Source organism: Pelobates fuscus, chromosome 4 (assembly GCF_036172605.1).
Source record: "Pelobates fuscus isolate aPelFus1 chromosome 4, aPelFus1.pri, whole genome shotgun sequence".
In the NCBI taxonomy this organism is placed as follows: domain Eukaryota; kingdom Metazoa; phylum Chordata; class Amphibia; order Anura; family Pelobatidae; genus Pelobates; species Pelobates fuscus.
Genome location: NC_086320.1, coordinates 124,145,192 through 124,217,280, shown reverse-complemented (window position 1 = coordinate 124,217,280; position 72,089 = coordinate 124,145,192). Strand labels below are relative to the sequence as shown.

Below are 72,089 nucleotides of genomic sequence, written 5' to 3'. Positions count from 1 at the left end.
AAAAATAGAAATAAAAGGACAATAAGGTTAAATATAGGGGCAAAAATATATCATATATACCCTTTTTCTTATAAAAGACATCATTAACAGTAAGATAAATAAGATTATTAACAGGATAAATATTGGAGTAAAAATATATAATTTTGTGGAGAGTAAACGTTAACATTCTATTTCTTATAAAAGACATATATAAAATTTGTTTATTTAATAAATGATCTTTATAATTATAAAACAGTGTTATAGGGGATGATTATAAAAAGTTAAAAAGGTCAAAATCCGCATTTAGGCCATCTGGTGTTAATTTTTTCAAGTTAAAAACCCATTCCATTTAGTTTTTTTCCCAATATCTTTTTTATTTCTCCTCCTCTCCATGGGGTTGTACATGTTTGAATGGCTGTACATTTTAGATCGCAAGGATTTTTTTGGTGGTGTGTCAGAAAATGTTTGGAAACCGTTTGATTTTCATAACCATTCTTGATATTTCTGCAGTGTTCGGATATCCTAATTTTTAAACAGTTGGATGTCATGCCTACGTATTGGAGGCCACAAGGGCACTCCAATAGGTAGACTACATTTTTTGTGTTGCACGTGATAAAGTGCTTTATATTATAGGTTTTATTGGTGATATTGGATTTAAAATGACTGATTTTATTTGGAACCAAATCTTTTGTAGTTCTACATATGATACATTTTCTACATTTAAATAAAACCTTTAGCATTGGATAAAGTAGAGGATTTAATTGTCTTATTTTTTGTATAGTTTTTAGTGAGAAGGCTTTTAAAATTAGGGGCACCTCTAAAGATAATATTTGGTTTTGTGGGGATGATATCCTTCAAGACGTTATCTTGAAGTAGAATGTGCCAATGTTTTTGAATAATTTTTTTGATGTCTCTATTTTTATTAATATAGTCAGATATAATTGGGATTGATGGAACGTTCTTATTTTTACATTTTTCTTTATATTTAAGGAGACTATTTATATCCTTGAGCTCTACTTTCATAATTAGAGTTTAATTTATTTTCTGGGTAATTTTTTTCTAAAAACATATTTTTTTTAAAATGGTGGTTTGTGTATTAAAATCTTCTGGTATAGAGCAATTTCTTTTTAGTCTTAAAAACTGGCTTTTTGGAGCACATTCAAGCCACGGGTTATAATGACAGCTTTTTTTGTCAATCACAGTATTTGTACACACCTTCTTAAAAAAGGTTTTGGTGTTTATCTTGCCTTCTTTGATAAAAATATTAAGATCTAAAAAATTGATTTCCTTTCTGCTAAATTCAGTAGTTAGAATAATGCCCCTATCGTTATGATTTAAATGTTCTAAAAACAAGATAAGAGAACTTTCTGGCCCATTCCAGATAAAAAAATAAATCATCAATATAGCGAAATTAGCAGACCAGGTTTGCCCGCCAGCTATGATCGCCCCATACAGCGTCTGCCTCCCAGTCAGCTGTAAATAAGTTAGCATAGTTGGGGGCAAACCTAGTCCCCATTGTCGTACCTCTTTTCTGAAGATAAAAAGAATCAAAAAACTATTGTAAAAATTATTAGTTAAAATAATCATAATACCCTCTATAATAAAATTAATTTGGGATTCTGAAATCTTATTCTCTTATCTTAATATTGTGGTGACTGCTTAACTTCCCTTATGATGTGGTATAATAGTATAGAGCGACTGTACATCACAAGTCACCAGAATATAATTTGGATGCCAGATAAAATCATTTAAGAATAGGAGAAGGGACATGGAATCCTTTAGGTAAGATTTCATTTCTTTTACAGATGGTTGAAGTAAAATATCAATATACTATATCAATATACAAATTTGATAAAATAGAGTTTATACCTGAGACGATTGGGCGACCAGGAGGGCAGGATTCATTTTTGTGTATTTTAGGTAAAAAATAAATTACTGGGATTATTGGATATAATTTATTTAAATAGTTGTACTCTTGTTTATTAAGGATATTGAGATTACTTCCTTTTAGTAAGTAATTATTTAAAACCATTTGGATTTGGGAACTAGGATCGGAAGACAATTTTTCATATATGTTAGTGTCATTTAATTGTCTCAGAGCTTCATCCAAATACATTTGTTTAGAAAATATCACCAAACCACCTCCCTTATCTGCTGGTTTTATGACAATTTCCTCTTCTGCTTGTAGTTCTTTTAGGGCAATTCTTTCTTGATGGTTAAGATTACGTTTTTCTGATTTATTTTTCTTAATATTGTTAAAATCTTTTAAAACAAACTTTTCAAATACTCCTAGTGGACCGGATTTAAAATTAGAAGTATAAAATGTTGATTGTGGTTTAAGATTTGTGTTAATAATTTTCCGGTTTGTGATTAAAACAGAGTTTCACAGTTTCAAATATTTATTGGTTCACCCTTGCAAGAGGGCTACCCAAATAAATACTATCAAAATGTTGGAAACCATGATACAGTACTATGGTCTTCCATTACAGATTCAGAGTGACAATGGAAGTCACTTTAAAGGAAAACTGGTACAAGATTTTTGTATATTTCACATACCTTATTATCCTCAAGCAGCTAGTCTGATTGAAAGGATGAATGGGTTGTTTAAACAACAATTGAGAAAACTTGGTGAATGGACAATGGTCAAATGGAGAGATAACTTGCCTACAGCTGTGAACATCTTAAACAATAGGTCACAGGGCTACCCCAGAGGATGCAGGAGCCAGACTTGCGAGCCAGAAAAGAAGAAAGACTTAAAACAGGGCAAGTTCAGATTTTCCCCACAGGTATAGGAATACAAATACCCCTGGAACACTTTGGACTAATTGCACCCAGATCTAGCCTAGCCCTTAAAGGGATACATGTAATGGGAGGGGTCATAGACGCTGATTACCAAGGAGAAATAAAGGTCCTCTTGTTAAATCAGGGACCACAAGACTTGCTAGTGCAAGACGGGGACAGAATAGCCCAATTGGTTATCATCCCCATTTACCAGGGACAGGTACACAAAGGAACAGCCCCACCTTACAAACAGTAAGAGGAGATAAGGGATTTGGCTCTACTAACCTAAATCCAGGAGCCAAAGTCTGGGTGAGGACAGAGAAAGGTCCCCCAGAACCCGCAGACATTATTGCAACAGGCAATGACAATACCGTGATACTCTCCAAGTCAGGTCATGATAAATGGGAATATGTGCCTTCGGGTAAATGTTATTTGAGAGAGTGAAATGAGTTGTATCTTTACAGGCAAAGGTCATTGGTCCGGCTGTTATTGTGATGGCTGTGCTTACTCTACACCTTTTGGTCGGTTCAGATACCAACAACGAGATTGGAGGTTGGGACCAGAATGATTCTGCAGAGATGAGATGGAAAGAGATCGAAATAAGAGTAACTTGCCTGACTGTTAACTGTCCAAACATGAGAGTGAACCTCTATGGAGAAGGCTATTTTAGCCACAATGAAACTGAGTCAATGACCTATATTAAGTTACCAAATTAATCATTTGATTTGTTAACGTTAGAATCTACAACGCCCTTTGGCTGCCGCATACTATATACACCTGTAAGCTCTAATATTTCTTTAGAAGAACTTACCCAATATTGGGTAAGTTATGCAAATCAGCAGAGCACAAAGCGAACCTACACTATTATACACTGGTTAGCTAATGCTACAAAATATTCCTGGATATGAGGGCTTGGGTTGAAAATAATAAAAGGTATTGCATGGTGTGTTTTTATTATACTTTGTATTTATCTGTGCTACAAAATTACAGTTTTCTGCATTCAAAGCTTTGCTAGCTTAAAAAATAAATCATAGTGTAGCGCTAGAAGAGTTTAATTAGGCTTGAAATGGAGCATAATGGAATCAGTGGGTAAATAGGTTTTCCCCCTGCTGATAACCTGAATGGTATGTGTAAATGTGTGAGGTTTTGCTCACTGAGTGATCAAGGGATGTAATGTGATAATATTTCATATTAATTAAGTATGATTGATTGATCACTATTGAGCAACTCAAACATTTATAGGTAGTTAAGATGGCACCGGTAAGCCTATAAGCACACATAGCACATATTACTAGATGCAGGCTTGAAGGCCACAATTACTAGATGCAGGCTTGAAGGCTTTATGCCACGGCTATTAAGAGCTGACACAGCACTACAGCTGTTTACTAAGCTGATACAGCACTTCAGCAGTTTGAGAAACTTATGTTGCCATCAAAAAAAAAAAAAACGTATGTTGCCATCTCTAGAACAGTACAAAGAAAGCTTGAAGATAAGAGATAATTAACCGCACAAGACTTGGCTAAAGTTCTGGTGGTCCTGAACAGTCTGGCCAACTGCCAGGTCCATCCAGCTGCTTGTATCAAGGTCTTTTGCTGGGCTGCACTGATAAGTTCCCCCCAGTCACGTGTGGCAAGTAGACAACCAAGCTTCTCTAATGGTGATGTATACTTAAGCTGATATATGTAGATACTAAGCTGTTTAAAGTAAATGCATGCAACTTCGTAAATTTATTTATTTATTTATTATTGCCATTTATATAGCGCCAACAGATTCCGTAGCGCTTTACAATATTAGAAATGAGAGTAAAACTTACTTTGCTTAGATCCCTTTGTGGATAATAAAGTGAAGTGTAAATTCTTATATTCAACTTGGTCTCTGTGTGATTTCTCTTTCCTATAACTCAATGTACTCTATCCAAACTGGGTTGTGTGCCCGCCAATATCGCTATAAACCTTATTAGGTATAGATTATTACTTTTTGGATATTGGTGCTTCATGAATTTAATGATTAGGCACAACAGCGGGTTGCGAAGCATGCGTCTGATACCCTGCTTGAAGACGGATATCTTGGACCTCGGAAGGTGGAGCACCGTCTGGACCAAATATTCCATGAAATCCAGAAGCTGGACCGACTGAGAATGAGTCAGATCCAATATGTCCACGTTGATGGTGAAATCAATGCAGATTTCCCTCAGATCCAGTTGAGAGCATCAATCACCCTCGCAGAACAGATCTCTGAGGAGATCAACAGATGACATATGCATTGAGGGCATGCAGAGTTAGAACAGGGCGGGAGTCCACTCCACTGAACCCTTGTCCAGCAGGAGCAAACTTCGGAGTGAACCAGAACGGACGCCTCTTTGGCCACGCGTATCGGTCATGGAGCGGTGATCTGTGTCCGAGGTTCAACAAACTTGATCCTGAATCCGGACATGAGACATCTGTGACTAGTTAAGAAACATATGAATAGAAACGTGTTGGCTCAATTCGTACGTGAAGGCAACTCCGGAAAGCAGACCCAGCACCTTGGATGCCAAATCCATCAACCTGCTGTCCAGCTTGGACAGGGGTCGCTTTGCGGCGTTCGGGGGTAGAGCCAAATAGTCGATTCCTTATAAGCAACTTCGGGCCCATTCACAATGGAGAGTTAGCCTCCACCAGTGTTCCATGTTGTAGCGCTTCATTCACCCTGAGGAACATCTGTGTCAACAACATTCAGCGGTTAGTCCTGGGTAGAGCGCAGACCCTGTTTCAGGTCTTTGCGGGGTCCTTTCCGGACTCTGTCATGAAAACTGATCATCTTGTTTAATTTGTCTGTCAGCTCCCTCTTCATCTGTGGGAGTGCCATGGCCCTTCCAAGGTCTCGTGTGTGTGGAGCCATATCCAGATGGAGCAGAGAGAATCCCAGAGTCGGAGCTACGAGCACCTGAGGTGCCGGGTGCAGAGTCCAGGGTTGTTGGTGGAGTGTCACCCTGTAAGGTAATGAGGACTTCCGGCAGTGAGACCAGTAAGCGTGCAAGAGGGTTCACCCAACAAGCACAAGCATACCATGCAGTATAGGCCAGCAGGGGAGGGGGTCACCCTCAGCATGAACATAGCAGGATACTGTAGGTACAGCAGTGACGCATGCAGTAGCGGTTTAGCCGTATTATGAATATAACAAGACACTGCAGATCCAGCAATGCAGACAGCAGGAGAGGGTCACCCTCATATAACCATAAGCAGACATTGCAGGTCCAGCAGTGCAGTAGGTAAGAGGGGGTCACCCTCAGTAAGAGTATCATAGGAGTCGGTAGGTACAGTAGTGCAGTCAGCGTTAGGGGGTCACCCTCGTTATGGACATAACAGGACACTGCAGGTCCAGCAGAGTAGTCCGCAGGAGGGGGTCACCCTCAACATCAGCAGAGCAGGCCATTGTAAGAACAGCGCAATCAGTGGGAGGGGTACCCTCCTTATGGACATAACAGGACGCTGCCGTTCATCCTCAGTATGATAATAGGACATTGAAAGTACAGTAGTGCAGTCAGCAGGAGGGGGTAACCCTCAGCATTAATACTACAGGACACTGTAGGGCCAGCAGGGAATTCAGCGGTAGTCGTGTTGCCAGAGGGAGGGGGTCACCAAAACCCCCCCAATAGTGCCACATGTGGAAAGACTACACTTGGTGTTACAGCAGCTATTGTGAAAAATATCTCTGGTGTACCACACTGCATATATTGATTTGTATTCAGATTCTTTAGAGCCCGTATATATTTCTTCCCCACATGTCCATTAGTATGGCCCAGTAGAGGGTAGTATAAGCAGGGCAGAGCCCTAGAAATGTAGATGGGGGGGGTCACCCCCCTGTAATGATAGGGCTGTATGGGGAGCCAGTTAGGCCCCTGAGGAGTAGAAGGAGGTGAAAGGACAGATGGGTGTAAGTCTGGGACAGATCGTGTTCATCCAGGTCCCACTTGCATATTGCATCATCTTTATTACAGATCGAAACCTGACTAAACAACATATACAAACCACCCAGGTGTCCCAGGGCATGCTGAACTTCCTTACACAGCAACAGCTTAAAATCAGCCTTATTACATTACATGAAGTCCCCTGCAAGAAGGGGCAGAAAAAACTATATAGGGGAGACACTGGGAGAGGGAAGGCTGGCCACATGGCCAGCAAACAGCAGGGCAGCACGGTGAGTGAGACCGGGCTGCCCGGAACTCACGGAGCCCAAGCGTCTCCCAAAAAAATGGCAGCCGCGGCTTCAACAAAATGGCTGCCGCAGCCACAAAAAACTAGCGCGGTCTACCGCGCACCGCGAGTGAAAATCAGCTCTGTAAGCGGCCAGGGCCACGGAGAGCAGCTGGGGAGTGAGGGGGAAGAGTGTGGGCGACAGAGCCCAGAAGGGAAAAACCCAGGATGGTGAAACAGGGTAAACAGGGTAAACCCCATAACAGGGAGCAGGGCACCCATTCCACAGACAGCTCAGCAAAGTAACACAGCAGCATAAAGTGACACAGCAATAAGCAGTATAAAGTAATACAGCAATAAATAGCCTAAAGAAACACAGCAGGATAAAGTGACACAGCAAAAGGCAGTATAAAGTAATACAGCAATAAGCAATATAAAGTAATACAGCAATAAATAGCCTAAAGTGACACAGCAAATAAACTGCATGAAGTAATACAGCAATAAATAGCCTAAAGTGACAGCATTAAACAGCATGGAGTAACACAGCAAATAAGTACCATGTAGGAGAAAAACAACCCAGAGCAGAGACAACTCTGAGTTGGTGAGTGCTCACCTGGAGGCAGCAGCAAAAAAAGAGGAAGTGGGAGGGTCTGCCTGACGGTTTTATACTGCTGTTGTTTTGTTCTGATTGGTTGTTTTGAAAAGTTATGTTAACTATTTCTTTGCTGCTGGAGGTTTCAGTAAAGAAGGTAAAGCCTTTTATCACTCAAGCCTCCTGTCTTGCCATAAAATTAGAATACCTGCGATAGTTTCCATTAAAAGATTAAAAAAAATACGAAAATATACGAAAATATACTCTTCATGAGCAATTAGGGGTCCTTGTGCCTTGGCACCAAGATGTTCTCAACCATGTGTGTGATAAAATCTGATCAGGTAAAACATTTTATTACCCGGTTGCTCTTTCTATAAGAAATGACTTCAATAAATGTAAGGCTACCCCTGACAGTATTGTGATATAGTGTTGCTAATAGAAAAAAAAACATCACTTTGTAAACGTTAGAGACATTTCTGTAACATTTTTTTCAGTTCAAATGCGGAATATTGGAAATACAAAAATTGCACGAGTGCATTTTCAGAGACCATAGCACAGGTGGATTACAATAACTCTTAAGCGTTACATTTCGTATAGATTTTTGAGCTTTTGTACCATTGTAATGCAAAACCTTATACTGAAACAGCCTACATCAGCAATAAACAATGATTAGATTAATCATTCTGCTGTGTGGGTTGCCCAGGATTTAAATATGAAACAAATAGAAGAACAAAACACCTACTTGGCAAAGCCACAACGTTTAAACTAGTTTTCTTGCTGCAGTTCTCCATCTGCCTCCTTCAGTTAGAATTTTGCAGTAGAACTGATTTCTTGTTAGTGCAGATAAACATATGCAATTCGTTTCGGTCTGAAAATAAATTCGGACGAATTTCGGGCAATTCGGACATTCGGGTACTTCCGAATGTCCGAATTGCTGAAGTGCTGAATTGCCGAAGTGCCGAGGTCCCGAAGTTCTGAAATTACCGAATTTCCGGAGTGTCGAAGTGCCGAAGTTCCGAAGTGCTGAAGTGCCGAAGATCCGAAGTTGTCGAAGTCCCGAAGCACAGTATTGCCTAAGTACTAATATACTTACCCAGTGAAAGAAGAAAAATGTTACATTGTATACAATTTTAAATAAAAAGTATACAAACATAGCCAGGATTCACCTGTAAGCATTTGCAACACTTACAACAATCAAGTAACATACATTCATATAAAATGTAAGTTACTTGGCCAGTCAATGTAATGACAGGAATGAATAAGTAGATAACTCCCTAACTCCCACGGCATTAGGGAGCTATCTACTAAAAGGCTGAAAGACCTAGATTGGTCTTTCAGCCAAATTTACTAATACTAAGTAAAGATTACTTAATATTAGTAAATTATGCCTGTGGCTGCTCACTGTTAAAAAATTGCACGCTGTGTAATTTGACTCATAACTCTCTGATTGGTGGATTAAGTAACCAATCAGAGAGTTATGAGTCAAATTACACAGCGTGGGAAAATTCCAAAGAACTTTCTCACGCTGTGTAAAATGACACAGAGCACTCTGATTGGTGGATTTCAAACCAATCAATCAGAGTGCTGTGACAGGTAAATGTAGAGACTTACCTGTCAGTCTCTTCAATTACCTGTCAGAGCACTCTGATTGGATGGCTTAAACACACCAATCAGAGTGCTCTGAGCCTAATTGCAGGGCGGGGCATAGCCGCTCAGGGGTGGGGGCCAGGGGAGAGGACATTAGGTCCTCCCCCCTTATTTTACTGTAGGGACCCCACCCACTGCTCAGGGGTGGGGGCCAGGGGGGAGGACATTAGGTCCCCCCATTACTATTTAGGGCCCCCCACCCACCGCTCAGGGGTGGGGGCCAGGGGAAGGACATTAGGTCCCCCCTTATACCAATTTAGGGCCCCCACCCACCGCTCAGGGGTGGGGGCCGGGGGGAGGACAATAGGTCCCCCCCAATCGTTTTACTTTAGGGCCCCCACCCCCGGGGGGGGGGCTATTTTTATTTTTAACAGTGAGCAGCCACAGGCTGCTCACTGATTACAAGACATGCCACTACTCGCGGTATAGCGAGTAGGGGCAAAATTTACTATTACTAAGTCATTTTTACTTAGTATTAGTAAATTTGTCTGAAAGACCAATTTAGATCTTTCAGCCTTTTGGTAGATATCTCCCTAATACCGTTATCTACTAAGCGGCTGCAATAGAAGTGCCGAAGTCCTGAAATGGCAAAGTTCCGAAGTGTCGAAGTTGCCAAAGTTCCGAAGTTGAGGAATAGTGATGTCCCGAACGGTTCGCTGGCGAATAGTTCCCGGCGAACATAGCGTGTTCGCGTTCACCACGGATGGCGAACATATGCTATGTTCGGTCCGCCCCTATTCATCATCATTGAGTAAACTTTGACCCTGTACCTCACAGTCAGCAGACACATTCCAGCCAATCAGCAGCAGACCCTCCCTCCCAGACCCTCCCACCTCCTAGTCAGCATACAATTTAGATTAATTCTGAAGCTGCATTCATTTTTTTTATTATTATTATTATTTTTTTGTGTTTGTGTTTATTATACATTATCCTCCATAGCCAGTAACCTGTGTTTATTATACATTATACCCCATAGCCAGTAACCTGTGTTTATTATACATTATCCTCCCATAGCCAGTAACCTGTGCTTATTATACATTATCCCCCCATAGCCAGTAACCTGTGTTTATTATACATTATCCTCCCATAGCCAGTAACCTGTGTTTATTATACATTATCCTCCCCATAGCCAGTAACCTGTTGAAGTCTATGGCGGTTCGCCCGGTTGCGAACATTTGCGGAAGTTCGCGTTCGCCATGTGCGAACGGAAAATTTTATGTTTGCGACATCACTATTGACGAATTTCCGAAGTGTCGAACTGCCGAAGTTCCGAAGTGTTGAAGTGCCGAATTGCGAAAATTCTGAATTTCGGAATGCCGAACCGAACCGAAAATTTTCCCCATGCACATGCCTTCAGACAGACATTGTAAAGAAGACTCATTTTATGTCACCACCACAAGTGCAAATCATATATTCACCATTTAAAAAAAAAAAAAATATTTGAGGTTTGCACATTTACAACATTTTCATGCAATAAATTGTATAGTAATAAAAGAACATTTGTTACAAGAAAGTGGTGTTATGTAGGATATTCGAACATTTTTCCTTGAAGTGACTCCAGCATTATGGATGTTGGTTCTGTTCTGAGATGGTACTAATAGGCATTCAGGTATCGTTCATAGACACATATATTTGGGGCATACCTTTGCTTTAAACATATAGTTGTGTGAATGCTCGTTTGCATTTTCACATTTCCCTATGTTCCTACATTTGTACTTATATTCCCATATCTTTGTTCTTTCCTGTAGGTAATCATTGGTTCTCTTTACACTCGTCCTAAGTCATTTTGTCCTGCTGTGGTCAGTTGGGCAGTTGGAAGCCTAATTTTATTTTGTTGGTATTGTGTGGGGGTGGGGGGGGGGGGGGAGAATGGGAAGATAGATGTTTGCTGTTGGATGGGGGCGGGGAGGGGGAGTCTATTATGTGGTCTTGAGGAGGTATTGGGTCCACGGATACCAGATCTCTGTGGATTGTTGGTACTGGTTTGAGAGAGAATAGCAAGTTTCCTCTAGGCTTCTGGTATTTTCTACTTTTTGTAGCCATTCGCGTATGGTAGGGGGATTTGGTTGTTTCCATAAGGCTGGTATGAGCTGGTATGAGCTGGTTTGCAGCCGTTATAAGGTGCAGTAGTAGGGCTGCTGCGTGCTTTGGTATGCCTTGTGGAGTTAGAAGGAATAGGTATGTGTCTGGGTCTAGGGGGATGGGTATCTTAAGTATGGTGTGGATCAGGCCTGAGATGCGTGTCCAGAATTTATGTATCTCTGTGCATGACCACCAAATGTGTTTTGTGGTGCCTATGGCTGTATGGCATCGCTAGCATTGGTTGGAAGTTGTGGGGAATAGAGAGTGTAGTTTCGATGGGGTGTAGTGCCACCTCACTATTCTTTTATAGTTACTTTCCTGTGCTGTCATATTTTTTGAGGATTTGTGGATTTGCCTAAAATGTTTTTGCCATTTGTCTGGCGATATTTCTATGTTCAGCTCTCTTTCCCAAGTAGTGGCGAAAGCTGGCTGTTGTTGAGGTCTTGTGGATAGGATCAGGGAGTACATTAGTGAGATGAGTTTTGCCTTTATGGACTGGAGGGAGCAGTGTTTTTCGAAACTAGTTTGGTCCCGGCTAGTGCTATGGGCTAGGGATCCAATTGAATGAAGTGCGTTAGCTGTCTGTATTGATATAGTTGTATTGCCGTGGGAGATTTCATGAATGCATGTATAGGTTTAATTGATTGTGTCCCTATGGTTTCTATGGTGTCTCCCAAGGTAAGGTATGTTGTTGTAGCGGAACCCTGTTGTGGCTGCCCCTTCCGATATTGTTGATTGTCCTCACCTACCCTACCTTGGCCCTAAAGACAAATACTGTTCCTGGCCCTTGGATTACCTCAGGGCAGTGTTGCTACTTTAAATGGGCACTTCGGATACCGTCAAAGTGCCGAAGTAATCGTCGAAGCTGTCGAAGTCGTCGAAGTGCACGGCATCGAACAAAGGACCACGTGGCGGCGGCCATTTTAACTTCGAACACCGCCGACCCGTACCATCGACTCCACTTCGACACTTCGACTAACGTCGAAGTATCGGCCACACTTCGAATGGGACTTAGCCGTTTTTATGCCAGGAATTGACCGACCGCACAGCCCAAATCTATGGAACTGTTTTGGGCAGGAAAAGGTGCTTGTGGTCTGTCATAAAGGGTCCTCCAACTAACTATTGATCTACTGGAGGGATTGGGACGATTTTTGAGAGGATTACTAATTAAAGTATGCTGATTACGAAAATGCATGTTTCATGTTTGTAGCACGAATATTGTAGAAGTTATGGATATTGTGTAAAAGTTATGTTTGAAACTGTATAATAAGTGGATTATCTCTCAGGCTAAGGGGAGGGAATCTGTGGGTTGCACCCATGATACTATTGGTTGTTTTATGCCTCCCCCTGGGTGTGGCCTGTATGTGTACAGTTGTAATAAAAGGCAGGCTGGATGTACCAGCCAGCAGTTCTGTTCCTGAAACTGTGTGTCGTCCAGTTATTGGGATTGCTGTGGGGATACTGCTGTGTTACTTTGCCTGCTGGAAACTCTGCCTGTGGATTTACTATTGCCTTGTTCCTGAGCCTCCCTGGGATCTTTAGTGGAGAATAGCTGTGGGATATCAGCTCTCCGCTACATTGGTTGGCAGCGCTGGGATCCAGACTCACAAGGGAACAAGGATTAATGGAATACGGATGGAGAGTGACTATGCTAAGCTTAAAAGAACCACGCTAAAGGACTTACTGGAAGCGAGAGGGATTGCAGCAAGCAACAAAAAGAAAGCAACCCTCATTGCAGAAGTCATGGCAGAATATCAGACCGAGGGCAGGGCAATCCCTGAACAGCAAAACACATCGGATGGGTCAGGGCAAGAAGAATTTCAAAGGCAAGTGCAATGTAGACTGGCCTTTTATGGAGGAAATGCAACGCCTGACATTATTTCCAGGACTATGACCGAGGTGCAAGAATTTATGTTGCGCCAAAGGCCACAACCATCCACAGTACGGGACACAGAAAATATCAACAGTACAGAGGGTAAGACAAAAATTCCTTACCAAGCGTTTAAAAACTATGTGGAGGCAGAGGAAGACATAGATGCTTTCCTCCAAGATTTTGAAAGATTGTGTGCCTTGCATAAGATCAGTACTGAGGATTGGGTACCTATTTTGGCTGGGCGGTTGTCTGGGAGGGCAGCAGAAGCTTATAGAACTGTACCAGATGAGGAGATCCGGAACTACAGTCGAGTAAAGGAGATTATAATGGCCCGGTATGCCATAACACCAGAGGCATACCGAAGGCGGTTTCGAGAGTTGAAAAAGGCAGATAAAGACTCACATGCCGAGTAGGCTTGTAGGTTGCAGCGGGCGGCCCTTGGATGGGTGCAAGCCAGCAAGGCCTGATGCATGGAAGATGTGATACAAATGTTGCTCATGGAACAATTCTATGATGGGGTAACAACTGATGTACAGGAGTGGGTAAGAGACCGCAAAACTGCATCCCTCACAGAGGCGGCTAGGAAGGCGGATGAGTACCTAGATGCGCGCAGGTCACAGAAACCGGTAGCCCCAAAAGTAACGATGAAATCCTTTGGGGGAACGAACTACCCCCCTGTACCACCCCGACAGCTACCACCACCACCGCCTGCTGTACAACCACGTTTCCGCCAACCTAGCTCCGGGCCCTGTCATCACTGCCAGAAGTGGGGACATTACAAAAGAGAATGCCCACAACTCCGAGACCGATCCTCATGGATCCGACCAGGGCCACCACCACCACCACCGAGAGCCGCTGCCCATCACTACCAGGGGGAGCCACCAGTTGCTTATGGCTCCGCGGTTCCTGTCACCACCACAGAACAGTGGGAGGTACTACACGAAGCTAACCCACTACAAGCCCATGCCGATAATCGCCAGCACCACAGACAGACGGTATACCTGGAGGGAAAAGCAGTACAGGGGCTCCGAGACTCTGGTGCCACTATAACCCTGGTCAAAAGCCACTTGGTCGCTGACAAGGCTAAGACTAACCGGACTATAGCAGTCAGAGTTGCTGGGGGAGCCATCTACGCTGGACACTGCCAACGTCCATTTGCATTGGGGAGCGGGGGCAGGGAATGTGGAGGTGGGGTTGATGCCCCAGTTACCCACAGAGGTGGTACTGGGAAACGATTTGGGAAAGCTCACATCTGCTTTTGAGCCCCAAACCACAACCACTGAGGAAGCACACCCAGTGGTCACCAGACAACAGGCCCGCACCCAGGACTACAACACACTGCCGGAGGTCCAGGTAAGAGAACCTTCCCTTTCCCTAGACTGTGTCCCCTGGTCCCCCCCTAACGAATTTGCGGCAGAGGTGATAACTGACCCTACCTTGCAAGTGTAGAGAGATAAAGTCACCTCTGACCACCCTGGGGCAGAGGGGGAAAGATTTATATGGGAGGGACAGCTGTTATACCGGGAGTCCGACAAGCAAGTAGCTGGGTCAGACCCGATTGTGTTAAGACAATTAGTGGTACCACAGAGGTACCGAGCCGAATTGCTACGGATAGCACACGACATTCCGCTATCCGGGCATTTAGGGGTTAGTCGGACCAGATACCGACTGACGCAAAATTTATTTTGGCCGGGAGTTAGCCAGGAAGTACGGAAGTATTGTAATACCTGTGACACGTGCCAGAGGGTGGGGAAGAGGGGAGATCGGCAGAAAGCAAAACTGCATCCGCTACCGATCATTGAGGAACCCTTCCACCGAATAGCGGTAGATATCATAGGCCCCCTCCAGAAACCTAGCCCTTCCGGCAAGAGGTACATCCTCACGGTGGTAGACTACGCTACCCGATATCCCGAGGCAGTGGCCCTGACAAATATCCACGCCGAGACAGTGGCCGAGGCCCTGATGCAGATCTTCTCCCGGGTAGGGTTACCTAGGGAGATCATCTCGGATCAGGGTACTCAGTTTACTGCAGAGGTCACCCAACAACTCTGGAGGCTGTGGAATGTTAAGTCCATTATTAGTGCCCCATACCACCCCCAGACCAACGGGCTCTGTGAAAGGTTCAATGGCACCTTAAAGCAAATGCTCCGAACCTTTGCGGAGACCCATAAGGACTGGGAGCGATACCTGCCGCACCTCCTCTTTGCTTACAGGGAGGTGCCTCAGGAATCAACGGGGTTTTCCCCATTTGAGTTATTATTTGGGAGGAGGGTAAGAGGACCCCTAGATCTCATCCGAGAACATTGGGAGGGAGACCGGAGTGCAGACGGTACCCCCATTATACCATATGTGTTGGCACTTCGGGACCGACTGGAGGCCCTAACTAAGACATATAGGAGAAAACCTCCAGGCGGCCCAGACGCGTCTGCGTACGTGGTATGATCGGGGCGCCAGGGACCGTAGCTTCCAGGTGGGACAGAAAGTTTTAATTTTAAAACCTGTCCGACATGATAAGCTGCAGGCCGCCTGGCAAGGCCCTTATAAAGTCGTGGAACAGAGATGTGACACCACTTACATAATTGGCCCCTGCACAGGAACTGGAGGGCGACGCATGCTCCATGTGAACATGCTAAAGCCCTACCGGGAACATTCAGAGGAGGTGACAGCGATTTGTGCACCCAACTCCGACGAGTGTGACAGCCTTCCCCTTCCCGACCTGCTGGGGGATGGGAGGCTGTCTGGGGATTTAGGAGAAGTTGCACTGGGAGACTGGCTGAGTCCACAGGAGCGTATCGAGGTACAGCAGCTGTTGCGAGAGAAGCAAGAAACCTTCTCTAATGTACCTGGATACACTCCTCTGGCAACTCACCGGGTCAAGACCCCAGGGCAACTACCCATGCGCCAGACCCCCTACCGCATCCCAGAAGCGGTAAGGGAAAACATGCGCAAGGAGATCAATGAGATGCTCCAACTGGGGGTGATAGAGCCCTCAGATAGCCTATAGGCCTCTCCGGTAGTCCTCGTGCCGAAGCGAGACGGTACGACTCGCTTCTGCGTGGACTATAGGAGATTAAATGAGAAAAACGTGTCAGACGCCTATCCTATGCCCCGGATAGACGAGTTACTGGACAGAATGGCCAGGGGCCAATACCTCACCACTATTGACTTATGTAAAGGATATTGGCAAATTCCCCTGGCCCCAGACGCCATCCCGAAGTCGGCCTTTGTCCCCCCATTTGGCTTGTATCAGTTTAAGGTCATGCCATTTGGGATGAAAAACGCCCCAGCTACCTTCCAGAGGATGGTGGATCGACTTCTGGATGGATTCCAGGACTATACCTGTGCCTACCTGGACGATATTGCTATTTTTAGTAATACGTGGCAGGAAAACTCGGCCCATATAGGAGCTGTACTGGATAGGATAAGGGAAGCTGGTTTGACCCTGAAGCCGGCTAAGTGTAGTATAGGAATGGCTGAGGTGCAGTACCTGGGACATAGAGTGGGGTGCGGCAAACAGAAGCCCGAACCCGCCAAAGTAGAAGCCGTAGCCCAGTGGCCCACCCCTAGGACTAAGACCCAGGTTTTAGCGTTTCTAGGGACAGCGGGGTATTACAGGAAGTTTGTTCCCAATTATAGCGCCCTGGCCAAACCCCTCACGGACCTTACCCGTAAGAACCTTCCCCGCCAAGTAAACTGGACCCCGGAGTGTGAACAGGCATTCCAACACCTGAAAAATGCACTAATAAATGCCCCTGTCTTGGCAGCTCCCAATCCAACTAAACAATTTCTTGTTCACACAGACGCTTCTATGTTTGGATTGGGGGCAGTACTGAGCCAAGTCGGGGCCGATGGCGGAGAACATCCCGTGGCTTACATCAGTCGCAAACTGTTACCTCGAGAAGTAAGCTACGCCGCTATCGAAAAGGAATGCCTGGCTGTGGTGTGGGCCCTAAAGAAACTGCAGCCCTATCTGTATGGACAGCCCTTTTCCTTGCTCACGGATCACAACCCGTTAGTATGGCTGAACCGGGTGGCTGGGGACAATGCCAGGCTGCTGCGCTGGAGCTTGGCGCTGCAGCCCTTTGACTTTAACATCCAGTACCGGCCGGGTAAGCAGAATGGAAATGCTGACGGGTTGTCAAGACAAACTGATCTGGAAAAATGATCCGTGAGCCCCCGGACATCCCCAAGCCGATCCGTGTTGGATCAGACTGTGTATGCCGGCTTGTGGGCAAGGGGGAGCAGTGTAGCGGAACCCTGTTGTGGCTGCCCCTTCCGATATTGTTGATTGTCCTCACCTACCCTACCTTGGCCCTAAAGACAAATACTGTTCCTGGCCCTTGGATTACCTCAGGGCAGTGTTGCTACTTTAAATGGGCACTTCGGATACCGTCGAAGTGCCGAAGTAATCGTCGAAGCTGTCGAAGTGCACGGCATCGAACAAAGGACCACGTGGCGGCGGCCATTTTAACTTCGAACACCGCCGACCCGTACCATCGACTCCACTTTGACACTTCGACTAATGTCGAAGTATCGGCCACACTTCGAACGGGACTTAGCCGTTTTTATGCCAGGAATTTTATGCCAGGACCGACCGCACAGCCCAAATCTATGGAACTGTTTTGGGCAGGAAAAGGTGCTTGTGGTCTGTCATAAAGGGTCCTCCAACTAACTATTGATCTACTGGAGGGATTGGGACGATTTTTGAGAGGATTACTAATTAAAGTATGCTGATTACGAAAATGCATGTTTCATGTTTGTAGCACGAATATTATAGAAGTTATGGATATTGTGTAAAAGTTATGTTTGAAACTGTATAATAAGTGGATTATCTCTCAGGCTAAGGGGAGGGAATCTGTGGGTTGCACCCATGATACTATTGGTTGTTTTATGCCTCCCCCTGGGTGTGGCCTGTATGTGTACAGTTGTAATAAAAGGCAGGCTGGATGTACCAGCCAGCAGTTCTGTTCCTGAAACTGTGTGTCGTCCAGTTATTGGGATTGCTGTGGGGATACTGCTGTGTTACTTTGCCTGCTGGAAACTCTGCCTGTGGATTTACTATTGCCTTGTTCCTGAGCCTCCCTGGGATCTTTAGTGGAGAATAGCTGTGGGATATCAGCTCTCCGCTACAGTTGTCTTATGGAAGGATTGAAACTACTTGCCTTCTGCTCCTGGTTGAAATAAGGGGTTATGTGTGATCGGGTAGAGTGGTGACGGATATGGTGATACCAGTTCGTCAGTGTGTAGAGTTGCCCACATGCGGAGAGTTGGGGTGATTGTAGGGTGTGGGTTGTGTAGCATTAGTGCCTGCCCCGATTTGTGCCAGGGTATCGTGTAGATAGGTGCCCTAAAAAGGTACCTTCCAGATTTACCCATTGTTTCTTGGATTGTGGGTGTGACCATTCATATATTCTGGTTAGAAGTATTGCTTTGTGATATGTTTCACCATCCGGTAACCCCAAACTGCCTCTATCCCTCGGCTTTGTGAGAAGTGTATAAGACAGTCGCGGATTTTTGTGAGCCCAGATGTATGTTGTGAGTGTTTTACGAACTGCCGAGAACCAGGACTTGGGAATTGTTATGGGGAGCACCTGTAGCATGTAAAGAATTCTGGGTAAGATGTTCATCTTAAGGATGTTCATCCTGCAAAACCATCCAAAATGTGGCTTATTCCAGGTTGTGAGGTCTGTCGTTATGGCTTTTAATAAGTCGGGAAATTTTCTCTCATATAATTGGGGGAGGTCCCTGGTGATGTGGATCCCTAAGTATTTTATACTGTGTGTGGCCCATGTGAATTGGTGGTCTCGTTGCAACGCAGCTTTCTCCTGTGATTGGGTGTATATTGGCAGGATCTCACATTTGCTGAGATTTGCCTTAAAATTGGAGAGTGTACTATAGGTAGTCATTTCTGACATCAGGTGAGGTATCGAAGTCACTGGATTTGATAGTGTGAAAAGCACATCGCCTGCAAATGCAGCTATTTTATGTTCCTCTGTCCCCGCCCGAATGCCCCTGATGTTGATGTTGTCTCGGATCCCCTGTAGGAATGGTTCTAAGACAAGAACAAAGAGGAGTGCGGAGAGGGGGCAGCCCTGTCTGGTGCCATTTGAGATTGATACCGGGTCAGAGAGTTGTCCATTTATTTGGATATTGGCGGTAGGACGTGAATATATTGCAGTGATCCATTTTTGCCAATGTGGTCAAAATCCCAAATATTGTAGCGTATGTAGCATCAGGGTCCAGTTTATCCTGTTGAACGCTTTTTCGGCATCTATCGACAGGAGTAGACTGGGACACCAAGCCCGTGTGGCATGGTGTATGAGATGTAAGATCTTGGTGGTATTATGCTTGGCTTCTCTGCCCGGTATAAAGCCGAATTGGTCTGCGTGTACCAACCCTGGGAGTAGTGGGCGTAATCTGTTGGCCAAAATTTGTGTGAAAATTTTGAGGTCAATGTTTATTAGTGAAATTGGCCTGTAGCTACCACATTGAGTTAAGTCTTTGCCCGGTTTTGGTAAGAGGGTAATTGTTGCATTGAGGGCCTGGGGTGGGAGGGTATCGGAGTGTAGTAGTGAATTGAAGGATTTTACAAAGTGGGGTATGAGTGTCGTAGCAAAGGTCTTGTAATATTTTGCAGTAAACCCATCGGGTCCTGGGCTTTTCCCTTGTGGCAGATGTTTAACCCCTTAAGGACACATGACATGTGTGACATGTCATGATTCCCTTTTATTCCAGAAGTTTGGTCCTTAAGGGGTTAATTACGTCTACATTCTTCTGTAGAGATGGGATGCTCTAGGGAGACTTTTAGATTGTTCGGTAGAGAGTAACGTATTCTATTCTCTAAAAATACCTATATGTCCTGCGTCTGGGTAGTTGTTTGTCTAAGGTTATATAAGGCTGAGTAATAGTCATGGAAGGCGTTTGATATGTCTGTCATTGAGTGTGAGAGTTTCCCTTCGTTGTTGCATATAGCTGCTATGAAGGTTTGTTCCCTGTTTTTTAGAGCATGGGCCAAGAGTCTCCCCCATTTCCCCCCCTGGGCATAGTAAAGGCTTCTTGTTTTAGCTAAGGCATATTTGGTGCGGATGTTAAGGATGGAGTTCAGTTCCGCCCTTCTCTCTAGTAGCTGCGTGTATATGGTTGGGTGGGATCTCTTTTGTGTGTTTCTTCTAGGGATCTAATTTCTTTGATTAGGTTGGTGGAGTGTGCCTCTCACAGTTTTTTTGTGTTTGGACGCTATTTGGATGATTGTTCCCCTAATGGTGCCTTTGTGGCCCTCCCATACTATCGGGCATGGAGTTTCCGGTTTTGTGTTTTGATCAAAATATTGAGTTAGACCTTCCTTTATTTGTGTTTATCTCCGGGTTGTTCAATAGGGTGTTATTTAATTTCCATTGTGATCTATTTGGATGTAACGATGGAATGGTGATGGTCATTGATATCGGGGCGTGATCCGACCAGGTGATTGTGGCGTATTCACATGTTTTGATGAGGTTTAAGAATCTATGGGGAATGAGAAACATGTAAATTCTGGATATTCACCATTTTTTGTTAGTGTTGTACGCAATTACACAATTAGAGAAAATGAACCATGAATAGTTGGAAATTATGTATTTTAGGCCAAAATAGCAAGCATTAAATATATAACAAGAAGCACACCTGCACTTTTCATTAAAGGGACACTTTGAGCACTCAGACCACTTCATCTCATTGATCTGAGTGCAGATTTCCTGTACCTTTAACCCTGTAATGTAAAACATTACAGGCCTACACCACTCAGACCCTGCCAGACCTAGGGGCATTCCTTGGCGGTGCCTATGCTGACAGAGAGCCTGATTTTTACACTTTAACACAGCCAGAACCCTCTGCACAAATGCCCTCCATGGGACCCCATTCATAGAAGCCAAGCACCCCAGCTGAACACGAAGACATCGGAGCCAAGCTCTAGAGACATACTTCCCAAGATGGCACCCACAGAAGGCCTCCGTACCATGGCTTCCGATGCCTCAACAGTTCAACAACAGCATGAGCAGACTGACTCTCTCACCATACCACCTGCTTCCACGAAGACCCCGGAGAATGCGAACCCCGCAGGACCGGAAGCTCTTACTGTGTGATGTCCATGAGCTACTTGCAGCTGAACTCTCAGTCCTCGCAAAACACCATTGACAGAGTACGTGCTACTGACATTATTGACATATTGTGGGCCTAACGTATAAACCACAGTACAACAGCTTACCAAATCATACCAATCACTTTCTCTACAGAGGACTGGTACAGATGCACCAATGTCAAAATCCGTGCTGTCCGGCTGTTGTCTCGGCAGAGGAGTGACCACATTCATGAGAAGGCCGCTGACTACTGTTTTTCCATGGACAATGGCAAAGAAAATCACTATATACTAGATGGTGTGTACATGATCTCTGGACCCACCAGTCCCTCCCCTCATACAGCTAGTTAGAGTTGTCATTCTACGGTGCATCTCTTCCCACAACAAGGGTCATATTATGGAGGCCCTGAGGCAACCTTCTATTAAAATCTGATCTTTCTTAAAGAAACACCATAGTCACCCAGACCACTTTAGCTCATCACTTCAGTGCCCCTCTCAGTTTAACCCAGGCAATTGTACTTATTGATAAAATACTTTAAGAAGATTGCAGGGTAAATTCCTCCTCTAGTGACTGTCTACCAGACTGCCACTAGAGGAGCTTCCAGGTAGGTAGGCTAATTTTGGTTTCCTGACGCTGGATGTCTTAATGTTCTGCATGAGGGCACCCAGCATCAGCTAAGTAAGTGACAGAAGAGATTTTTTTTAACCCCTTGTGCTATGCGGGGAAGTGGGGGAGAGGGCGAGCGAGGGAGACAATATAGTGCTAGGAATACAATTTTGTATTCCAAGCCTATAGTTTCCCTTTAATAAAAAATATAGTTTTAAAGTGTTTTTAAAGCATTTACCTATTTTGCTACAAGCGAAGTAGATTTTTCTGCACTGCCTCTAACCTCGGGGAATTTTTTTAAAAATAATTATAAAATGTAAATAAACCCACAGAAATGCTTTCAAAGTGCTCATCCATTAAAACCTTGTTCAGAAAGAGATTCACATAGAGCAATATCACACTTAACCTAACATAACTCCACAGTAGTCCAAATAAGTAGACTATATGGGATAATCCTATTTGCCCACAAGTGTCTAGATTCATATTAAAGGGACACTAGTCACCAGAACAACTACAGCTTATTGAATTTGTTCTGGTGAGTAGAATCATTACCTTCAGAGAAAAAGCAGTGTATGCCTAGTGATAACTTCACTGGCCACTCCTCAGATGGCTGGTAGAGATCCTTCCTGGGTCATGGCTGACTAAAATGCATCCAAACATCCAGTGTCTCCTCCCTCTGCATGCAGACACTGGACTTTCCTCATAGAGATAAATTGATTTAATTCATCTCTTTGAGGAGATGCCGATTGGTCAGGGCTGTGTTTGAATCATGCTGGCTCTGCCCCTGATCGGCCTCTTTGTCAGTCTCAGCCAATCCTATGGGGTAGCACTGTGATTGGATCAGGCCACCACTTCTGATGATGTCAGCAGACTGCTTGTGTTTTTTTTTTGAGGCAAACAGCATCCAGAGTTACAGCTTCTGGCTTGAATACAGTAAGATTTTGCTATATTTATGGAGGCATGAGGGACCCAGGGACCCAGATGGTGGTGTTAACACTATAGGGTCAGGAATACATATGTGTTCCTGACCCTATAGTGATCCTTTAACTTTCTGTTTCTCTTTTTGTTTTATAGTTATATGAATACAGCAACTGTGTTTTGCGTTCACATAAGTATTTTCTAACGAGATTTAATAAACTTTTCCAGGTATACATGTACGACTCCGTTTGAGGTTTAAATATTTAATAGCCATTTAACAATTACTTACAGTCATTTACATAACAAAAAAGAACACAGAACTATACAAATAATTTCTGAGATATTAAAATGAAGTTGAGAAATTAAGTTACATGCGATAATTACCATATATTGTTCTCTGCTTATACTTGCTTTACACATTGGGACATAATAGTGATCCATAAATGGTGTGCAGAGTTTTATGTAATGGCATTAGATGGCCCTCTTACAGAGTGGGGATCTAGTGAAAATAGTATATATTTTTCACAACGATGGTATAAAACAAAGCAATAAATTGCATTGTCAGATGGTATCAACAAAGAAGTACTTTGTCACTATTTCTGGAGAAAGCAATGCCATAAACATCCATGTATATATTATAGGGAGCAAAATACAAAATGTGATTAGCACAGCCCTCCAGAATATTCATCATCCTCTTCTTCAACATGTGAGCCACCCTGTGCTGATCCAGTAACACCTTCCTGCGATGTTGCGGGAGATTTCTTTTTAGTTCCTCCTCCTGGAACTGCTAAACTCAATGCAAGCTTGGCATACTGGTAAGAAGAAAAATAAATAAAATAGAAAATTTCAAGCAACTGATGGTAATTTTGTTGAATTTAAAAATAAATTTGATCTAAAAAAAAAAAAATCACAAGTACTTTCTTGAAGCAGGCACATAATGTTACAATTCTAATTCCAACGGATTTAACTTGGTTCAATTAATAAGATTTGACTGTTTGAAATCTTAAAAGGCAGCTTTTCCCATAATATTTGACAGTGACCCAAACAGTGTACCACTTACTTTGTGACCCATTATTTAACTTTAAAATTAACTTGATCAAACATAACTTCATTTTACTACGATATACTAAAATTCTTCAAAACACCTTTATTACACCCTTCCAAGCTTCAGAAGGGTCTGAATCAAAATGGGAAATACAGTTTCACTCTTGACAATTTTTGTGGACAGATTACTCTGGTCTGAGGAATGGTATTACTTTTCTGACTGGTAATACTCACTTTACTAGAATGGATACCAAGAGATTAAAAACAGATTTAAACATATCACACTGCCATAGTATATAAGGGGCATTATTCCTCCTTAGACTGCAGATGTTAAGGCACGACTAATAGATTTGGCCAATCTCAGCTTTAAGACCTTATCTGCATATGGTTCTCCAAAAAATCTGCATTTCCCAGAAAGCTCCCTAACACCAAGCAAATTAATTGGCAGCAATCTAGTATACCTAATATTCAAAATAAGTAGCACTCAGGTAGCTTCCTTAATTTTAGAAAAACATTTTTTAATTCATCTTCAGGTTTGTTATATTGAGCACATTAAACACATTTGTGAATTGATGAACCTATATGCAACATACACACAAATTTCTCTGAAACACCTTGGCCCATTTTTTATGTTTTCTCATGGAAATGCAGCAAAGTCTAAATTACACCATCATGATAAAAAATACGATGCCAATTCTACATCTTACAAGACAATTAAAATAAGGAGAGTCTATGGGAAGATAGATAATTAGAATTGTTTAAAGTCTGCAACACTGATGGTTTTTTAAAGCAGATGATAACCAGATATAATGCAACCTACAATGTTTAAGTCTAGATGTTTAATGAAATAATATAGCTGAGAGCATAACATTAAGAAACACTATTCTTCAACAATATACAAAACCTATTATGTATAGAACTAATCAGTGCTAAATAAAAAAAAATATATATATTTTTTCAAACCAAGAGAGCGACAATTTAGACATATTCCAGTTACTTTACTAATCATGAGAATTGTAGGATTGTCTTCTTACATCATTGTCCATATATTTGAACAGTGGCGAATTACAAACATCAGACACTTGGTCCTGGTCTTGTTGATCAAAACCTTCTAAAAGCTGCTCCAATGCAGTACAGTCTTCACTGACACTGAATCCTGGTATACTAGGAGAAAAATAATAATTGAAATAATATATATATATATATGTAGAGAACTGAATACACTTATATTTGGTTACTTGAAACATTTAGTAATTTATTAGTTAAGAGTAAATTGGTGTAAAATATTCAAAGCTACTTCTCGGGAGGCAATAAAGAGACATTTTAAATACTAGGCTAAAGGAGAAAAATATTTTTAAATAATCTGTTAATAGACTAAAGGGAAATCTGGATTAATTCCCCAAAGTGAAAACAAATGGTTAGAATTAGCTCAAATTTGGAAATGACAATTCCTGCCGTTGCTCCTCCCCCACCATCAGCTGGCAGGGAACACCTAATGCGCATGTGATTCCTCGCTCGTCAAAGTATCCAACAATTTAATCGCTGCTAAATCTTGAGGCCATTACTCTATCCTAATTCTCCTTTATCTTTCTGCTGCCTTTGACACTGTTCATCATTGACAGCTTCTTCTCATTCTCCGTAATCTTGGTCTATGGGATACTGCTCTCTCCTGATAATCCTCCTACCTCTCCTAGCGCTTTTTCATTGTTTCTTTCTCTGGCTCTTCTCCCCAACCCTTCTCTGTTGGCGTTCCCCAAGGTCCTTGGTCCCCTACTGTTCTCTATCTAGACTGCCTCCCTTGATAATGGAAGCCAAATGAGCTGATGAGTTTACCATTTATATGCAGATGACATTTATATGCAAATCTACCTGCAGTCTCCTGATATCTCTCCGCCCATCTTGACTTGTGTCTCTGATTGTCTCTCCGCGATTTCCATCTGGATGACTGCTTGCTTCCTTAAACTCAACCGTCCAAAACAGAACTTCTGGTCTTTTCTCCCTCAAGTGTTGCTACCCCCGTGTCTGTCTCCCTCCAAGTCAATGGCCCAGCAACACCACTTCCTCGCAGGCTCCCAGCCTAGGTGCTCTCTTTGACTCCGACCTCTCAGTCACCCCTCATGTCACATTGATGCCAAATCCTGCCACTTCCATCTCAAAAACATAGCTTGCATCCGCCTCTATTTAACAACGGACGCGACTATGGTGTTGGTCCATGCTGTTCTCTCTCGCCTTGACTGCTGAAATCCCCTTCTCATTGGTTTTACGTGTTCCCAGCTTGCACATCTGCAATCTATAATTAAAGCGGCAGAATGCTCATTTTCCTGTACGCCCGCACCTCCCTCACATCACCCCTCTGTCAATCCCTACATTAGCTTGCAGTTAGATATAGGGCTCAATTTAAGATTCTGGTGCTTGCTTACAAGTCCTTACATAATGCTGCTCCAACTTACCAATCCTCCCTAATACACAAGTATGTCCCGTCAAGGCCTCTGCACTCTGCCAAAGACCTACGTCTAACCTCTCTGCGTACTCCCACCTCTAGACTTCAAGGGCTGCACCTTTTCTGCAGAACTCCCTTTACTTCTCCGCTAGACTTTCACCCAGTCTCCACTCCTTCAAAATATCTTTGACAACTCACTTCTGAAAAGCGTATCAATTAAACAGTTAGCAGATTTTGATTCCCCCTCCCATGACTACTCTCCTGCAACTGTCAAAAATAACCTACTAAGTTCTCAGTGAATACTTTTATAGCAACCTACTTCATTACCCCTATGTATAACTTTGTGTCACTGCACCACACTCCCTCTAGCATGTAAGCTTTGAGCAGGGCAGGGCATTGAGCAGGGCTCTCAACCCCTCTGTTCCTGTGCATCCACTTGTCTGGTTACAATTATGTGTCTGTTAGTTCAGCCATTGTACAGCACTACTGAATTTGCCGGCAGTATATAAATAAAATAATGATTTCTCCATAGGAAAGCATTGTAAGATGCTTTCCTATGGGGTTTTGGGTGACGCTGGACATCCCCATGCATAGCGTGAGTATGTCCAGCGTCTGTTAGGCAACCATGAGCCGGAAGTGCCTCTAGTGGCAGTCTGATAGACAGCCACTAGAGGTGGAGTTAACCCACCAAGCTAATTATTGCAGGTTTGCTGGGACACTGCACTGAGACCAGTACAATGAGGAAGTGTTCTGGGTGCCTATATTGCCCATTTAACTTTCACACACTGCTACTTATAGTGCAAGGGAAAATTGGGGTTGTGGGGGGGAGGAGAGTTCTTCAACTTACCATACACTGGATGTGGGAGGGGTAAAAACTGGACAATTAACATATTAGAGGGGCATTAGTTCAAGTATCTTTTTGGTAAAACCCTAAACCTGTCCTACAGTTAATGCAATATGTTTCAATTAGTGTGATAAATCCTCATTCCATGTCTAAATACCACGGAGACAAACTGATCAGCTTTAACATTGTACATTTAAGGCGAATCCCAGAAGTCCCTTGCAATGCACAGTCAAATTCAGATTTCAGACAAATTCTACAAATTTCCAATTTTAATCCAAATTACATAAATCTTATTGATTTAACTACTGCTCTAGAATCCTTCAGTAATTATACTCTACAAATACACAAGAAAAATAAATACATTGTATATTGGCTGTAATCCACCTATCCAGTGCTTCATGAAGCATGGTATTGGCAGTATCTACACCCCCCCAAATCACATCATTAAGATCAAGTGAGTTTGGTCCCTTTAAAATCTTAGCTTTCTGAATTCCACCAGAACTGCAAAGCACAAAATTTAAGAAAAAAACAAAACAAAAAAAAGTTGCTGACCATTTCAGAAATTCACTTTAGAAAGTATCTGACCTATAATGTGTACTTCACCGAGTTAGTAAATTGTTTAATTTCAGACAAGGTCATCCAACAGAATTATTATTGATTCATACAAAAACCACTCAACAGAAATTCAATGTTAAAATCTCTACAAAACTGAACTATTCTTGACAGACCCGAATGGACTTGTAATTCATTTAGATTACTGCTTACATTGCAAAACCACAATAAAAAATAAATAAAAAAGCCACAGTAAAAACAGGTGTACACAGTAAAAGGGCACCAACACCACTTAATCTCATTTGAGAGGATTTTGCCCTATAGATATGCTGCACCTTTGCCATTGCTTAATTTTATTTAAAAAAAAAATAAAAAATAATCAAATAATTTTGCAGATTTCTGCATCATATCCATACAATGTATCTGCCTCTCGATGCATGTGTATCCATTTTGATCAGTGACTGAAAGACAGGAAGTCTGCGCACCAGAGAGAGGACTGAAAGGGGGATTCATTGAGCACAGTACCATGAAATGTATATCTTTTCTGGTTGTATTTATTTTTTGCATTATATTATGCTTTTTTTTTTTTTAACATCTAATGTATGTTAAATGCAGGGGTGGCAGGCAGTTATGGTGAGTATATGGTGACTGCAATGCCTGTATTATACACTTGTCTGTCACCCAGTAGTGCAAAGTAGGTGCCATATAGGAGGGATTGTCCCTTGCATAACAGAAGTCCAATATATTGTTCTGGAGAGTAATGCAGTTATTGCAATAAGTGTAGTCCCCCAACTGTTAAGGCATGTTATTAAAGGCTTAACTTTAAACCAGTTAATCCTCTCAGGCTCTACGTGTTATTCTTCTTTGAATTTCTGTTCTGCCATAATATCTATTGTGCGTTAATCCTTTATTATAACACGGCAGTGGTGATTTATAATGCAACTATATTAAGGTAATCACTGGACACCCCTCTGACAAGAGATGGAAAATGTGATACAAAAGTTTCTGCTGGCCGAGGCAAAGGGGGCAGCCTAGCTTTGCAGTATAAAAACTCAAAATATAAAACCTACAAACTGGCAGACCACGCATTGGAGAAAACAGTGCCATCTTGGTGTCTCCGAAGATATATAAACCTCTCAACCTTTAGGTCTAAAGGCAGACTTATTTTTCAATAATAAACTATTCACCACTATCAGGGCTATTAACTAAAGTGAGAATTCAAGATGAATTCAAAGAGAATTTAAAATTTTGAGGTCAAAATTGCCAAACTGGAAACATTCTCTATGTCAGATGTGCTTTCAGTTCAGCTACTCTGGCCTTAAAACTTAAGATTCACTTTCAATTCACCTTGAATTCTCACTTTAGTGAGCAATCCTGTATGTGTTATGCGTGTTTCCTTTTTCTTCATATTTGTAAAATATATATATACACACACACACACACACACACACACACATATACACACACACACACACACACACACACCTACTGAGAAATGCATTCTTTCTGTACATACACCTAACATTGTTATGATTGTGCAAAAAAATAAATAGAACATAAAAGTCTTCAAAATCTATATTATTACATGTACTTTTATTTTAAGTATTCAAATAAAACAGAAATAAGTGGAGCTTAGGTTTACCTTAATAAACAGTAGTATGATATGGGTAGACAAGGTACAATAGCATACATCTGTGAAAATCAAACAAGCAAATCTAAGTGCAGATGGTTATTACAAAAATAGATTAAGGTGAATAGTAAATGGGTAACTCACAAACGTAGACCCAATAATACACTTGGCTCAAATGGTTAGCGCCTCAGAATCTTCTAAGGTAGATCCAACACCCTCTTTTTGTCTCCACTTGATCTCCTCCTCCTTTACTCAGTAGTTAGGAATGGATAGGAAAAAACTCCAAATGAAGGTATAAACAAAATTTATTCAAATTAAAATCAATAAAAGATAAAAAATTATTAAAAATCCATATAAAATCAGATCAGATCAGTCCAAAACGCGTTTCGCCAGTACCTGGCTTCCTCAGTTGGTATAATGTTCTCTGTATCTTCTCTCTCTTTTATATGCTGTTTAATTGTAGAATTGCCGGCATATGCCGAACCGGAAATTGACTGTGTGGAACGCATATGTGGTTAGTTGGAACGCACGTACACGCTTACGTGCGTGCGTGCGTTGGTCATGTGATCCGGCTGCTCTCCTCCCTTATTGTTCGTGGAACGCAACATGTGCGTTCCACTGCCGGTAATCTTCACAATCGGCTGTTCTGCTTCTTCTTTCTTCGTGGAACGCAATATATGCGTTCCACATCCGGATTGCCTATTATCGGCTAAGAGTCCTTAATTCTATTGTCCATTAGGTCTCAATGGACCCAGATGAGAGTTAAAATAAAACAGAAGGAAGAAAGAAATATGAAATCTTCATAAATAAAGAATATATAAAATATATATATTATATACAGTGTATAACAATACCAATACTTAATAAATACTAATAATAAACTCTCAAAGTCATACAAAAAAGGTTAAAACCAAAATGGGTAAAAAACAACAACCAGAAGGGTAGAGAGAACTTGATAGCACTATCTTAAAAGGCTATAGGGGGACCTCTTCATAATGAGAAACAGGGGGGGCAATTTCACTATCTTGGAAAAGAGAAAACGACAAGGGGAAAGAAAAAACTTTTCAATGGATGAGAAGCATTTATGGCAAGAAGTGGCACAATTCAAAATCTAAATTTAATCCGTGGGGGACCATAGTATTAAAATTAAAAATAAAAGTCATTTCTTCTATGCCAATTTTTTTTTATAAAGTCTCCACCCCTCCAGTTATTTTTGACCAGTTTAAGTGCACAGAACGTAAGATTTGGGTTTTGGTGGTGACAGTGGGTTTTGGTGGTGACAGTGCTTGAAGTGTTGAGAGACACTATGTGTTTCGACTCCTTTCTTGATGTTTCTCACATGCTCAGAGATTCTGACATGGAGACATCTAATAGTCCTCCCTATATACATTTTGTTACATGGACAAATTAATAAATAAATAATATTTTTGGAGAAACATGTTAATTGGTCTCTAAACACAAACTCTTTATTTGAGATCTCATTTATATTTTTTGTGTCTTTTTTTATTTGATGTTTCCCTGCACGCAAGACACGTACCGCACCCAAAAAAGCCTTTACTTTTCGTCAAAAAGTTGTCATTTCCATTTTGCTGTTGCTTTAAGTTACTGTTCACTAAAACATTCTTGATATTCTTACACCCCCTATGTATGATCTTAGGTCTCTCTGGTAGTATTTCTTTGAGAACAGGGTCATCTTGCAATAAATACCAATATTTATTGATAGCAAGAATGGGGGTCAAGGGCTGCGCTTGAACAAAAGAAGTAAAAAGTGTATAAAAATATATATAGATAAAATAAGCAATAATAATAAAATCAAGTAAAGTTCATCCGGATGTATAGAAAAATAAATATAAATGAAATTGAAACAGTCTCACTGGTGTGTAATGATACGGTAATAATCCTCAAGTGTTGCTCCGTCCTTATGGTAGGTAGTCCATATATGTGAAAATAAAAGAGAAAAGAAAAAGCTGCCAATGGTGAAATATCGTATGTCCAGATGTGGTATATATTCAAAGGAAATGTATTTCACTCACATTTGTTGGAGCTTTAGCCAGCTCTAGGAGAAAAGACACTTAGTGGTTTGATCCCCACTATCGGATGTACTTAGATGGTTGGTCCGTCTATCCGGCTTGGGATTCCTGTAGTGTAGGCTAGGACCTACTCAGATATGCGTTGTTCTTTAATGCTGGGGAGATAGGTCCGCCTTTCCGGTATTGGATGGTAGATGTCCACCGAATATATATAAAACAGCAAATAGTGCTCTCAGTGTGAACAACAAGGTAATATATTTAAAAGAGTTATACTTACAAGAATAGAGCAGACAGGTACTGCTCTATTGCCACAGCGCTGGTGGAATTATCCCCAGCTAAGGATTTCTTTTGACGGGATACACTCCGAATAAAAAATAAAAAATAGAAGGATAAAAAGTAATAATAAAACTATAGTATGATAATATAAAAATATATATAAAATATATATTAAAAATATATAAAAAATGCCAGGAGTAGAAAAAGTGTATAAAATACAATAACTTCTTTTACCATTTTGAGAAAACCCCAAAGGTGAAACGCGTAAATGGTTTTAATAAGTGTATTTTAATCAATAAAAGTTATTTTTGGTTACCTAGGTTATACTAGGACCAATTGTATACTTATTTTTATTGTATTTTATACACTTTTTCTACTCCTGGCATTTTTTATATATTAATATATTTTTTATATATATATGTTTTATATATATTCCGTGCACATCTACCATCCAATACCGGAAAGGCAGACCTATCTCCCCAGCATTAAAGAACAACGCATATCTGAGTAGGTCCTAGCCTACACTACAGGAATCCCAAGCCGGATAGACGGACCAACCATCTAAGTACATCCGATAGTGGGGATCAAACCACTAAGTGTCTTTTCTCCTAGAGCTGGCTAAAGCTCCAACAAATGTGAGTGAAATACATTTCCTTTGAATATATACCACATCTGGACATACAATATTTCACCATTGGCAGCTTTTTCTTTTCTCTTTTATTTTCACATATATGGACTACCTACCATACGGACGGAGCAACACTTGAGGATTATTACCGTATCATTACACACCAGTGAGACTGTTTCAATTTCATTTATATTTATTTTTCTATACATCCGGATGAACTTTACTTGATTTTATTATTATTGCTTATTTTATCTATATATATATTTTTATACACTTTTTACTTCTTTTGTTCAAGCGCAGCCCTTGACCCCCATTCTTGCATTTTCTTGTTTTCAATAAAGGGTTTCCCGAGGGATCTCCCTTTTAGGGTTGCTGCTTAATTGAATTAGCGCAGACTCTTCCTCCTTTTTATTTATTGATAGCAGCCCGCACTTTCTTATTGTTGGCAGAGAAATTGCAGATAAAGGGAATACTAAATTTTTTGTCTTCTATCCTTGTTTTTTTCCTTTTATAAGTTAATAAATCTTTTCGTTCTAATCTTTTTATTCCCTCTATACTCTTTTGGAGGTCTTCCTCTTTGTACCCTTTTTCTATAAATTGTTTCTTAATTATTTGAGTTTGTCCTAAAAAATCATCGTCCTTTGTGCAATTTCTTTTCAACCTCATAAATTGGCTCTTAGGTGCATTCGTGAGCCACGGAGGATGGTGACAACTGGTTAGATCGATGTATCCATTACAGTCTACTTCTTTAAAATAATTTTTTGTGAAAATGTTTCCTTCCTCTATAAAAACAGTGAGGTCTAAAAAATTAACTTCTTTTTTGCTTAAAGTTGAAGTGAGACTGATCCCCCAGTCATTGCAATTTAAAAAAACTTAAAAAATTAGCCAAACTCACATCATCTCCCTTCCAGATAAAAAATATGTCATCTATGTAACGGCGATAGGTGACCAAGTTCGCATAAAATTCACTCTGTAGAATAAACATCTCTTCCCAGTATGCCATAAAAAGATTTGCGTAACTAGGTGCGAACTTGGTCCCCATCGCCGTTCCATTGATTTGCAAATAAAAACTATCTTTAAACCAAAAAAAGTTATTAGTCAAGATTAAAAAAATACCTTCTTTGATAAAATTTATTTGCTCTTGTTTAAAATTTGATTTTTCTAAAAAATATTGCACAGCCTCTATTCCCTTTGTGTGTGGGATTATACTATACAGGGAACTGACATCGCAAGTAACCAATATATAATTGTCTTCCCATTTAATGTTGTCTAAAATCTGCAGGATATGTATTGTGTCTTTTAGATACGTTTGATTCTTAATTACTACCGGTTGGAGTAGAACGTCTATATATTCCGAGACCCTCGATGAGATGCTTTCTACCCCAGAAATTATAGGTCTACCTGGGGGATTGGTTAAGTGTTTATGCATCTTCGGTAAACAATAAAACACTGGGATTTGAGGGTGTGCGATGTGCAAATATTTGGCTTCTGTGTCTGTTAAGATATTATTGTCTAATCCTTCATTAATAAAACCTTTAAACTTAGTTAAAATTTCCTGACTAGGGTTGGATGCTAGTTTCTTATATGTTTTTGTATCTGACAAAAGTCTTTCCGCTTCCCCCACATATTTCTCTTTCGATAAGACTACCACCCCTCCCCCTTTATCTGCAGGTTTTATAATTAAGTTTTCATTCTTTTGCAATTTTTTTTAGGGTTTTTGCCTCTACATCTGTAAGATTTTTTTGGTATTTATTTGTATGTTTAATTTTTTTGACCTCTTTCATAACCATAGTCTCAAAGGTCTTGATCTCACTTGAGATCATGTTCTTTGGGAAAAATGTTGATTTGTCTTTAAGATTGCTATGGATATACGGGGAGACATCGTTCAGTTCTACTGGGTCTTTATTATGGAAGAACTTTTTCAAGCATAATATCCTAGTGAAGCGATTTAGATCTATGAAAAATTCAAACGGTTTAAAATCAGCGGTTGGGGCGAACTTTAACCCTTTCTTTAAAATCTTAAGTTCATCTTGATCCAATTCTTTATCTGAAAGATTAAATATGCCCCTACTCTCTATATCCGTCCTCGTTTCTCTCTGTTGTGGTTTCTTTCGTCTTCTAGTTCTCCCTCTTCCCACGATCTTCTCCTTTTGCCCGGTGAGTCCCAATCCAGTGATTTCTGGAGTTGTTTGTATCTGGGTTGGGCTTGGCTCTTGTGAAAAGGAGGAGGCTGAGGGGAGGTATGATTGTGTTCCAATACTTGGAAACGATTATAGGTTATGATGCCGTGGTCCCTATCTACAGATGGCTCACGTCTCTCCATCCGGGATTCCTGTTTTTTCCTTGGGAGAACTCTATTTTGAAGATTTTCCGTAGGGTTTGCTACTACCTGGCTGTAGCTCCTAATGTCCTCCTCCTTTCTTCCCTCTTGCCTGGATGGCTTATGTGTAATGGTCCGTACATTGTAGTCTTTCACTCTACTTTCTTGTTTCTCATTCTCTCTGTTATCTTGGAATCTTTGGTTACGTGTATAATGTTCTCTCCCTCCTATTTCCCTATATGTATGGTTGTTTTGGTTGTTATATCTTTGGTGTTGGTATCTCTGTGGACCTCTATATTCCATATTTCTTTGTTGGTGCATTCTTGGTTGATGGTATCTCTGTTGGCTTGGGGATCTTAGTCTTGAATATTTTCTCTGGCGACTATGTGTCCTCCCTCTATTGACTTGACTGGATTTGTTCCAATTTTCCGATTTCTTATTATTCCTTACATTTCCCGTTTTGTAATCCTCCAGATCTCTTGGATATTTACGTTTCTTAGTTTCTATCACCTCTCTCTCTGTTTTGTCTATCTTTCGTTTAATTTCAGATATTATCTCGTTAAATGTTTCTGGGCTAGTGGTCTCACTCAGACCTTTTCTAAAATTCTTTATGTCCTCATCTAATTTGATGAGGTTTTCTTCCCGTCTTGCCACTATGTACCCTATTAAGCTAAATGAAAACCCATCTAATAATTTATTCCATCCCTCCATAAAAAAATGATCTTCACGATCAAAGGAAGGATCCTTAGAAAATCGTAAACCCCTAGGTGTTATTTTTTCCTTTACGTACTTTTTCAGGGTAGCGATTTCCTACTTTGATTTCATTTCTCTCGTAAGTGTTTTTTCAAGCTTATATCTATACATATCTTTGTTAACATATGTGTCTTCTATCACATTTTCAGTATTACCAGAAAAGACTGTCTATATTTTCTATCATATAGTCCCTTTTATCCAGAAAGGACATATTGACCTGAACTGTGTGACCCAAGGGATCGTGGGAAGAGGGAGAACTAGAAGACGAAAGAAACCACAACAGAGAGAACGAGGACGGATATAGAGAGTAGGGGCATATTTAATCTTTCAGATAAAGAATTGGATCAAGATGAACTTAAGATTTTAAAGAAAGGGTTAAAGTTCGCCCCAACCGCTGATTTTAAACCGTTTGAATTTTTCATAGATCTAAATCGCTTCACTAGGAAATTATGCTTGAAAAAGTTCTTCCATAATAAAGACCCAGTAGAACTGAACGATGTCTCCCCGTATATCCATAGCAATCTTAAAGACAAATCAAAATTTTTCCCAAAGAACATGATCTCAATTGAGATCAAGACCTTTGAGACTATGGTTATGAAAGAGGTCAAAAAAATTAAACATACAAATAAATACCAAAAAAATCTTACAGATGTAGAGGCAAAAACCCTAAAAAAATTGCAAAAGAATGAAAACTTAATTATAAAACCTGCAGATAAAGGGGGAGGGGTGGTAGTCTTATCGAAAGAGAAATATGTGGGGGAAGCGGAAAGACTTTTGTCAGATACAAAAACATATAAGAAACTAGCATCCAACCCTAGTCAGGAAATTTTAACTAAGTTTAAAGGTTTTATTAATGAAGGATTAGACAATAATATCTTAACAGACACAGAAGCCAAATATTTGCACATCGCACATCCTCAAATCCCAGTGTTTTATTGTTTACCGAAGATGCATAAACACTTAACCAATCCCCCAGGTAGACCTATAATTTCTGGGGTAGAAAGCATCTCATCGAGGGTCTCGGAATATATAGACGTTCTACTCCAACCGGTAGTAATTAAGAATCAAACGTATCTAAAAGACACAATACATATCCTGCAGATTTTAGACAACATTAAATGGGAAGACAATTATATATTGGTTACTTGCGATGTCAGTTCCCTGTATAGTATAATCCCACACACAAAGGGAATAGAGGCTGTGCAATATTTTTTAGAAAAATCAAATTTTAAACAAGAGCAAATAAATTTTATCAAAGAAGGTATTTTTTTAATCTTGACTAATAACTTTTTTTGGTTTAAAGATAGTTTTTATTTGCAAATCAATGGAACGGCGATGGGGACCAAGTTCGCACCTAGTTACGCAAATCTTTTTATGGCATACTGGGAAGAGATGTTTATTCTACAGAGTGAATTTTATGCGAACTTGGTCACCTATCGCCGTTACATAGATGACATATTTTTTATCTGGAAGGGAGATGATGTGAGTTTGGCTAATTTTTTAAGTTTTTTTAAATTGCAATGACTGGGGGATCAGTCTCACTTCAACTTTAAGCAAAAAAGAAGTTAATTTTTTAGACCTCACTGTTTTTATAGAGGAAGGAAACATTTTCACAAAAAAATATTTTAAAGAAGTAGACTGTAATGGATACATCGATCTAACCAGTTGTCACCATCCTCCGTGGCTCACGAATGCACCTAAGAGCCAATTTATGAGGTTGAAAAGAAATTGCACAAAGGACGATGATTTTTTAGGACAAACTCAAATAATTAAGAAACAATTTATAGAAAAAGGGTACAAAGAGGAAGACCTCCAAAAGAGTATAGAGGGAATAAAAAGATTAGAACGAAAAGATTTATTAACTTATAAAAGGAAAAAAACAAGGATAGAAGACAAAAAATTTAGTATTCCCTTTATCTGCAATTTCTCTGCCAACAATAAGAAAGTGCGGGCTGCTATCAATAAATATTGGTATTTATTGCAAGATGACCCTGTTCTCAAAGAAATACTACCAGAGAGACCCAAGATCATACATAGGGGGTGTAAGAATATCAAGAATGTTTTAGTGAACAGTAACTTAAAGCAACAGCAAAATGGAAATGACAACTTTTTGACGAAAAGTAAAGGCTTTTTTGGGTGCGGTACGTGTCTTGCGTGCAGGGAAACATCAAATAAAAAAAGACACAAAAAATATAAATGAGATCTCAAATAAAGAGTTTGTGTTTAGAGACCAATTAACATGTTTCTCCAAAAATATTATTTATTTATTTGTCCATGTAACAAAATGTATATAGGGAGGACTATTAGATGTCTCCATGTCAGAATCTCTGAGCATGTGAGAAACATCAAGAAAGGAGTTGAAACACAGTGTCTCTCAACACTTCAAGCACTGTCACCACCAAAACCCACTGTCACCACCAAAACCCAAATCTTACGTTCTGTGCACTTAAACTGGTCAAAAATAACTGGAGGGGTGGAGACTTTATAAAAAAAAATTGGCATAGAAGAAATGACTTTTATTTTTAATTTTAATACTATGGTCCCCCACGGATTAAATTTAGATTTTGAATTGTGCCACTTCTTGCCATAAATGCTTCTCATCCATTGAAAAGTTTTTTCTTTCCCCTTGTCGTTTTCTCTTTTGCAAGATAGAAAAATTGCCCCCCCTGTTTCTCATTATGAAGAGGTCCCCCTATAGCCTTTTAAGATAGTGCTATCAAGTTCTCTCTACCCTTCTGGTTGTTGTTTTTTACCCATTTTGGTTTTAACCTTTTTTGTATGACTTTGAGAGTTTATTATTAGTATTTATTAAGTATTGGTATTGTTATACACTGTATATAATATATATATTTTATATTTTATATATTCTTTATATATGAAGATTTCATATTTCTTTCTTCCTTCTGTTTTATTTTAACTCTCATCTGGGTCCATTGAGACCTAATGGACAATAGAATTAAGGACTCTTAGCCGATAATGGGCAATCCGGATGTGGAACGCATATATTGCGTTCCACGAAGAAAGAAGAAGCAGAACAGCCGATTGTGAAGATTACCGGCAGTGGAACGCCGTTCCACGAACAATAAGGGAGGAGAGCAGCCGGATCACATGACCAACGCACGCACGCGTGTACGTGCGTTCCAACTAACCACATATGCGTTCCACACAGTCAATTTCCGGTTCGGCAGATGCCGGCAATTCTACAATTAAACAGCATATAAAAGAGAAAGAAGATACAGAGAACATTATACCAACTGAGGAAGCCAGGTACTGGCGAAACGCGTTTTGGACTGATCTGATACTAATTTTTATATGGATTTTTAATAATTTTTTTATCTTTTATTGATTATAATTTTCATTTGAATAAATTTTGTTTATACCTTCATTTGGAGTTTTTTCCTATCCATTCCTAACTACTGAGTAAAGGAGGAGGAGATCAAGTGGAGACAAAAAGAGGGTGTTGGATCTACCTTAGAAGATCCTGAGGCGCTAACCATTTGAGCCAAGTGTATTATTGGGTCTACGTTTGTGAGTTACCCATTTACTATTCACCTTAATCTATTTTTGTAATAACCATCTGCACTTAGATTTGCTTGTTTGATTTTCACAGATTTATGCTATTGTACCTTGTCTACCCATATCATACTACTGTTTTATGTTGTGAAGGTAAAGGGATTCCTTCACTTAAGTGTTAGAGCTGGTTCTCACCTTACTGGTATTGTGTGCACCTTTCTTTTCTTATTTTAAGTATTCCACTTCTTGTTAGGTGAATAATAAATGTAATAATCTGCAACTAATAATACAGTAGGCTGTTAAAAAACATACCTGTAGCTTTCTCGGACTGACTTCTCAGCTGCCACAAAATCATTCCTATGAAGATGTACCAACACTTGTGCTATAGTTTTCTGAAGTAAAAAGTAGCAAAATAAACAGCCTATTAAACCAGCATTCAATGAACAACTGCAGAATGATTTAGTGAGCATATAAAAGACAAGGCAACTGTGTAGGGGCATTATCTAGCTGCATATTTCACAAATTCATTGTACTAATACAATGAAAGACATGGACCTATGCACATCAACTTATACCAAAATGATCCAGGAGTCATAAATTCCAACAATAAAGTTTACAGATTGGTCAGACGTTAAGGGTGGATATAGGTATCTATACTAACACACCACAAGCTGCAATAGTTCAGCTCTATATAGTTTTTAAATCAAGCCTAGACCAGTATATTGTTTTTTCTTTTTTTTAAACCATGTTTTCAGAAATAAAATGTAAAGCAGATCACAGACAAAAAAAAACAAAAAAAAAACTGTATAGAAGTTAAATAAATAAATAAATAAAAAATAAATAAACCAACTTTTCAACATTACCAAATTTCTCTTCTATTTACTTCAAACAGCGGTGCTCACAAAATAACTAGAATGATAAAAACTTGCATTCTTAAGAACAACAGACTATACATGTATTTAATGGTGGACATGGACATAATGTGTACTTTTCCTTTATGGTCATACCTTAAAAGAAGTTGGATAATTCTCTATTTCTTTGTACATATTCTTCTCCTTTTGAATGGAAACTACGGCCTCATCTAGCCTAAAATTGAAGAGAAAGAAATAGAAAATGGATATGGAAACAAAACACTGTAAAACATAATTTGGCAATATAGGAATATGCTAATTTATAAGGTCAGTCTAAGCATTTCTGTCCTGCCACATCTATTGTGCGTTAACCCTTTATAACATGGCAGTGGTGATTTATAATGCAACTGTACTAAGGTAGTCACTGGACACCCCTCTGGCAAGAGATGGAAAATATGATACAAAAGTTGCTGTTATAAAGAAGCAGAATGGGGCACTTGATCTCGGTCATGGATATAGTTTACTCTGTGAGTACAGGGTTATATGTCTTGCTGCTCTAGATGTATACTGACGGATAGGGCTGAAGTAACGATTCTCTTAGAGATGCATTCTTCATTCTAGTTCTTTTTATTCATTCTTACTGGCTCTCTGGCCATTTTCAAAAGGAAACTGACACCTGGAGAGGAAGTGACAGACTAGCAGCTGTGAAAATGCTAGTCTAGAGAAAGAGAGGCGGGGAAACCTTATTTAGGTTTACATTAACACAAGACTATACCACTGCACATTACGGACTATAAAATAAATGCACATACAATGAATGGAGGGTCAGTTTTAGCACAGAACAGCGCTTAAGCTGCATTATTAATGTATAACTCTTAGTTGAACATTCCAGTAGTTACTCGAGTCAAATTGTCACATTACATGCCTAGCTCTGGAATGAAGTTCTGGATAATTTGGGAATTAGCCCAAAGTATACAAGATAGGAAGAGATTGTAGGCTTCGTACAAAAAGTAGCAAGCAGACAACATGTTAAAGTAAATAGTTATATGGAAGGAAGCGGAGGCTCCCAAACCTTCTTTTAACCAGGGAACCTGCCATAACAAGAGAGGACTTGAAAACATTTATGAAAAATGATGGACCATCACCAACAATCATTTATCGGCTTTAAAAAAAAAAAAAAAAAACAACACAGCAATAGAGGCAGAAGAGTACCGGCGAGCTCTCACTAGAAGTCTTGATGCCTTTCCTAGAAGTTCTACAGCTTGTCGTAGACGTTCTTCATTCTGAAATGAAAGGATAAGGAAAAAAGTTAGAAAAGTTTGAAGAGTACAAAGAAATCTATCGTATTTTAAACCTTTAAAATAGAACATTCTCTGACGGAAAAGAATCACTGAGAATGAACAGTGCGTGTTGTAACCCTCCCCCCTCATCTCTTTAAATAATTACCATACTTTACCACTGTTTGTTATTATGCCCATTTTATTTACATAGACTTAGAAGTGAAAGGCTAAGAGTTGTGTGTTGTGCAACAAATTGAAAATACTTAGACGACTGCTTGCACAAGTCAAAAGTTAAGAACAATTGTCACATAGGTTCAAATAGATAACTAATAGTTTAACAGCAGAAGCGCTGGTATTAAACAGACCTCAAAAACGGATGCAGATTGTTGATAGAGATAAACAGCTTTTTCCAGATTCACATTCTCTATTAGTCTGTAATCAGCCAGAAGACACAATATCTCAGTTTTTGGCCCGAACAAAAGGCATGAACATCTGTCTGGACATCTATTGGAAAATTAAGTTTACTTACTTCCCAGCTCGTTCCAGGGCCATAGCAGCGGTGTCAGGAGTTCCATTCTCCAGATACATCATGCTGGCCTTTTCAATTAGTTGGACAGCTTCTGGAAGCTTCTGCATCTCCTACAAAAAAAGGGATAAGGATTAGAAAGATGCTGCTCATTTTGCTTTGATATTACAGATGAATTAGCCAAACAAGCACTTGTCAGCAGCGTTTTAGTTTTTGATCCTGAAATATTAATATTGTTTAAAATTACACAAGAAAATGTTTGGCACTTGCTTGCCATTTATTTTTTAAAATGGTTTGTGAAAGTATGCTTAAATACGATTTGTGTTATTCACTGAGCTGTTAATTGACTGATATTAAAATCAATTCTAGATTAGGTCAAATAGCTTAATTGAAAAAATTATTGAAGTCTGTTAGATTTCCAAATTAGCCAATTGTAATTTATTTAAAAATCCAGTTACATTTATTGAATAACCCTTTATTTTTCATATGGATTGTGACAGAACAGGCTTTCCCACAGGCAGAATTGATGCTATAAAATCCTTAAAATGTTAGTACCACCATTAGCCCTTCCACACAAGGTAAAAGAGCCTCCGTCCCAAGAAACGCTCAGATTTGTGCCTCTCAGAACAGATCACAGGTAGTTTTGGTCCATTTTTATTTTGTGCCAAACCCCAAAGAGAGAGTTTACATTACAAAACATTTTAAAACATTATTTGCACTAAAGAATGGTAAAAAGCCTAAACACCCTTTGTCTAATTTAGTTTAGATGTGCCTGCATCACAGCTGGGGTAAAAATAAATATAATTTTAAAAGTCCTACTTTAACAATTGGACAAACTACCCGTTTGGAAGATCCCACTTTGTGAAGAATTTTTCACACAGCAGCTGCTCGGAGTAAAGCTCTTATTACCAGATCTTCGGATGCCAAAGCTCAGAGATTTTGAAAGTGTTAACACCGAGGCCAAAGTTCTCCCTCACCCCAATATTTCTAAGTGGATGTCATTACCAGGGGTAGGTGGAGTGCCACCATTGAATGTCTGGCGAAAGCGAGACTGATTGCTTCACCATACTCTAGACTTGAAAAATGTAAACATTTGTAGATAATTCAGAATGGAAACAATACAGTCACACTTTATGGCTTCTCTAGACTTAAAAGATGCCCATTTACACATTTTAATAGGGGAGACCAGCAAACAAAAAAAACAAACCTTGAGATTTAAGAGTAGAAAGAAACATTTTCCATTTTCAGTTAAAGCCACTACCTTTTGGCCTTTTTCAACAAGAATCTTTACAAAAGTCCTCATCACTCTGACTGTGGCTTTAAGAGGAAGACCGTTAAAATTATTCATTTGGTTCAAGCTCCCGTTCCCCCCCCTATGGACCAGAGGGGGTTATCCCGGTCCCCACCAATACAGCAAGTAAAGCGACACTGACTGCAGCTGACCACCCGGACTGGGGCCCTGGATGGGCTGAACCCAGCAATATGGCGGATGCTGTATCCCGGCCTACATTCATGCTGCCCCAGCCGACCAGCCTGGACCGGATTTTCCAGTACTTCTGGGCCCGACTGGAACGACTCCTAGCCGGGTCCCCCCCTGCAAATGGAGAGGAGATGAAGGAGGTGAGGAGAAGGGGAAGGAGTGGGCTGATCCCGGGTAAAGCTTGCCCCTCTACACCCGCTGCACCCACTAAATACCCACCCGGGCCGGAGGTCCCACTGAGACATCCTCCGCAGCTTCAGCCACCACGCCGGAAGCCCGCCTGCGGCGACGAAACACCAGGGCCACCCACGGCACCCACCAGGGGAAAGACCCGGCTCACATAGACGTCCGAGTCTGTGGCAAGCAGAAGCCGACCCCACAAGAGGCCTGGGGAAAAGCCCTTCCTTCCTCACGATCACTCAGCTCCGATCAAACATCAAGAGAGGCTACATCCAGAACACCCTCCATTCCAAGAGCAGCCATATATCGGCTTGGTGACCCACCTCAACGACTCCCATCACGCCCAGGAAGCCATCACATCAAAATGCCACCCAGAGGACCTTCAACGGGTACTGACTGTATCCCAGCAGAGGGCATCGGCTAACAGGGACAATACCACAAGCGCCCAACGTCCCGGTAACATGCAACCACTGCAGCACTGTAGCCGGACAACCTAGGGGTCCAGCATTAATCGGACTTAACTATACGCTTAGACAATAATTTTCCTTACCTTAACAATGTTTGCGCACTGTCTAGTTACTGATAACACTGTATTGGGGTTAACATACCGCGACTCCAGACTACAGCGACTCCCTTCAATGCAAATTTAGTAGTATAAAACCATTTCTCCACTCCATATGCCCCGTTATCATACTGCTATTGTGCCTTAAGCCTCAGTCCAAAACCTGTGTAAAATGCTTGTCATTCTTACTCACTACTATTAAAGGACCACTCTAGGCAACCAGACCACTTCAGCTTAATGAAGTGGTCTGGGTGCCAGGTCCTTCTAGGGTTAACCCATTTTTTCATAAACATAGCAGTTTCAGAGAAACTGCTATGTTTGTGAATGGGTTAAGCCTTCCCCTATTTCCTCTAGTGGCTGTCTCACTGACAGCCGCTAGAGGCGCCTTGCGTGATTCTCACTGTGAAAATCACAGTGAGAGCACGCAAGCGTCCATAGGAAAGCATTATGAATGCTTTCCTATGTGACCGGCTGAATGCGCGCGCAGCTCTTGCCGCGCGTGCGCATTCAGCCGACGGGGAGGAGAAGAGGAGGATCGGAGGAGGAGAGCTCTCCGCCCACCGCTGGAAAAAGGTAAGTTTTTACCCCTTTCCCCTTTCCAGAGCCGGGCGGGAGGGGGTCCCTGAGGGTGGGGGCACCCTCAGGGCACTCTATTGCCAGGAAAACGAGTATGTTTTCCTGGCACTAGAGTGGTCCTTTAAGCGCAACATAAAACCTGCAAATCACACTCTAAGCATAAATGTACTTTTTCATGTTAATCGAAGTTCAATCCATACCTAACCTAGCATGTTATAGTATACTTAATACAAAAAATGTGCAAGATATCTCTGAGCCATGTTTATGTGACATCAAACGAAAATAGAGCTTGTGAAAGCTAACTCTCATGCACAACAACAAAAAAGAAAAAAAAAAAAAAAACAGGACAAATAGTAATTCTCCAGTTCTGCAAACTAAAATGTTGTGTAGGAAGAGCTATGAGAATTTAGAATTTTGTGTTTGCCAATCTTATCCATACCAGTAGAAATTGGGAAAAGGTGCAAATGTGTCCTCTAGATTCGGAGTTCAACATAAATCCAGCCGTCAGCAAGTCTTTCTTTCAGAGAAGGAACAAAATAATCACTAGAGACTCTTCCATATCAGGCTGGGGTGCTCATTTTTTGCATTGTATAACAAGTGGTTCTTTGACTTACTCCACAAGATTAAAAAAAAAAAAAAAAAAAAAAAATGTTTTAGAACTTTTAGTTTTAGAGACTCCCACAAGGTCAAATCCTAAACATTGTCTATCGGATATCAAGTACCTGCAGAACTGCAACCTGTCTGGCTTCTGGACAGGTGATTTTGACAGCTAAGGGAATAGGTCATGCCATTAAAGACATTCTGATTCAGAAAAAAAAAAAACATGTACTGGCCGCATATACCATAGGAAAAAAAAAAAACTGGTGTGAAAATAAATCCTTTGGATGCTTCTATTTTAAGATTTTTGTGAGTAAGGAATATAGCATTGCATTCTATAATAATTATAATACTAACCATCTTTTTGTCTTATATAAAGGAAAATGTAAAGGCAAGTCAGCCTTTAACCCCCTTAAGGACCAAACTTCTGGAATAAAAGGGAATCATGACATCTCACACATGTCATGTGTCCTTAAGGGCTTAAAGCTACTATTACACGGTGGATTAAACATTCCATTGCCATTTCTTATAGGTCCATCCTCAGTTAGTTAGATTTTTAAAGCAGCAACCTGGACTTTATTCTACACTTTCTCCAAACATTACAAATTGGACATTATCGTTTCTAAGGCACAGTACTTGCGGCAGTACATGTCCACCTACCCATTTCTAATAATTATAGATTTGAAATAAGTTATCTTGTTACTACTGAGGGGTTCTTAAGATGCAGGCTCTTATACATCGTGGGAATGATATAAAGTGAAACTAACACTAAGAATTTTATAGGGTCACTTGTGCCTGTCAGGTGGAAAAGATAAGAGAACAATCCCTGTTGTACTGCTTGGTGTATAGATCATGCCCCTGCAGTCTCACTGCTCAATTTTCTGCCATTTACGAGTTAATACACTTTGTTTATACATCCATATGGTAAAAAAAAAAAAAAAAAAAAAAAAAGGAGCAGTGAGACTGCAATGGCATGATCTACACACCAAACCCCCTTCACTAAGCATTTAACTAAAAGTAGTGTATGTCATTAGAACAAACCAGTTTCTGTGTTCTTTTGCAAGATAGAAATCCCTGCGTTTCTTTTTTTGTTTAAGTATTACTATGCAAAATTTCTACTATAACTTCTGCAGACCTGAAAGAGTTACTTCGCCAATAATTTCAAGGCACTCTCTCAGCCTTGATCAAACATTTGCATCACTGCTCAAAAAAAAGTGGTGGGCACGGTGGGAGTAGGTTTGCACTTTTTAGGGGTCTACTGTAAGACTAGTGGGATATGCAAATTTATGTCTCATTAGATCCAGAGAAGTAGAGCATCACCTAGTGACAACATCACAAATGTGTCTGCTGTTCATATTTGACCAAAATAAGTGAAATATTATGTAAAATTACACAATTTTCCTTTTTCCTGGTTTAGTTAATCCTACTACATTGAAATAGAGGAAGAGGAATGAAATGTGTTAGAAATCACATGATATCCCATATCTTGCAATCTTGCGCACACATATCTATCTATTCAAAGGTGAAAGGGCCAACATTGGTTAACAAACATGTAAAATAGGGCTGTTGCTGTCCCTTGTGGTTTAGGCGACAGTCCCTTTGTAGGGGAGTGTGTTTCCTCCGTCTCGGGGGTGTCCGTTCGCTTGTCCTAGGTCTAATAATGCTGTGGTGTCCTTGTGAACCAGGAATGTGCAGTCTAAGAGTGCAGGAGTGCCTCACATGTGTCCAGGGTACAAAAGGAATGAGGAGGGGGATGAATTAAGACGAAGAAAAAAAAAAAAAGGGGTGAAAGACCTGCCTTTCTAGGTAGGTGATGGGTCAGGGTGGTTGGGCGGCGAAGCAGTGTGCCACCTCTCGCCTCTTCCTAGTTCCCATGAGTGTGGAGGGAATTCGTAGTGCCACGGGTCCTAGATCTGATTGTAGTTTGTTGTGGTGTATCAGGGCAGAAAGTTTATCCATCTGTCTGGCAACCTCAACTTTTCGTTTGACCATGGCCAGTGATGTGACCTCGGGTCTGCCCCAGTGTGGCTAGCACTATCCTAGCTATAAGTTTGTTTTGGCATCTGGGTGCTTTTTGGAGGGGTTTACAGAGGAGCCACAGCCACGGGGGTCTTGTGGTATATTGGAGTGTAGTATTGTGGAAGTGAGTTGCGTTACTTGGAGCCACAGTTGGGCTAGACGTGTGCATTTTCACCATACGTGGAGGTATGTGGCACTTTTCCCCACAACCCTTCCAGCACAGGTGTGAGTTCAATATGCCATTTGTTTTAGTCGAAGGGGGGGGGTGAGGTATCAACGTATGAGGGTTTTATACACCTGGTGTTTATGATTAACGCATATGGAAACCGTGGCTGTGGCCTCCCAGATTTCCACCCCAATCTGTGGGGGCCCCCGGGGGTCAGAGGTCCCTCTTTCAAGCAGACACGTACAACAGTGATCCCTCATATTAGGGTGAGATAATAGTAGAGTCTAGTGTGGAAATTTGGCTTTTTTGGATTTGGCAGTGCATGCAGCTTCGTCCCAAGGGGATGAGGGCTGTGGTACCTGTCTGCTTATTTGTGGGCGTGTCTAGGAAGCTCCGTAGTTGGATGTAGCGAAAGTGGTCAAATATGGTTAGTGGGGTTCGTTGTGGTAGGTCAGGGAATGACTGTAGTTGGTTATGGAAAAACTGGTAGATGTGGAGGAGATAGTTATCCTCGTACCTGGCGAAATGTTGGGGGGGGGGGGGGGGAGAGAGGTCATGCCCAGGTAAACTTTGTGTTGCGCAGAACATGTGTGAGTGGGGAAGAGGTTGGACATCAGGGAGCATCTCATGGTGATCTTGTTCCAAATCTTAATGGAGTTTGTGAGTGCTGGAGTGGTGGTGAGCAAGTGGGGTCTGGCTTGTTAACACTTTCCAAATTTAACATGACCTGGAGGAATCTCGATTAGCAATAAGTCAGTAAAAATAATTTAACACTGAACAGAAAGATAGTACCAGGGGACTCCAGATAATAAAACCACTTCAATGAAATGAAGCGGTTACAGTGCCTACAATGTTCTTTTATTTGTCAGCAAGCCATTCTCATTGTTTTATTGATTGAAATTATCAAGAGTCTGAAGAAGGCGGAATAATAAATAAAACAATGTAAATATTTTAGCTTAAACTATTATTTTAAAGGTTACATTAATAGTGTCCATTTAAAGGGACATAATATTTAGAGATAATACTAAAGATAAATGTATAGCTCCGAGTTGGGGCCATTTAAGGCTTCCCAGCTCAGATTATGACATCACAGCATGTCACAGTGAGTCAGGTCAAAGAACAAAGTCATTTGCAGCTTGGGATTTCCTGGAAAGTTGGCCAAGTGAGCAATACACTGTTGTAAAATGAAGAAGAAAAAGTCATTTGGAAAAAAAAAAAACAACAACACACATTTAAGAACAGTTCAAAAGGTAGGGCTTTTTCTTTTTAAGTTTTTAACTCCCCTCTTCCAATATGGGTAAAATATGCACATGTTAAAGTTAGATGTACATGATAAAATATTAAATGCGCATTCCACTGTTGTGCTTAGATATTGAGAGATCTGGACAAGAAAATGGCTGAGACGCAGGTGTACCTATGAACTCAGAGAAAGTCTCCCTTTAGCACTCAGAACAAGAATTGGTTCATGTAGAGGAACATCTAGTGAACAATGGCTCAAAATATTCCTTTTCCCTCTAGGCATTAATAGACACATTTACACGCGATATACAACGATAGACATTAACAAAAATAATGATATAATAAATCTCTCTCTATATCGATATAGATAGATATATCTATATCGAGAGAGAGAGAGAGAGAGGGAAAACAAAATATCAGCTATTAAACTTCCACTGATCTCTGGCAGTCTGGGACATCTACATCCCACATTTTCCTTCTTTCGTTCCCTTTACTAAAGTCATTGTTGCCACCCAGGAGTAGTGGGAGTTTGAGTGCAAGGCTTAATAATTGTGTATATTTTTGGTAGTTAAAAGAAGTGCCTTTTAGGCTTACTACAACCTTTTTTCACTAATATACATGTATGTGCCATCCAGGCCTCAATACTCTGCAGAAGACATGTTTTCAATCTCTGACTTTCACCTTCAAAACCTCTCTAAGGCTGTACTGTTCCCATGGAACACCTTTCCCTGTTCCATTAGACTCACATATTCTCCATTCCTAGGAGTACCCCCCCTCCACCACAATTCCAAAGGTTTAATTAATATGTCTTCTTGAAAAAGTGAGTTTACACCTACTTTCCCATCTCATGAAATAATTTTATCCCACTTCCCGTGGAATGTAAGCTTGTTTCAGCAGGGCCCTCAGCACAGTCTGTTCCTAAAGTCTAACTTGTTTTGTTGCAACTACTTGTTTGTTAGTCCATCTACTGTACAGTGCTGCAGAATTTGTTTGTGCTTTATAAATATCATTTGAAAAAAAAAAAAAAAAAAACGATAAAGAAAAGTTATGGGTGTTTCACAACAGTGATTTGCCTCAGAATCTGAATTTTGCATCCTAAATCTCCAATTTCTAGTTATCAGCTACTGCCCGAAATAAGAGCGGGTCTTATATTAATTTTACCCCTGAAAAACGCACTACGGCCTATTTTCGGGAGATGTCTTATTTCGGGGAAAAATGGCAGCAAGTCTGCTAGAAAGCAGGTCTACATTCTCCCCAGACATAGATCAGTTCACTAGGGCATGGAATACTGCAAATCTATTTTCAGGGAAACTTTCCCAAACAGATTAGCTTACTCGTGAATGGAATCCCGAGAATCTATGTTCGGGGAAAATTCGGAACTAGCAAATAGGGCTTATATATTATATTTTCGGGGGATGTCTTATTTTCAGGGAAACAGGGTATCAGAACTAATGTAAGTGATGCCAGCCTTATGAAGGAATGGCAATATCTGGTAGTTTGTACACACCTGATTTCTCAGACCCTTTATGTTTCTTCCTTATAGTTATACTGGGAGGAGCAGATGTTGCCAGCACAATAGGTCTCACAGAGGGAAAGAAAAAAAAAAGACAAAAATCCAAGTATAGGACAATACTAAGATTGTGCATTACTGCACTCTATGATTGTCTCATATGTTCCTTTGTGGTCTTACTTTCTAAAATGTAAGTGCACATCTAGAGAAGTTTTAATGCAGAAGCACATGTCAAAACAGACAGTGATGTTGCACATGTAAACTGGGTCAAACATTTAATGTGTATATTCTGCTAAAATGTTCTGTCTGCTTTGGTTAAGATGTTACAACTTATTAAAACTCACCTTTAGCATCATCCCAGCTTGCTCGTAAGCCCTGTAAAGAATGGAAAATATACAGTGTGAAACATCGCCCTAAAAGACAACAGTAACATAATTATTATCAAAAATATATTTAATATAATATACCATATAGACCATAGAGACTTACTGTCGGATTCAAATACTGTCGGACCCAAGGTGTGAATATGTCTGAAGGACAGATCTATCATGGTCCTGCTAAATAGGGATCAACCGATATTGATTTTTTTTTTTTTAGAGCAGATACCGATAATCTGTGAACTTTCAGTCCGATAGTGGATAGCTTACTGATATTCTGTATATTTACCTTTTTTTTGTTGTTTTTTTTTGCTAATTTTTTTTTAATTCGGTGTTAAATGCACAAAATATACAGATTTCTTTTTTTTTTAGTTTTCAAGAATAATTGTGTGTGTGTGTGTAGTGGATGCAGTGAGATGATTTGATTAGTGAATGCAGTGTGTGTGTGTGTTTGTGTAGTGGCTTCAGTGTGTGGGTGGTCGATGCAGTGTGTGTGTATATATATATATATATATATATATATATATATATATATATATATAAATATGTGCGGTAGGAACTCCCCCCCCCCCCCCCCCCACCGCCCCCATCCCCTTCAATGCCTCCCCCTACCCCAGTATACCTTTTCTCTTCCCACCCCTGTACCTTAGTGACTCTCTCCCCCTCTAGTGTTCTTTCTCCCCCTCGGCCATAGTGTTCCTTACCACATTGTTCTACCATAGTGATCATTACACCCCCCGCCCCCTCACCCCCCTCCTTTGACCCCGCTCCCCTTCAGTCTCCAGTACCCGGCTGGACTGACAGGAAGTGCTCTCTCAGTGAGCACTTCCTTTCAGTCCGGCCAGGTACAGGAAACAATTTCCTGTACCGCAGTGCGCATTGCTCAACTCGGCCATGCCACACAGAGTGCCTGGCAGGAGGGAGCGCTGTGCGCCCACCCCCTGCCGGTCACTCCGATCTAGCGCCCCCACCCACCCCGGGCTGGTGTGGCCTAAGGCGGCCGCTTGTGCCGTCTTATGGACGCGCCGGCCCATCCATTCATTATCGGCAGATACTGATACTTACAAAAAAATCTGAATTTTGGCAAAGCTGATAATTGGTAGATCCCTACTGCTAAACACTGTAGAGCTAACCGAATACTCCTGCAGGAGACCAAAGGCAGGGGCTGCAGCTGTGGTCACTCACTGGGACCAATGAAAATTCACAAACCATAGTAAAAGGCTATCACTACTTACTGTTGGGCTGTGCCAGGGCACTCCTGACACCACAACTACTAATGCAGGCTTTAGTGGTCATTGTGCTTGGAGTGTTCCTTTCAAGCAGGGGAGCCCAATAGGCAGATACCCAAAGGTTTTAAAACTACATCTTCCATGATGCTTTGGCATTCTAAAGGCAAAGCATCATGGGAGTTGTAGTTCTACAACATTAAAAAAAAAAGTAAAAAAGAAACACCTTTATTCTAGCTGGTCCGCCAGTGCTGGCTCTGCCTTCCTGACTGAGATCATCAGAATTGACTCTCAGCCAATCCAATGCTTTCCCTTAGGAAACACAACAAAACACTGTACCAAACAGCCTATTCTCAAAGAAATGCATTAAATCATTGCATTTCTGAGGAGAATTCAGCATCTCCATGCTCTTAAAAGGCAGTGTTTACATTAAATTACTTTTAGGGACATAATATACACAACAGAATAACTACATTAAGCTGTAGTTGTTCTTGTGACTATAGTGTCCCTTTAAGTGGGAAATCAGGTCATATTTTTTTATTATATTAAACCAAAGTGACTCCTCATATAGGTCAGACACAAAGAAATAAATAAATCACAATAAGAAAATGAAGTTCACTCTGTTTTGTCAATATGCAATATAAAGACAAAATACAGAAAGTGATACTTTGAGAAGGAAAAGTGATCGATTATGAGGATAGAGGTGGTGCTTGTGGTAGCTCTCCCTGGCGCAGTTTGACAAAAAAAAAACAGGACTCAATATCTCAACATAGTACACAGAATAAATATAAGTGATATACTTACTTGGCAGCATGAAAAAGACTATAAATGCATTTTCGTTAAGGGTAAACCAACATTAAGTTCATTGCCATTTGCCAACCCACTAAACAATTTAAAAGATCCCACAGCAAGTAGCCATACCATTTATGAACAGTTTATCTGTTAAGCCCTGCTGTGCAGGCTGTTATGGTTATGGTGCAAAACACACACACAAAAAAAAAAAAGTGGTGAGTAGAAATCATCTAAACATATACACACAGCTTATATGCAGCACATACACCAACAAACCACCGTAAAATACTGCTCTGCAGTGGTTAACATTTTATTGCGTTTTGTTGGTGTATGTGTGGTGTCCTGTGCTAAAATAGTTTAGTACAGGGAAAACAAAAAATACACATGCCCAAAGAAAAGTGAATTCATGTAAAAATAACTGGAACCATTTTAAATAATTATATATAAAAAAGTGGAACCCACCCAGAGTACGTTAAGATGTGTGTATATATATATATATATATATATATATATATATATATATATATATATATATATATATATATATATATATATATATATATATATATATATATATATATATATATATATACACATACATACATACACACACACAAATAGAATAACCTGTATTGAGGTAGATTCTCCAAGCATGTGCTCTGTATAGACAAATCAAATAGCTGACATAGCGTAAAATAGTTTAAATTAAGAATATAAGTATATGTGATATAGATGCACTCACAAACAGATGAGAGAATCAAGCCTTTCACCCACTCAGGGGTACTTTGATGAAAATTAGATGCAGTTTACTTCAGTAGTAAAAAATCAGCATATCTCCAAATAGTTATGGACCTCCTGGTGTTGAAAATCCAAAGTTCCACAATAGGGGTCTTGGAGTAATAGTTAAGATACAACAATACATAAAATAAACAGTGTTGAATAAAAAAGTTCACAGCTGTCCGAGATGAACCGGAGATTTCACTAGATATAAATACTCACAAGGAATAACTCGTAAGAATCCCTGAAGAAGTCCAGCATTCTAACGGACGAAACGCGTTGGATATATTCCCTGTGAACTTTTTTTATTCAACACTGTTTATTTTATGTATTGTTGTATCTTAACTATTACTCCAAGACCCCCATTGTGGAACTTTGGATTTTCAACACCAGAAGGTCCATAACTATTTGGAGATATGCTGATTTTTTTACTACTGAAGTAAACTACATCTTATTTTCATCAAAGTACCCTTGAGTGGGTGAAAGGCTTGATTCTCTCATCTGTTTGTGATTGCATCTATATCACATATACTTATATTCTTAATTTAAACTATTTTACGCTATGTCAGCTATTTGATTTGTCTATACAGAGCACATGCTTGGAGAATCTACCTCAATACAGGTTATTCTATTTGTGTATATATATATATATATACATACACATACACACACACACACACACACACACACACTAACGTACTCTGGGTGGGTTCCACTTTTTTATATATACCGTATATACTCGAGTATAAGACGAGTTTTTCAGCACATTTTTTGTGCTGAAAAACACTCACTCGTCTTATACTCGAGTCAGTTGTCTGTATTATGGCAATTTTCATTGCCATAATACAGACAAGGACCGGGGGCTGGCAGGAAGCTGTAACTTACCTTCACCGCAGCTCCTGTCAGCTCCCTTCTCTCTCCTCCGTCCGTGCAGCTCCCAGGTCAGCTCCCTCTGCAACTCTCGCGAGAGCCGCGGGGTCAGAGCGTTGCCACGGGTTACCGTGGCAACGCTCCGCGCGGCCGCGAGAGTTGCAGAGGGAGCTGACCTGGGAGCTGCACGGACGGAGGAGATAGAAGGGAGCTGACAGGAGCTGCGGTGAAGGTAAGTTACAGCTTCCTGACAGCCCCCTCCTACAGCCCATCCACTGGACCACCAGGGAGTGAGAGCCCCCCTCCCTGGCCAGCTAACAAGCAGGGAGGGGGGACGAAAAAAATAATAATAATAAAATAAAAATAATAAAAAAATTAATAACATAAAAAAATATATATATTACAATAATAATTAAATAATAATAATAATTAATAAAATGCCCACCCCCACCAATGCTCTGCACTCACACACACACACTCATACACACACTGCATTCATTATATACACACACTGCATACACACTTCATTCATACATACACACTGCACTCATACATACACACTGCACTCCATTCATACACACACTGCATTCATACACACACTGCATTCATACATACACACTGCATTCATTATATACACACTGCATACACACTGCACTCATACACACACTGCACTGCATTCATTATACACACACTGCACTGCATTCATTATACACACACTGCACTCCATTCATTATACACACACTGCACTCCATTCATTATACACACACTGCATTCATACACACTGCATTCATACACACACACTGCATTCATATACACACACTGCATTCATATACACACTGCAAATAAATATTCAGTTAATATAACTTTTTTAGGATCTAATTTTATTTAGAAATTTACCAGTAGCTGCTGCATTTTCCACCCTAGTCTTATACTCGAGTCAATAAGTTTTCCCAGTTTTTTGGGGTAAAATTAGGGCCTCGGCTTATATTCGGGTCGGCTTATACTCGAGTATATACGGTAGTTATATTTTCTTAGGTGGTTGTGGAGTACACCTGGGATCACTTCCAGTAATACGTTTTCTCACCATTAGTGTATATACTTTTTTTCTGTTTTTACATTTTAAATAATTAACTGATTATTTATAGGTTGTACATTTGAGGATTTTGAATATATGAAACATATAGAAACATAGAATGTGACGGCAGATAAGGTTACAAGGATGAAGGTCAAAAAAGGATACGCTTTGTGATTTTCATATGATTCAGCCTCCTTCAAATAAGCTTCTTTTGCTTGATCATATTGTTTGGCATTCTTAAAGGCAACAGCTAAAACATATGGAAACATATTTATCACTTGCATTAAGTAAACTAAATATTTCCTATAAAAAACACACACACAAACAAAAAACAAAGTATAGACATAGTTAGCACAACTTTATTTTAGAACACCAAATTGTAGTAAGTTAAACTTGAATGACAATGCTTAGGCAAAAGTAGTGAAGCTTTGAATATTGCGATGTTAGAGAAATTCATTCATGATTTTGACATTTTAACCACTTGGATTTTAATATGCTGCAAATCAAAGTTTAGCTGCTTTTTATTTGCCATTAGAGGGTTACTCTAAGCACCATGACCACTTCAGTAAGGGGGACTGAAGTCAACAGAGAAGGTTCCGGCTGCATAGAGAACTTTGTTTTGTCGTGGATTGGGGGAGGGAGGGAGACAAATACCAGTGAGGTTTACTCCAATCAAAAATAGTTTTATTAAAACACAGTTTTTGTCTGGAATAACCTTAATGGATGTGCTACTACGTTTTATATTACCAATCCCTCTAATTCGGCATTAAAATAGTTAAAAAGCTATTAAATTGATTTTCTTCACTCTTGGGCCATAAGAGTCTTCTTGTTGAAGCTCCAATCCTGCATTTTTGTTGTTGTTTGTTTTAAATCATCAAAACTGAAGACGTCTGATCAAATGTGTTTTCATGGAGAAGCATTGATACAAACAATTCATGTGCAGCATACGCCACAAGTCTATTAAAAAAAGAAGCCCCTTACCATTAAATCCCAGTTTTCTATTATTGGGAACTGTTCATGGTGACCCCGTGCCTAATAGACACTTCTCTATGATCATAGCAGCGTATGGCCGCAAAACCGTTCTTCAGATTTGGAACCAGCCGGTTCTCCACCACTTTATTCTTAACCAAACTCAAATTCCTTTTTAAAATTGATTGGCTTTATACCTTAGCCAAAAAGGAACTTCTGATAAAAAACATTTCCTCACGTGAAAATTGTATATTTCTACGCTGGACACCTCCTTCCAATCTAGAATTAGAGCAACTTTGGAGTACAGGACGTGGTTCTCGACCGAGGTGGTGACAGGACGGAACCCTTTGGGTGTGCTGCCCGGTGCTACTCATCCATAACTCCATTTACTGTTCTTGGGGGGTGGGGATGTTCAGTGGATCGGTAATTGTAAATAGTTAATGACTTTGAAAAAGTCTGAAGGGAGGGGAGAGGAGGGAGAAAGGGAAAAACAAACATATATAGATTCATGGGTTGCAGAACAATCAAAGCAACGTGGATATAAAGAGCATACTACTCTTAGAAATACATATCTAGAGCAAATTTATTAAATGCAGTAAAGTAGTTAAATTCTCATGACATAAAGTATAAAACGGCATTGACATGTAACACTGATTATATGGTAACTACTTTCATTGTTATACACGGTTCTTTAACTACTCAATGCAAATGGATGCTGATCACATCTCACATCCTATGACAACAATACACTACCAAGTCATTGAATAACACTGCTACAAACACAGCGCCGCTCCTACATAGTATGTTAAATATAATACTTTCTAAGTTATTGTTGTTCTTTAACTATATAAAAAAAAAAAAAAAAAACTAATCTCTGGCGGATTGCGACCAAGTCACAACATGAAGAAATGCCTTAACAAAATAACTTTCGACTTTTTCTTTTTCTTTCTGTAATACATTGTCGACATATGTACTATGATATGGCTTTTACACAAGCCTAACAATGTTAATTTACCATGCAATCTGCCATTGCAAAAAAAAGAAAAAGAAAAAAAAAAGAAGCACCCCTGCTTTTTACTTCTGTAGAAAAGGAGTGAAGATGGAGACGCTCCAGACTGTCCGCTTGACAGCCTGGAGGTGTAACTATGATGTTTTCTAATAGTGTTAATATCAGTTATAAATATGCCTGCAGGCAGAGGGACATTACCACTAAAGCAATTCAGCAAGCTGACGTGTTTTAGAGAATTGGGATGTATTTACCCTTATCTTTTGTCACTACACCCCACTCCCTCTAGCATGTAAGCTCATTGAGCAGGGCCCTCAATCCCTGTTTCTGTGTGTCCAACTCATCTGGTTACAAATACATGTCTGTTAGTTCACCCATTGTACAGCACTGCAGAATTTGTTGCGCTTTATAAATAATAATTCAACATTTATTTTACTTCCTGCACATACGAGTCCCCAAACTGGCACGGTATCATCACATAACTTTTTGCATTCACCAACCTGCTAGGAATTGCTGGATGCTGCTTTGCATTATTACTGGCAGCATGGTTGGAACAGCTGCAGTCCTATCCATTTTAAAAGTCCAAAATGGTAGAGGAAGGAGCGAACTTCAAGTAAGTATATATCAATGTATACATCTGCTAGAGATTTTGTACGCAAAATGTACACCTAACAAATGGTGAACAATTTGTAGGCTCGCTTTAGATGAACAACCCAGCACCATGATCACTACAGCTGCAGTAGTACTAATGGTTACTGGAAAGCCCAGGTGCCCTCCCACAGTACGTAGTCAAACTATTTAACAACTTGGCTGGGACAGGAGGGCACCTGTCACTTCCCTCCTCTCTAAAGTCAGACGCTCCTGCATGGAGCTAAATCCAGGTGTGCTGGACCACACTTATTGGCTAAACAACACAAAGCAGATTCATCAGTTGTAGTGGTTATGTGCTTGGAGTGTTCTTTTAAGATAAAATTTCTGTACAAAGGTTGAATTAATCCCATTCAATAACAGAATTCATTATGCAGCGAGATGTCACAATCACTTTCTCAACAAGAAGTATAGGAATTTCAAATAATGCTAAACACCACATTAAGCGTTGTCTAACCAAGGAAAATAATTCAGTAAGTCAGATAGTTACACACCTGCTTTTGCATACTCTGAAGCAGCACTGTCATAGTCAGGTTTCCATTTCATGAAACCAGTTTTCAGGCTATGGATTGAAAAACAAAAAAACAAAAATAGGAGAAAGGGAGATAATGTTAAAGAGGTAAAACGTACTTACAAACCAGAATAGTGACAAGCTGTTCTGATTAGCTGCTGTGTTCTGAGAATAGAATGACAAATCAAAATTCCTAATGGGTACCCAGCTGTATTGTTCTTACTCTATACTTTTAAATCAAAGTCATACATGTAACCGGTCCTGGTATCACATCTCACATCATTCGTATTACTTGCTGTTGATGAATGTATAGAATTCCAGCCTCCAATACCATCACCAGTCATTACTTCAGGCTTCCCCAAACTCTGGCCCTCCAGATGTTGCTGAACTACAACTCCCATGATTCTGTGAATGAAATAGATAGGCTGAGAATCATGGGAGCTGTAGTTCAGCAACATCTGGAAGGCAGGAGTTTGGGGAAGCCTGATCGACTTCATATTCGATTAAGAAGCTCCCCAAACATCTGTGATTTACAGGGTTTAATTTCTGCCTGATAAGAACGTGTTAAGTATGAAGCTTCACATATAACTGCGGTGTCTCTGCTTAGTTTGACTATAAGAAGGTCCATTACAGCTGGTATGGAGCCTGACAGCCTGTCTCATACTGGGAGTGACAGGATACAGCCTCCCTGTCTCTGGGAATGGCAGGCTAACGCTGGGACCGGCCATAGTTATCATTATATCCCTAGCACTGGGCACACGATGAGCTTCCCGGCTTATTACCATTTCTCAGCCTTGGCAAGATGCTCAAGCGCTTCATTGATCTTCTGGGCGGCCATGACAGTCCAGGTAATAACACCGCACGTCACCCTACGGGCGGGGCCTGCGTCCAGACGCGCAGTGGAGGCGAATAAAGCGGCGCAATTTTGGACGCCGTGCGTGTGACGTCAACAACGCCGCCGGCAGCCATTTTTCTTATGGGAAACATACGTTTTAGCCAAAACCCCAGTTCAACGTAACTAATCAGAAAGTTAGATACTGTACACGATTGTGAAATACGTAATCAGTAGTTTGATCTTCGGTTAGTCACTGTTATGGTTTTATAAAAGACTTAGGGTATGTGTGAACTTTCATGGAGACCCTATACAGTTTGGATATGAGCAAACATATAAAGTCACACTGTCACTGTATGTCACATGATTTTTCCTCATCAGCTGACAGGCAGTTCCTACGTGATAGTTTCAGGAAGACTGAGGATATGTGTAGTGGCAGTGTCTCACAGTGCCCGAAGTGTTTGTGTTCCCTAGTATAAAATAAAAAAAAATCTCCAGTGGCCCCTATATATCACAGTGTCCCCTTTGTATCACAGTGTCTCAGTGCCCCATGTCTCCCAGTGTCCCCAAGTGTCTCAGTGTCCCAAGGTCTCCCAGTGTTCCCTATTATCTCAGTGTCCCCATGTTTCCCAGTGTCTCAATGTCTCTCAATGTCCCCTAGTGTCCTAGTGAAATGGGGACACTGGGAGACATAGGGACACAGACACTAAGGGACTGGGAGACATGGGGACACAGACATGCCCTCTTTTTAGGTATGTTCACCCCTTTTGGAAGTTCTTTACTGGACACTGCTATCAATAGGTATGGATTTACTTGAAAGATGAAATCGTGAGATTAGCATAGGGTATGTGTTTTCTCATAGCCACATCCTATGAGTTTCCCTCCAGCGCCATCTCCATCAGATACATGACGCTAGGCAGGTAGTATTGTTTTAGTGTTTTTGGTCGATAAGATTTTGTAATTAGGCCCATCATAATTGTCAGCACCAGGCCCATTGGGCTCTTAATCTGGCCCTGGGAGGAGCAGGAGCTGCAGATCAAGGAGATGGAAGATTGGCAGTAGGAGATGTGTATTAAGAGCAGGTACTTGTGCGTGTATATGCAGCAGTTTGTGTGTGTGTGTGATCAGCAGTCTGTGTGTGTGTGTGTATACTCAGCAGTCTGTGTGTGTGTGTGTGTCTGTATTCAGCAGTGTGTGTGTATTCGTCAGTCTGTGTTTGTGTTTGTGTGTGTGTGTACTCAGCAATTTGTGTGCGTGTATTCAACAGTGTGTGTGTGTCTGTATTCAGCAACCAGTGTGTGTGTGTGTGTGTGTGTATACTCAGTAGTTTGTGTGTGTACTCAGCAGTTTGTGTGTGTGTACTCATTAATCTGTGCGTGTGTACTCAGCAGTCTGTGTGTGTCTGTATTCAGCAGTCTGTGTGTGTTTGTATTCAGCAGTATGTGTGTGTACTCAGCAGTCAGTGTGTGTCTGTATTCTGTGTGTCTGTATTCAGCAGTCTGTGTGTGTACTCAGCAATCTGTGTGTGTTCAGCAGTCTGTATGTATGCATCTGTTTAAGCTGTGTGTACTAAACAGTCTTTGTGTATGTATTCAGCAGTCAGTCTGTATGTGTGTGTGTATGTTTATTCCACAGTCTCTGTGTGTGTGTGTGTGTGTGTGTACAGCAGTCTCTGTATGTATTCATCAGTCTCTGTGTGTATGTAGAATTATCTGTGTGTATGTAGTAGTCTCTGCGTGTACTCAGCATTCTGTGTGTGTATTCAGCAGTCTTTGTGTATGTATGTATATTCAGAAGTATGTATGTATACAGCAGTCTCTGTATGTATTCAACAGTCTGTGTGAGTGCACACAGCAGTCTCTGTGTGTATGTAGAAGTCTCTGTGTGTATGTAGTAGTCTCTGCGTGTACTCAGCAGTCTGTGTGTATATTCAGCAGTCTTTGTGTATGTATGTATATTCAGAAGTATGTATGTATACAGCAGTCTCTGTATGTATTCAACAGTATGTTTATTCAGCAGTCTTTTATGTATTCAGCAGTCTCTGTAGAATATCCATCTGTCATAAATGGTATGTACACACATTGCTATATACACACAATAACATACACAGACATTGTAGGCACACACTCAAAGTATACAGACAACGCTCAGACAACAATGATCACGCTGTTATACACATTTAGACATTGACACACTATTACACAGACTCATACAGACAGTCCATACACATACTGCCTCACATTTACAATGCTATACACAGTCGACAAAGTACAAACATTGTAAGTAGTTTATTAGTACATTTGGGAGCGTTCTACCTCCAAATGTTCTCATTCTTTTATGTACGTCATGCCCTATGATGTCACGCATATATAATTAATTAAGCAAATTAGAATGGCCAGTATTTTTTTCCAAAAAAGGTGGCAACCCTATGGGAAGACCTTTGGAGGTATGAAATTGGACAGGGGTGGATGGCCCTACTGGGATGTGACAGTGACACCACTTGCGTTACTGGCAATTCCCCAAAAATGAGCAGTGCATTCTGGAAATGTCGGGCCGCCTAGAGAAGGGGAAATGTTAGCCTGGGCTATAACCTTCGTAATGTATGTATGAGGGTCTCTATGTAATTTGTGAATTGTGAGCCTTTGCATGGGTGGGTGAGTGGATGAATTTGACTGCATTGGTTGATAAATATAGGTTATTAGGTGCAGATAGCTATATGACGAGGTGGATGAATAATTGGTAAGATGTGATATGGTGGGTGAGTGTGGCTATGGCTAAGCATGTGGCTGTATACATGTAATTCAGTATGTTAACGTGACTAGGTAGGTGTTAATATGTCACTGTATGGTGGTGTATGAGTGTGTTCCTGGGTGAATGTATGTTACAGGTTTCACATGTCTAGTAAACTTAACACTTTCAGCAGAGAGCAGTATGATGCAACGTATATAGGGTAAATGCTAATTGGGATTGAGCGAGTGATTATTTGTTAAGGGTGGGTTGCTGACTATGGGCATTTGGGACCCTTAGCCACAGATGGCTTTAACCTTTTTATACCAAGATTTTGGATGTTACAGTACCTGATCCTGTTGCACAACCTCCGTGTACTCATTCTCTGAGCCTGGATTTGCTGCATTCTGACCAGATTTTAGCTGTCTGGCAGAGATTGGCCTAGTTCAGGGATAGGCAACCTTCGGCTCTCCAGATGTTGTGGACTACATCCCCATAATGCTCTTACACACATAATGCTGGCAAAGCATCATGGGAGGTGTAGTCCAAAACATCTGCAGTGCCGAAGGTTGCCTATGCCTGGGCCCTAGTTGAAATCAGGCTTGTTAGGGGCATGAATTCCAAACTCTGGACATTGATGAATTCTATCAACAATGTCCGGATATTGCAATCCAAATAGCCTCTTATGCAGCTGGATAGTTTTGCCCCATTCGGTTAGGAGCCATTCGAACTTTAGTAATTAAACTCATTGTGTCATTACTGCGTCAGTTTTGACACTAAACATTGTCACTGCATACTCTTGTCCATTGCTTCATTTGAGGACATTGGACATCTGAATGTCAAAGAATTGAACAGTGTATCTATACACCAATTCACTAAGCTTTGTTTTGGTGCTTAGAGTATCCTTTTAACTACTTGTGAAAAGCTGACTCAGATTCTTACTGTATTTTAAACCTTGATTGTAGTACACTTTACTGTGTATTCTGATATTGTCTGACTCTTTTCTGCAGATATTGCACAATTTGGCAGAGCTTAGCACGCATTAATATGTAGAATAACTGTGGTCTGCCTAACATATGGTGGCATAACATATGGTTGGATTTAAATACCCTGAAAATCCACCGTTGCCCTGCTGTGTGGGATGATGCACTCTGCACTGTGGGAGCTCACAGATGTAGGCCTCCAAACTTTAATGTCATTGATGTATAAACTAAAAACATCATAAATAGTTTTATTTCTGTACTTTTGCAGGAAATTTGGCAATCAGGGGGTATAGATAAAACACATACTGATAAATTAACAAAACATGTGTTTCTGAATATTTGCACCAAAATAATATTTACAAGTGTGTATATCTTATATCCTAATGTCATTACACCAAAAATAATTGTCTCTTTGTGGTTGTGACTCTTCTAGAAAAACAATTTGGTTCATGATAGCCTTACCCCAGAGAGACAGGAGACCTCGTCAGATGACGGCCAGGATGGTCGGCGCTATGACTTGGCTGTTCTTCTGCTGACACCAGGGCTTCCCAGCTCTACTTTCACTCCTGGCCGCTTGTTACATACACTGATCGCGTAGGCTGCTCCTACTGACCTGCGATAAGCTGCTCCTGAAACTACTGCAGCTAATTACCAGTGGCCCTTAGTACCCATTGACCACCCTCTTCTTTTCCTTCTCCCCCCTCCCCTCTTCTGTCCCCCTCCCCCTTTTTCTTTCTCTTCTCACTCCTCTCTCTCTCTCTCCTCCCCTCTTTCTCCTTCCTCCCCCCACCCTCTCTTTCTCCTCGCTTTCTCTCCTCCCACTCACTCTCTCCCTCACCCCTCCCTAACTCTCCATCTTTCCAGGCTCCTCTCACTCTCTTTCCCCTCCTCTCCCCCCTCCCTTCCCCCTCCCTACCTGTCCACCATCCCCGCTCTCTTCCTCCTTCTCTCCCTCCTCTTTCCCTCCCCCTCATTTCTCTCCTTATCCTCTCTCTCCCCTCCCACTTTACCATGGAAGCCTTCTCCTAGACCCCAGCACCACTACGGTATAGTCCACATGCACCTGTACTTTGCCTCACCGACCCTCATCTCAACGACCTTGCTTTACCTGTATTGGAGTGATACTCACCTACCCACTCCCCAAATGAAATGGACAGCCGGTGCAAACTAAGTATGTATGCTGCATGATTCCGTAATTTCATCCCTTTTTTATTTTAAATTTTCTAAAAATACGGAAGCGTACTCCTAGACTCCAACACCTCTACAGGGCAGACCCGCCTTACCAACTTGCAAGCACCGGTACTTTGCATCAAGGACATTTATCTCAATGACTTCGGTTTAACTGACATCTGAGCAATACTCTGCCCACCTCCAGACAGCCATGGGCAGCCAGCGACTGCACACAGACTTCAGCACCTATATGGGGCAGACCTACCTCAATACCCTACACGCACCTGTACTTTACATTCTCGACCTCTATCTCATCGACCTTGCTTAGCCTGCTGTTTGAGCTGCACTCCTCTGCCCACCTCCAAAATGCCACGGACAGCCAGTGAGAACATATTGGTGTCTCACTATTGCAAACCAAGACAGTGGGCTGCACGATTTTTCTCTCTTTTTATTCTTTATTATTTTGCTATGGAATCATACTCCTAGACTTCAGCACCTTTGTGGGGCAGACCTGCCTTTACAACCTGCACGCACCTGTACCAACCCTTATCTCACCGACTCCGCTTTACCTGCCGTTGGAGCAATACTCACCTGCCCACCTTCAGCATGACATGGACAGCCAATGATAACATATTGGTGCCTCACTATTGCAAACCAAGCATGTATGCTGCACGATTTTTCTTTTTACGCTTTATTACTTTGCAACAGAAGCTACATAGTTACATAGTTACATAGTTACATAGCTGAAAAGAGACTTGCGTCCATCAAGTTCAGCCTTCCTCACATATGTTTTTTGCTGTTGATCCAAAAGAAAGCAAAAAAAAACCCAGTTTGAAGCACTTCCAATTTTGCAACAAGCTAGGAAAAAAGTTTCTTCTTGACCCCAGAATGGCAGTCAGATTTATCCTTGGATCAAGCAGTTATTACCCTACATTGAAAGATTATATCCTTGAATATTCTGTTTTTGCAAGTATGCATCTAGTAGCTGTTTGAACATCTGTATGGACTCTGATAAAACCACTTCTTCAGGCAGAAGATTCCACATCCTGATTGTTCTTACAGTAAAAAAACCTTTCCTTTGCCTTAGACGAAATCTTCTTTCTTCTAGTCTAAACGCATGACCTCGTGTCCTATGTAAAGTCCAGTTTGTGAATAGATTTCCACACAATGGTTTGTATTGGCCTCAAATATATTTGTATAATGTTATCATATCCCCTCTCAGGCAACGTTTTTCTAAACTAAATAGGTTTAAATTTGTTAACCTTTCTTCATAGCTGATATGTTCCATTCCTTTTATTCATTTTGTAGCCCGCCTCTGCACTTTTTCTAGTGCCATAATATCCTTCTTTAGAACAGGTGTCCAAAATTGCACAGCATATTCAATGTGTGGTCTTAAGCGTACTCCTAGACTCCAGAAACTCTCCAGGGTGGGCCTGCCTTAATAGCCGGCACGCACCTGTACTTTGCATCATGGAACCTTATCATACTGACCTCGAGTTGACTGACATTAGAGCAACACTCCTCTACCCACTTTAAGAAGGACATGGACAACCAGCGAGAACTATTGGTTGTCCGAGAGTGTGTTCCTGAGAGTTTATTTCTGGTATACTTTGGCTTAGTTTGACTTCCCTGTATTCTGGTATCCCTGACTTCTGGCTTTCCCTTATCGTTGTGTCTCATTCTGTATCCCTCGAACCTCGGCAAGTATCCTGACTATTCTTTGGTGCGTTAAGCCCAGCCATTCTAAGGCCCGGTAATACGTTACTTTTAGTCCTAGTTGTGACACAATTCTACGTGCGGGATCAATTAGTAATCCTGACATTGACCCCCTCTGTACCATGGCTAGAATGAAACTCTCCAGGTCGAAAGTAGAGGGTGGGTTGGCTGTCCCCAACTTCCTCCTATATTACCACTCCTCCCATATACAGAGAATACTGCAATGGGCTAAGGCCGGGATAAATAAGTTATGGAAGGGGGTCGAACAGGCGCAGATGGGTGGATCTTTAACTGCCTTGACGTGGATGAAACCGGGGGAAGGCAGGAAACTGTTGAACCAACATATGTCTAGGGTGTAAAGGCCACCCTAGACATATGGCACAGTATGGGCCTCTCTTCTTTCCCTTCACCCCTTTTCCCCTTGACAAATAACCCTGAATTCCCCCTGGGATGGAGAGCAGGGCATTCACATGTTTTTTTGCTTTCAAGCAGGTTCAAATTAGGCAGATGACAGAGGGAGACACACTCAGACTCCTACCAGACCTCTTACATGGTATCTCAGGCACGTTCCTACATAGACTAAAATATGAACAACTTGGGGCGTGGCCTGACTGCACATGTGAGCGGACGTGCAGAAACGGAGCTCTCCCGATCAGCGGCAATAAACCGACAATAACAGCGAGTTAAACCCGTGAAAACGAGCAAACAAATACACCCAGCCACAGGTGAACACCCAGCAGCAATGACATCCAAAAAATTTAAGCAGAAAACCTTAAATTTACACCTGGAACGGCCCCAAACCGCGGAGCCGAAAATCCAAGATGGCGCCGACGGTCGGCACTCTCCTACCCAGGGCTCTGACACAAGGGAATATCCACCTGCACCTGACAGCCCAGCGACTAATGCCTCAATCAGGCTAATCATGCAGGAGCTGCAATCTTCCTTCAAAGCTGACATTCAAAAAATGACTGCAGACATCAAGGCTGACATCCACAGCATTGGAGAACGCACTGCCTCCCTGGAGGACAGGACGGAAGAATTGGTAGATGCACACAATGTGATGGCTGAGGCCTACACAGAACTTGAACGCAAGCTTAAGTTTCTGGAAGACAAAATGGCCGACCAAGAAGACAGAAGCAGGCGGAATAACATCCGTATAAGGGGTATACCTGAGACGGTAACTCAACAAGACCTATCCAGGTATGTTAAAGACCTGTTTAAAATCCTGATCCCATCGCTGTCGGAGTTTGACCTCATACTCGACAGAACCCACAGGCTCCCCAAACCTAAGCATCTTCCACCTGACACTGCTAGAGACACAATCACCAGAGTGCACCACTTCACTGTCAAAGACAGGATTATGCAGACCTCTAGGATCACGAACAAGTGGCCAGAACAATACAGAGACATTAAACTATTTACGGACCTCTCCGCAGCGACTATGACCAAAAGGCGCACGTTTGCACCAATAACAGAAGCGCTGAGGAGCGCGAATATTCCCTACAAATGGGGCTTCCCCACAAAACTACTTGTTAAGAGGAATGGCATCGACAGGCCCATCATGACTCCTGAAGACGGTAAAAAAGCACTGCAAGATTGGGACGTGCCCTTCCTATCCACCAGCCCTAAGAAAAACCGAGCCTCAGTCCAACCACCTAAGGCACTACAGAAGGACTGGTCACGAGTGTCTAGAGCCTCCCAAGCTCGCACTGACCCCGGAGAGGCACCGACCTGAGACTACCAGCCTACTGCCAGGTCGCCCTTTGTTAAGGACTGTGAATACAGGTTATACCGTTTATGTGTTATGTTTATGTGATACTATTGTTCACCTATGTCACCCTACCAGGGTTTAACTGTAGGCCATAAGCCTAGCCGCTACGGGTGAGTAACACCCGGATGCACCATGCTCTACGTTCTTGTAGATCTCAAGCGCATTGAGACCTTAGTGTTACACCTCGTGTGGTACACCCCCAAGGCCTTAGTAGCCTTTCCTCTCCGTTGCCTTTGGCAACCACATGTCACCTGAATATGACTTTCGGAATGATGTATATAGTTCAATCCCCTGTTCTGCTTTCCACTCCTATCCCACCCCCCCATTGTGAGTATCGTGCAGACATAATCTAACTCCTGCACATTATTGCACACCGCCCGGACCTATCACGGTTACAAAATACTCGAGTACCCCTCAGTTTGGCCTGAAAGAGCGGTCGACAGACTCGGTTACACCTTACGAACCACCGGCGCAGCGCGCCAAACACCGATTAAATGGTGATTAAAATAATGTCCCTCAATGCTAAAGGGCTTAACTCCCCGAACAAACGACGCCTGGCCATTCAAGAGGCGAGGAGAAGTGGAGCCCAAGTGGCATTTTTCCAAGAGACCCATTTTAAATGGGGCTCCAGACCCAAATTCACTTCCAGGTGGTACCCACACGATTTCCACTCCTGCTACTCGGCCAAAAAAAGGGGAGTTTCCATAGTGATTGGCAAAGATGTGGTGTTCTCCTTGGTTAGGAAGATTAGTGACAAGAAAGGTCGTTATCTAATTATACAGTGTATGTTGAACAATGCTCCCTATACTCTCGTTAATGTGTATAGCCCTAACGGTAACCAAAATGAATTTTTGCTAAGAATGTTAGCGTTAATTGATATGTATAAACACGGGGAGGTGATCATTGGAGGCGACACAAACTTTTTATTAGATAGTACCCTGGATTCCTCATCAACAAGCCAGGTCAAGAGTTGCACACTCAAACACAGGCACGCACTTACAACAAAGATATGTTCCACACTAGCCGCAGCACGCATGGTAGACCCGTGGCGTATCCTACACCCAACGGACATAGACCACACTTGCTACACGGCAGCCCACAACAGCTATTCCCGGATAGACAGATTCCTTATTCCCTCTATGTCAATGGCCCGGATAGAGGGAGCCACAATCGGAGTAATGACATGGTCGGACCATGCCCCCATCACACTCAGCATTAACGAGATGTTCCCCAGCAGAGGCTCAGGCTCCTGGAGACTCAATGAGTCCCTCTTAGCAGACCCATCAGTGGTGTCCCAAATAACTCAAGATCTACAACACTATATCACAGAAAACAAAACCGATGAATCCTCAATTGAAAATATCTGGTTAGCACATAAAGCGGTCATAAGAGGCAGTTTTATAAAACATGCTAGCCACGCTAAAAAACGGAGAATGGCTGAATACACCAACCTCTTAGAAAATATCCGCACCCTAACTCACCATAACAAAAGAGACCCAAATCCCACCACTAAATCAGAACTTCTGGCCCTCCATAATAAGCTACACACTATCGAACTAGCCAAAACAACATACACACTTAGGAAGCTTAAACACAATTTTTTTATGAGTGGCAACAAAGCTGGGGCTATTTTAGCGTCGCAGCTAAGGAAAAGAACTGTCGCCTCCAGGATCGCCTTCCTCCATGATTCTAAGGGTTCGAAAGTAACAAACCCCCAGACTATTGTAGATCAGTTCGCCAAATACTATAGTGAGTTATATAACTTGAAACAAGACCCTACGGTCGCTAAGCCGACACCAGACGCAATAGATGGTTTCTTATCCTCACTCCACCTGCCTAAACTGACAGAAGAAGACCTTATACCCCTGACACGACCCTTCTCCTTGGACGAAATCGCAAAAGTGATTTCTCGACTCCCAGCTCACAAATCACCAGGCCCTGATGGCCTCACAAATGAATATTATAAAACATTTTCTCCCACCATAGCACCACTACTCCTCCAATTAGTCAATGAATGCGCCACTAAAGGGGCGCTCCCTGACGAAATGCTCTTGGCACATATCTCCACTCTCCCCAAACCCGGCAAACCTCCCACACATTGCAAAAACTATCGACCCATCTCCCTCCTCAATGGGGATGCCAAATTGTATGCAAAACTGATCAGCAATCGACTAGCCCCCCTCCTCCATAAAATAATTCATAATGACCAATCAGGGTTCGTCCAGGGCAGACAGGGTTCTGACAATACCAGAAAAATTCTGAATATGATCTCGACGTTAGAGTCCAGAAAGTCACCTGGCCTCCTTCTCGCATTAGACGCGGAGAAGGCCTTTGATCGCCTCAACTGGACCTACATGGCCAAAGTCCTAACACACTTTAACTTCCCAGCGCCTATTGTCACTAGCATTATGGCCCTGTACCACCGCCCAGCAGCGAAAGTCTCGCACGGGGGTTTCCTATCCACCGCTTTCCCCATCACAAATGGTACCCGACAAGGTTGTCCTTTGTCTCCCCTTCTATACATACTCGCACTAGAGCCCCTAGCCCAGAAGATCCGGTCTCACCCCGACATAATAGGAGTCGATATCCACAAAACACCGTACAGCTTAGCCCTGTTCGCCGACGACATATTCATAGCACTGTCGGACCCGAGCCGCTCCCTCACCCCACTGTTAGACCTCCTCCATCACTTCGGAGATATATCCTACTACCGCCTCAACCAAGACAAGACCCAAGCATTACCAATAAATATACCCAAACCTCTGCTGACCTCGCTACAAACTTCCCACCAGTTTGATTGGAAGTCAACTTCAATCACGTACTTAGGAGTCAAAATAGCCGCCACAATCTCTGCTACCTCACATTTGAATTATAAACCCCTACTGACATTATGCAAAGTAGAAATGGGCAGATGGAAAAACACTAATATCTCATGGTTAGGGAGAATTAACACGTACAAGATGATGATCCTCCCACGCATCCTGTACATCTTTCGTATGATACCACTAGGGATTACCCCCCAATTCTGTAAAGCCCTACAAAAACTGTGTGGCACCTACATATGGAACGGGAAAAAACCGAGGGTATCATTGGGGCTCCTCCAAACAGCACCACGACTTGGAGGAGTGGGACTCCCAAACCTCCAATTATACCATAAAGCCGCGATGCTTTCTGCAGGCGTGCTCCTACATGCGCGCCCAGGTACGCTCCAATGGGTAGACATGGAGAGGGCACAATTCACAGATACATCCCTAATAGAACACCTATGGACACCGAGGAAATTTAGGGCAAAACGCACTGACCTGTTCCCGACCACGCTAATTACAATATCCACATGGGATGCATTCATGGACAAGGTAGGCTACAAGGACGTACTACATCTCAAATCCCCACTCTCCGTCTTACGAGCTATAGTACCCAGCATCCCCCTAAAAATGTGGAACACAGCAGGACTCACAACACTGTCACAGCTTTTAGACACTAAGGGCATTATCGCGTTTCCAACCCTCCAGCAACAGTGGCAACTCCCGAACAAAGCAATATTCTCCTATTTACAAATCAAAAGTGCACTACAAGCACACATGTCCCCACTGCATACCTCACCAAGATTGTCCCCTCCATACTTCTGAGTAGATGCTGGACAGCACCCACGAAACCCAAAACACTCACACTGAGCTACAAAGCGTGGCAAGAACTATACCCCACCACCTCACATCCCCAAAAAAACCACTGGGAGATGGACTGTGGGATAACATTGACAGACCCAGAGTGGCTCCGAGCCCTCAATGGCCTCTCCAAATGGACAAAGTGCTATACGCACATTGAAGCCCACAGAAAACTTCTATACCGCTGGTACATGACCCCCCAGAGGCTCCATCGCATATACCCCGCCACATCACACACTTGCTGGAGGTGCAATGACAAGGTGGGTACTCTGGAGCACCTGTGGTGGTCATGTAGTGATATCCGGCCTCTTTGGACCGCAGTGTCAACAACACTAGACCAACTGCAGATCCCCAAATTCCACCTAACAAAAATCTCCTGTCTCCTGCTAATACTCCCTGACAACCTCTCCATCACACAAAAACAAATCACAGCCCTCACTATATTGGCAGCAAGAAATCTACTGACGCAAAACTGGAAATCCCAGACCTGCCCATCTCTGACCCAACTCCAGAGTAGACTCTCCCAATACAAGACATACGAGAGAATGGCAATTATGTCTCCACAAAAGAGATTGGCATTTGACACGGGATGGGGTCGATGGGAAGGGGAGCCACACGACACGAGTGGGCACTCTGAACCCGATGCCCAAGATGACACTTAGCAGAGACACAACCAAACATCTCCCCAAGTCCCCCGGCTTGCCCCAGGTAAATTAAAACCATGCTAACCGACGAACGGTAATCGCGCAACGAACGGAAAACTAAGCGCAGAGTATTCTTCACGTACTCTCACCCCCCCCCCCCGAGGACCTACTGTCTCTACCATCCCCCCCACCCTCCCCACCCCTTCTACACCCTCTACCCTGACTCATAATACAGCTCTAACTCGATCAATCCACAAAGTGATGGCACGCAACGCAGAACTATGATTTAGTCACACGAACGATGGAACTGCTAAACCATGTTGTATCAATGTAGTAGCTACCTCTAAGCGTCCGCCTTTGTTCAAATGACAATGCTAATATGTTCACAAAAGAGCTGTAACTTTATGTAACCCCCCGTTTAACTTCCCTTTCTCCGTTTTGTATCCCATGCTATGCTTGCTGAAGAAAACAATAAAATATAAATTTGAAAAAAAATATGAACAACTTAAACAGCTTATATGCCAGTTACCTCAACAACCAAATCTATTTA

The 72,089-nt window shown here is 41.4% G+C and overlaps 1 protein-coding gene across 1 annotated transcript; it reads right to left on the bottom strand.

Moving 5' to 3' along the window:
- Positions 1 to 23,011: 23,011 nt before the first annotated feature.
- Positions 23,012 to 58,912, bottom strand: NAPG (NSF attachment protein gamma). The gene is made up of 12 exons (XM_063450468.1): positions 58,814 to 58,912; positions 58,015 to 58,082; positions 55,063 to 55,147; positions 52,188 to 52,205; positions 50,125 to 50,155; positions 41,455 to 41,564; positions 41,291 to 41,357; positions 40,858 to 40,928; positions 39,802 to 39,880; positions 39,107 to 39,186; positions 24,843 to 24,972; positions 23,012 to 23,576 (listed from the first exon to the last, which is right to left on the bottom strand). The coding sequence occupies exons 1-12, from the start codon at positions 58,867 to 58,869 to the stop codon at positions 23,427 to 23,429; spliced, it is 945 nt and encodes a 314-aa protein (XP_063306538.1). The 5' UTR covers positions 58,870 to 58,912; the 3' UTR covers positions 23,012 to 23,426.
- Positions 58,913 to 72,089: the final 13,177 nt, after the last annotated feature.

What these genes read in the sequence shown, in the direction of transcription:
- NAPG (XM_063450468.1), bottom strand. Translation starts at nt 58,869, where the DNA reads ATGGCCGCCCAGAAGATCAATGAAGCGCTTGAGCATCTTGCCAAGGCT. An exon ending in AAGCTGGGATGATGCTAAAG is followed by an intron (nt 41,565 to 50,124) that starts GTGAGTTTTAAT and finishes CTTTTTTTGTAG; the next exon opens with GAGATGCAGAAGCTTCCAGA. An exon ending in AATCTGCATCCGTTTTTGAG is followed by an intron (nt 40,929 to 41,290) that starts GTCTGTTTAATA and finishes CTTTCATTTCAG; the next exon opens with AATGAAGAACGTCTACGACA.